Source organism: Lepidochelys olivacea, assembly GCF_965140295.1.
Source record: "Lepidochelys olivacea isolate rLepOli2 genome assembly, chromosome: 1".
NCBI classification, from domain to species: Eukaryota; Metazoa; Chordata; order Testudines; family Cheloniidae; genus Lepidochelys; species Lepidochelys olivacea.
This window is the reverse complement of record NC_140411.1, coordinates 5,364,544-5,436,632: the sequence shown is the minus strand read 5'-3', so window position 1 is coordinate 5,436,632 and position 72,089 is coordinate 5,364,544. Positions and strand designations below refer to the sequence as shown.

The 72,089-nt window shown below is 45.3% G+C and overlaps 2 protein-coding genes across 2 annotated transcripts; both read right to left on the bottom strand.

Annotated features, from left to right (window-relative positions):
* Window positions 1–20,430: 20,430 nt before the first annotated feature.
* On the bottom strand, window positions 20,431–21,522 carry LOC311514792 (olfactory receptor 52P1-like; the record flags this gene model as incomplete). Its single annotated transcript, XM_084617481.1, has 1 exon — window positions 20,431–21,522. The coding sequence occupies exon 1, from the start codon at window positions 21,481–21,483 to the stop codon at window positions 20,431–20,433; it is 1,053 nt and encodes a 350-aa protein (XP_084473607.1). The 5' UTR covers window positions 21,484–21,522.
* Window positions 21,523–50,444: 28,922 nt separating this feature from the next.
* LOC311519518 (olfactory receptor 52P1-like) lies at window positions 50,445–54,923 on the bottom strand (the record flags this gene model as incomplete). Its single annotated transcript, XM_084626099.1, has 2 exons — window positions 54,807–54,923; window positions 50,445–51,541 (listed from the first exon to the last, which is right to left on the bottom strand). Exon 2 carries the CDS (start codon window positions 51,495–51,497, stop codon window positions 50,445–50,447), a length of 1,053 nt encoding a protein of 350 aa, XP_084482225.1. The 5' UTR covers window positions 51,498–51,541; window positions 54,807–54,923.
* Between the last annotated feature and the right edge of the window lie 17,166 nt (window positions 54,924–72,089).

The window sequence follows — 72,089 nt, the reverse complement described above, 5'->3', positions numbered from 1 at the left end:
CACACCACAAGGATTTTACCTAGTGGTATAAGGAATCTGCTTTCGCCCACCCTCACAATCTCTGCCGTGTGGCCAGGTAGCACCCTGGCCTTTGGGACCACATTCCGCTGAACCAGAGAGATATGAGCTCCTGTATCCCTCTGCCTCAAGTACTCCATCCATTTGGAGAGCGTTAACATGCTCCATGTCTGGTTCTGCAGAGGCTAATCTCCTAAAACCAGTATGATTGGTTTCAGTTGCTTGGGGAGTTTCTGGGGTGAGGACAGCAGAACTAACATGAACTATTGGTTGCCTGCTTCCTCCTAGCACAGGCCATTTATTCCTCAAGTGATCAGTGGAATTACACTGACAGCACCTTTTGAGCTCTTCTGCTTTTACAGGAGATTTGGGATGGGGGTTAGAGGAATGTTTTTGGCTAAGAGAATGTTTAGGCTCCCATCCCCCTACTGTCTTCCCAGGGGCAAAATGGGACCCTCCCTTCCCACCAGTTGTCAACCCCTCTTTCTGTGGCCTGCTCTCAATAGACACCTGAGTCTAATCAAAGTCATCAGCTAAAAAAGCCATCTCAGCCCCAGACTTTACATCTTTGTCCCACAGACACTGCTTTACTTCAGCCGTACTTAGTAAATGCTCTTGAGCAACAAGTCCAAGTATTTCTTCAAAACTTGCCACCTCTTTACCCCTCACCCATTTTCTCATCCTCTCCAGAAACAGAGATGCGGGGGCTCAGAGGGAGCAGACTCCTCTCCCGCCTTGAAAAAAATGTTATCCGATTTGTTTTGAAGGTTTAAGCCTGTGAGTTTGAGATATCAGCAACTTTTCTGTCAGTTCTTCTTGGGTCTTAAGAAGCTCACCCATCCTTAGAGGCCACAGGAGAGCTCCACATGAAGTCACTGGAGACTCAGTGCTGATTTAAATCAGGGCATTTATTTAAGTCACTACATGTGGATTTAGGGGGAACTCCTGGATCTGTTGGTAATTTGGCCTTTGATCTCAAAGGGGACCAGATTCACCCTGAGTGTTTAACATTTGGCTCCCGGCTATGAAAATCTCGGCTTTGGGTCCTGCTGCAGAAAGTGCGATTCTGTTAGGGTGCTGAAAGAGTCTGAAGGACACCCTTCATGTTTTCTGAAACCCTTCATGTTTCCCTTCAGTTCATGGGGTGCTCTGAGACCGGGAATGAAAGTTGGGAATTTCAAAACACAGGGGCCCTGATTTTGCTCTCAGAGAGGACAGTGTCAGTCTGGAGTGACCCAGTGAAGACAGAATGTGAAAGCAGAATATAGCCAGTGTGTGGCCCATTCTCGTTGTGAACTCTCTGGTTCACAGGTACCCACTGCAGAGGCTTTGGCTGCATTTCCTAACAGGGCAGTGACATTGCTGAACTGGAAAACTTGAGCGAACCAGAGGAAAAACCACACAGCACAAAAAAAAAAAAGGAAGTTACTGAGACAGATAGAAGGAAACAGTAAGAGAAAAGGAACTAAATTTAAAACACAATATTTGTCGAAACTCTTTCCAATACATTTATAGTTCCAATTTGACCAGGTAAATCCCTTGGTGTTTCCGAGAGTACTAAAAACTCAGCACTAACCTTAATGCAGAAACAGGCAAGTCACCGCAATCCTGCTCAGCAGAGAAAGGAAATCTCCTTATGGCTACTGCAAGGCAGAGGCTTGAGAATCAGTGTGTGAATGTCACATGGCTGACACTTCACATGCTGCACAGCGACCTTTATGATCCCCCTGAACACTCCCCGCGAACTGTCAGGTTGCCCAGGACTCCCATAGAATTCCCTGGACTCTGTGAGCAACGGGAAAAGCAGAAAATAGACCGTAGAGAACTTCAGCCTAAGAGCCCCCCTGGGAGTGAAGAAATGATCTGCCAATAACAGGGGCTCAGATTTACAGAGCAAAATGCAATTTGCGAACGGTTCAGTGCAGCACATGGTGATAGATTTCTTTCCTGTGTGTAGTGCACTTCCACCTGCACTCACTGGGAACGCTGCCACAAGATTGGGGGCCAAAAACACATTTCACTTGATGGTAGCATTGTACCACTGCACACCACCCATGCAGCTGTAATAGCCATTCCCTTCGCCTCTGAAAAATCAGTGCCACTCTGTCGCATCCAAATTACATGATCCTGAAATAATGCAAGCTGAAATGCGTGTAAAAGGCTTTCTTCTCATAGGATTCTGACATCAATGGTAGTTGCCAGTGGCCCTTGGGAGGTGCTAACTTGTTTTATGTCTGACAGCTACCAACTGTTGTAATGGTTAATCTACTCTCTGCATCAGGGAGGCATCACATTTCACTTCTTTGTTGACCTTTCACAGATTGGTGTAGAAATGGGTTATGATATCCTGGGTCAGAGCTAGTCCAACGGGACTTCTCCACTGACTGCGTGATTACTTCCTCTCTTCCCGTGCTAAAATGACCGTGCTTCGGTGAGAACATGGGTGAGAACATGGTGGTACAGGAATCAAAGAACTGCTACATGTGGCTCTCCTCTTTGGGCTACTGTCCCTAGCCCCATACTTGCGTCATAGATGCCTTGTGGTTAAATTTGAGGTCCAGAGGGTATAAGACGGATGGGTTGTCACCCCTGGGGTGCAGTCTGGGAGCCATGAGAAATGCTGCACCCCTCTAACCACCCAACTGGGCTGGCCCTGTTTCACACTGCTTTGCTGGTGATTCAGGCTCTCCAGGCCCTGTGATCACCAACACTAGAGCAGATGGTGCCACACACTCAAACAGAGCTACCTGAGAGTTTAGCGAACCTCCTAAGTATAAACAGCAGACCCCAGCCGATTTCTCCGTTTTGTTTCCAATTTTTGTTGAAAGTTATATACATAACTTCAGACATTTCACTGGTGGAAAGAACCACCGATCTTTGCACCTCAGCTGCTTCAATCTCCTACCATATCCTGGATCCGCTGTCTGAATTCTCCTCCCCATCCCAGGCTGCCTTGCTTCCAACATCATACTTGTTGCCAGTGTCTTCTCCATACACCTCAGTCACCTGTGGATTCCACAACCTCCGAGCTGCCCCACGCTCCCCACAACTCTTCTTCTGCAGGGGGTGAGATGACTCCCATCAAACCGGCTCCCTTGGCAGGGAGGAGTGACATACTGGTCAGAAATCTACACACAGGTCGCAAATGCTGAGGAACCTATGCTGCTTCTCTTATTACACCCATACACAGTACATGGTGTTTCAAGGACTGCTGCTCAGGAAAAACTCACAGGCTGAGAATTATGCACATTATATAATGAGAGCGGGCAACAATGGGACATGTGAGGGCCTAGATCAATACAGCTGCCACATGCAGGAACCACTGGTAGCTGACTGACACAGTGGGCCAGTGTGAGACAGATGTTAAACCCAGGATGCTCTGGGAGGATTTGCTAGCCAGCTCTGTTAGTTATGAATGGTGAGGGTTGTACATTCATCCTTAGTGCAAAGATTTTATGGGGTGTGTGAAGGTTCCTTCCACACTCTGAACTCTAGGGTACAGATGTGGGGACCTGCATGAAAACCTCCTAAGCTTACTTTTACCAGCTTAGATTAAAACTTCCCCAAGGTACAAAATTATTTTACCCTTGGATTTCCACTGTCACCACCAAACTTTATCTTGGTTTACTGGGAAACATAGTTTGGACATGTCTTTCCCCCCCAAAACCTCCCAACCCTTGCACCCCACTTCCTGGGAAGGTTTGGTAAAAATCCTCACCAATTTGAATAGGTGACCACAGACCCAAACCCTGGGATCTTAGAACAATGAAAAAACATTCAGTTTTCTTACAAGAAGACTTTTAATAGAAGTAAAGGAATCACCTCTGTAAAATCGGAATGGTAGATACCTTACAGGGTAATTAGATTCAAAACATAGAGAATCCCTCTAGGTAAAACATTAAGTTAAAAAAAAACCCACACAGACAGGAATAGTCATTCTATTCAGCACAACTCTTTTCTCATCCATTTAAAGAAATCATTATCTAACACATACCGAGGTAGATTACTTTCTAAAAGTTCTAAGATTCCATTCCTGTTCTATCCCTGGCAAAAGCAGCATACAGACAGACCCAGACCCTTTGTTTTTCTCCCTCCTGCCAGCTTTTGAAAGTATCTTGTCTCCTCATTGATCATTTTGGTCAGGTGCCAGCGAGGTTATCTTTAGCTTCTTAACCCTTTACAGGTGAGAGGATTTTTCCTCTGTCCAGGAGGGATTTTAAAGGCGTTTACCCTTCCCTTTATATTTATGACAGGGCGAAGTTATTATTTTTCTCACCTAAAACTTTTTTGCATGCAGCGCCTTATGGGATCCCTCAGGTTCATGAAATACACACAGAGTGCACATTTTCCGAGGCAGAGCTGTCACCTGAGAATTATGGTTAAATTCAACATACTCATGAATAGAAAATTGTTCTAATGCTTAATAAACTGACACCATTTAAAATGTACACTTTATTTCCAATCAGAAATTCTTTAACTCCAATTTCCAGATATTGGATTGTGTTACACCTCTCAGAGTAACAGCCATGTTAGTCTGTCTCTGCAAAAAGAAAAGGAGGACTGTGGCATCTTAGAGACTAACAAATTTATTTGAGCATAAGCTTTTGTGAGCTACAGCTCCCTTCATCACAAAAGCTTATAGCAAAAGCTTATGCTCAAATGAATTTGTTAGTCTCTGAGGTGTCACAAGTCCTCCTTTTCTTTTTGCTGTTACACTTCAGTATGCTAGCCTGAAAAGCCTATTATTCAATACTAGTTCACAGTGTATATCGTTTCCGACAGTTATCAAGTCACCCCTTAACCATCTTGATTAAACTAAACAGATTCAAATCTTTGAATCTATCACAACAAGGCATGTTTTCTAATTTGTACTAATTCTTGTGACCCCTCTCTGAAAACTCTTCCGACGATAAACATCCAGTTTTAACTGGGGACACCACAACTAGAGAGAGGATTCAAGAAGCAGCCACACCAGTGCCAAATACAAAGGTAAAATAACTTCTCTAACTCTCCTTGAGATTCCAGTTTTTACCATCCAAGGACCACATTCGCTCTTTCGGCCACAAGGCCACACTGGAAATGCATGTTTAGCTGATTATTCCTTCTTACAGATTGCTCTGAATCAGTGACCTGTCTTCTTTATTATTTACAATCCCCCAATTTTTTGTCATCTGCAAACGTCATTGAGATTCAGGCATGAGAAGGGTTAGCAGCTGAGTTGCTGACACATGTTTCTTCTTACATTTGTCTGTTAACATCTGTAACTTATGCCTCAGACAAAGCTGGGTGCCTGCAAGAAAGTGTCTCACCAAAAGAAACAAGGAAGGTGTCAGGCTTCCCTCCCCACTCTGAATTCTTAGGTACAGTTGTGGGGACCAGCATGAAAGCCCCCCTAAGCTTATTTTAGATTAAAATCTGGTACGCTGCCAATACCAAGCAATTTAACAAAGAATCAGGGAAGATCCCACTTGGAGACGTCTTTCCCCAAAATATCCCCCCAAGCCCTTACACCCCCTTTCCTGGGAGGCTTGAGAATAAACAAGATGAGCACAAACCAGCCTTGATTTTTAAGACCCAAAAAAACCCATCAGATTCTTAAAAAACAGAACTTTATTAGAAGAACAAAAACAGATAAGAGAACAACTCTGCAAGATCAGAATGGAAAATAATCTCACAGACAGTCAGATTCAAAACATAGAGAATCCCTCTATGCAAAACCTTAAGTTACAAAAAGACACAAAAACAGGAATATAATTCCTCCAGCACAGCAAATTTCACAAGCCAAAACAAAGAAAACCTAATGCATTTTCTGGCTAGATTACTTACTAACTTTAGAGGAGTTCGAGGGCTTGCATCCTTGATCTGTGCCCGGCAAAGGTATCACACAGACAGACAAGCCTTTTCCCCCCCTCCAGATTTGAAAGTATCTTGTCCCCACATTGGTCATTTTGGATCAGGTGCCAGCCAGGCTACCTTAGCTTCTTAACCCTTTACTGGTGAAAGGATTTTGCCTCTGGCCAGGAGGGATTTTATAGCACTGTATGCAGAAAGGTGCTTATTCTTCCCTTTATATTTATGACAGGAGGTAACAGAGGTGCAGACCTGTTGCCCTAAACACCAATAGCCTTATGGCCTTCCTGCCCATTCTGTTGAGCACAAAGTCTCACTTAGCCCATGGCCTCAACTACCTCTTGTTGCAATGAGTTTCTCAGTTTAAGTAGGCATTGAGTCAAGAGAGCACTCTTTTTTTATTGGTTTTGAATTTGCCATGTTTCACTTTAATTGAATGTCCTCTTGATCTTGTGTTAGGAGACATGGAGAACACAGTCTCAATCTACTCTCTACCAGGCAGTATTTTATAGATTTTCACATCTCCCCTCTAATTGATCTTCTTTGTAAGGTAACAATCCCAAACTTTTTCAACTTCCATTATGCTGCCCATTCACCTGGCTTGGTTAGCTCTCTCTGAGGACTTCTCTGGACTTGACTAGGACCTAAATAATCTTGTGCCACCTGCATATGTTGCCACATCACTGCTCAACACCCCCTTTCTAGATTGGTAATAAGTATTAAATATTTGCTCTACAGTTTGTTATAAATTGTGTAAACCCCCCACCCCTCTCCCACCACCCACTGGCTGTCCTTCACAGGCACCTTGACCATTTCTGACCCTGACTGACACATGAACCACCTCATGGCAGTTTTCAACCTTACACACTTTGACGCTTCAGCATTCTTTCTAATGGGCATCCCTGACTTGGAAGCTGCTCACGTCTGGATTTCCGTCCCTTTCTCTATTTTCTACTTTATGGGCCTGCTGGGAAATTTCATGCTTCTCTATGTTATAGCCAAGGAGCAGACTCTGCACAAGCCGATGTACCTGCCGCTCTCCATGCTGGCACTCACAGAAATCGGCACATCTACTTCCGTCATGCCAAATTCAATGTGCATATTTTGGTTCAATTTGAAAGGTATTACTGTGGGTGGCTGCCTCACGAAGATGTTCTTCATTCACGTGGCTTCCGTGACACATTCTGCCACCCTCATGACAATGTCCTTTGATCGCTGTGTCGCCATATGTAACCCTCTGAGATATGCCACTGCCATCACCAACGCATGAATAGCTAAGCTAGGGCTAGTGGGTTTGATAAGAGCTGTTCTCTTCCTTCTTCCCATGCCCCTGCTCCTGAGCAGGCAGCCATTCTGTGCCAACCACATTATCCCACATACGTGCTGTGACCACATGGCCGTGGTGAAGATGTCGTGTGGCGACATTACAGTCAACAGGATGTACGGTTTGGTAATAGCAATTGTAATCATCATGTTAGACCTGACACGTATTGCCCTTTCCTATGGTCTGTTCATCAGGGCTGTCCTCAGAGTATCCTCCAAGAAAGCCCACCAGAAATCTTTTAGCACTTGCACAGACCATATCGGTGTGATGAAGATGTCTTACCCTTCCTTCCTCTTCTCCACTGTGACATACCAGTTTGGTCAGGGAATTGCTCTCCATGTTCACATCATCTTGACCAGCCTATATTACCTCCTTCTCTCCATGTTCAATCCTATCATTTATGGGGCCAAAACCTTCGAGCTTCGTGAGAAATTGCATAAGTACACTTGCAAAATATGATTACCCGGTGCCACTGATTTTAAGCCTTCGTGACAAGAGGGTGAAAGTATATCTTGTTAATCAAGGGTGCTCTTTTCTCCTTTGGCTGAGCTCAGCACTGTGGAAGTTCAAGTCTGAGAAGCTCCTCACACCTAACCTCTTATCACTGTATCACCAAGTACTGATCTCTCTGCTGCTAAGTTTCCACTTTCTCACCATCAGCTGATCTCTCTCAGTGTCATCTATCAGCCCTCAGCCCCAGAAACCCTGTCACTTGTTCTTTCCATGACTTTCAAACCAACAGAAGATACGGTAGTTTTCTGAAGCAAGGTGGCTTTCCATTATACCCTGTTTGAACCGGTATCTTGTTCAGTTTGACAAACTGAAGCCATGCTTTCTGATAGCCAAAGGCAATAAAGTAAGGACAGTGCTGAAATATACCTGATTTTTCTACGTCCAGTTCTTCTTGAACCTTGGAGGATAAACTCAATGTTACGGTTGGAAAATGTTAATACAGGAAAGGTGCTGCAGGAATTGAGGGCATTCTAGTAGAGCTTCTTGGTGAGAGTTTTGAAACGATGTGTTTCTGAGAACTGGACCACATTACTCTGAATTTGAGGGCAGTTTGTGAAACAGATGAAACAGAAATTGTCACTATATGTCCAGGTGATTGAATTGCTTGCCTTCCTGAGTCTTTCACAACCTAGATTGGCTGATGTCTCATTTTTGCATCTATACAATGATACAAAATCTGTTATGAAGAGTCTGCACCAATGAAAGAATGATTGCACTGCTTACTGCTGATATGTATGACCAGAAGCAGAAGCATCCTACTTCCAGTGAAGACACCGAGGAGGAAATGTTGCCTTTTAGGGACTAACAGTAACAATATAATGCAACTCAGAATATGCACATTGGCCAGCATCATTGAATGTATTTAGAAATAAATAATATAATAATGTTATTGTTGTTTTTACGCAACATAAGTTTTGGGCTCCCTTGGGCAAGGCAATTTTTAACAACATAATATGCTATTTTTTCTTTAAAACACCAGCCACCCATCAATCAGGATTCAATACAAATACTGAGGGTTTGATTTTCAATTTGATTGTCATCTCATAGATTTGTAGATTATGTGGAAAAACTCCTTCTGGGGCTTTTAGCTTCTTTTCTTTTCTAAATCAGATCCATGTAAGGTATCTAACAAAACGTTTCATTTGTTACTTGATGTATAGACCATTGCATTTATTATAAAAAAACCCTGTGTTTCAAGAAAGAGATTGCGCTACTTTTAGGTTAGTTTTTAAGTTATTTGGGGCTATTAAAGCAGTAAAATGCGGCAAACCTGATGCAGTAGCTCAAGCTGAGCTGGAGGCAGAGCAGCAGCAGCCCCCCCCCCCCAAAAAAAAAGAAAGGTCCAGAGAAGGATCCCTGAAGGCAGAACTGGGCTGAGGCCACAGATGCAGCACTCAGCCATGTTGTATCCTTGGGAGCAGCAGTTGAGGAAGAAATCACTTGAGACACAGAGAGCTGTGAGCCATGAAAGCAGCCATTTATTTTCCACTCCCTGAACTAACCAAACCAGCCCAAACTGGCTGGGCTACCCCCTAATAATCTAACTCAGTTGCCATAGCAACAACAAGCTGCTATTACCATGACAACCAAATACACAACATATTCCTCCCCCCTTTATAAGAACATTTCCTAAATAAAACAAACACTAAACTAGAGAAGAAAGGTAGACTGCCTCCATTCCCAGCTAAACCCCAGGGATTATTTTGCCCCATAACCCTGGGTTCACCCTAGCTAAAGATCCAGCCATTGGAGTTTTGTCTCCTTGCTGATTTCAAAGCTTGTTTCATTGTCTGCACAAATCTTTCAGCTAATCCATTGGTCGATGGATGATATGGTGCTGTAGTGATGTGGTGTATCCCATTTGCCTTCATAAACTTTTGAAACTCCTGAGAGATGAACTGTGGTCTGTTGTCACTCGCAAGTTGTTCTGGCAGAACAAAACGACTAAAGAGTCCCCGTAGTTTTTGGATAGTACTCTCTGCAGTAGTGGACTGCATTCTGGAGACTTCTGGCCATTTAGAATGGGCATCTACCACCACTAAGGACATGCTTCCTTCAAGGGGGCCAGCAAAGTCAACATGAATACATTGACATGGGTTTTCAGGCCAGTCCCTGGGTGTAGGGGTACCCACTGGGGTGCATTCCTGACACCCTGACATGACATACAAGCTCTTGCTTTCTCTTCAATAGCACTGTCCAATCCAGGCCACCAGAAATAGCTTCGTGCAATTTCCTTCATGCGCACTATTCCACAGTGACCAGAATGTAGCTGTTCTAACATCTGTGGTCTCAGTGGTGGTGGGATAATGACACGTCTCCCCCACAATAAACAGCCAGATTGGAGCGATAACTCCGTCCTCCAGGACATGTAGGTACCAAGGTCCGATGAGACCGGAGAGGTTTCGTTGAGATTTTCCATGCATCACGAGGTCCATAACTTGGGACAACACTGGGTCAATGCGAGTTGCCTTCTTTATCTGAGTAGCAGTGATGGGTGTATTCTCTACGTGTTCAAAGTAGAAGGCTTCCTTTTGGGCAGTATCTTGATGTTTGACTGGCAAAGGTAACCTTGAGAGACCATCCACATTGCCGAGCAGAGTGGATTTCTGATATTTGGTTTCATATGTGTGCGCTGAAAGTAACAATGCCCAATGTTGCATACAACTAGCAGCTAATGGGGGAATGCCTGGATAGGGTCCAAAAATTGACGTCAGAGGGCGATGGTCAGCAAGAAGAGTAAAGTTCCGCAAAAACAGGTACTGATGAAACTTCTGAATTCCAAAAATGATTCCCAATGCCTCACGTTCAATTTGGGCATAGTTAGTTTCTCCTTTGCTTAGAGTGCGTGAAGCAAAGGCAACAGGTCTCTCTTCTCCCGAAGGCATAATGTTTGACACGATTGCACCCACTCCATATGGGGAGGCATCGCAGGCCAATTGTAGGGATAAGGATAGATCAAAGTGCGTTAGAACTTCAGGATTTAGCAATGCATTTTTAGCTTTGTTAAATGCAACATCTCAGGCTTCAGTCCACTTCCAGGTCTCGTTCTGCCCAAGGAATTTGCGAAGTGGTTTTAGCAGTGTGGCTAACTGTGAGATGAACTTTCCAAAATAGTTCAATCGTCCTAGAAACCAGCACAGCTGGCTAACATTTTGAGGTGGGGGAACCTCCACAATAGCCTTAACTTTTGCAGGGGCCTTATGAAGACCCTCAGCATCAATGATGTGTCCCAAATATTCAGCAGAGGGCTGGAAGAATTCACACTTGTCTTTGTGGACTTGTAGGCCATACTCTTCCAGTCTTTGTAGGGTAGCCTCTAAATTCTTTAAGTGATCCTTTTCATTCCTTCCAGTGACCAGGATGTCATCCAGATAGCACTGAACTCCTGGCAAGCCACACAAGATCTGGTCCATAGCCCTGTGGAACAGGGTGGGAACAGACATTAAGGGTAGGCGACAGTATCGATAAAGCCCCTTATGAGTCACAAGAGTCGACAGCTCTTGGGACCTTCCAGCGATATGCATCTGTAAACACACTTGACTCAGATCAGTCTTACTGAAGTTTTGTCACCCAGCCAGGCCCACAAAGAGGTCATCGATGCGGGGAAACGGGTATTGCTCTGCACACAACACTCTGTTGACAATGACCTTATAATCACCACAGATCCAGAGGGAGCCATCTTTCTTCATGATTGGAATGATAGGAGTGGCCCATGGAGTATGGGTAACTGGTATTAGGACTCCATTGGTGACCAGGCACTCCAAATCCGCTTCAACTTTCGGCCTGATGGCATATGGCACAGTTCAGGCTCTCAGATATTTTGGTTGACTGTCAGGTTTCATGTTCAGTGTGACAGTGATTCCCTTCATACTTCCCAGATCCTCTCCAAAAACAGCAGCATGTTTCCTTAGTATAGCGGTCAGACCGGTTTCTTCTTTAGTCCTTTGGTGCACTTCTGCCCTGTTCAGCTGAATCTTCCCAAGCCAGGACCTACCCATTCAGGCTGGGTAACTACCTCTCACCACAAACAGTGGCAATTTAGCAGCCTGTCCTTTGAGTTCCACCTTAACATCAATACTGCCCAACATGGGCACAGCTTCTCCTGTATACGTCTTCAGAACAGCTTTTGTTGCCTTAAAATGCTGTAGCTTTTCTTTATACACAGCCTCAGAGACCAGTGAGAGGGCTGCCCCGGTGTCCAGTTCCTTGCGTATAGGTTTGCCATCTAACAACGGGGTTACCCAGTATTCATGTGAGCCCACTGCCAAAGACAAAACGTGGAGTGGCTCTTCTTCTTGCGATGAGGTGTCACCTGGGTCATCCTGGATCTGCTCTTGGGTATACGGGTTCCCCTTTTAGGTCGGCCAGAGTACAGGCCTCTTTTTCTTTTGTTTACAGGCACACTCAATGTGTCCCTTTTTGCCACAGTGTTGACACACCAGGTCCTTACACCATCATTGTGATGCCTTGTGACCCGGCTCACCACAGTGGCAACATTCCTGACTCTGCACAGTTTTGTGGGAAGGTTCTTGTGACATTTTATGCACCCTAGAGGATGCACCGATGGATTGCGCCTCCTTTGTAGCCAGTTCCATGGAGACGGCAATATCCACAGCCTTCGGTAAGGGAAGCTAGCCTCTGTCAATAGGCTCTTCCGTATAGTTTCACTCTGCAAACCACACAGTAACCTGTCACGCAGGGCATCATTTAACATCTCCTTAAATTCACGGTGTTTTGCTAGCCTTTTTAAAGTTGCTACAAATTGTACAACTGTTTCCTCTTCTTTTTGGCCTCTTTTGTGGAACCTCTATCCTTCAGGAATTACCAGTGGTTTGGAGGAAAAATGGGACCCCAGGATTTCTGCAATATCACTGTAAGATTTGGTCTCAGGCTTAACAGGGTGTAATAAGCTGCGTAGCAGGGAGTAGGTTTTCGCTCCCACAACACTTAAGAATATTGGCACCTTCTTCTCTGCTGTAATGTCATTTGCAAGAACAAAAAGATCAAAACGCTCAGTATACACATGCCACTGCACTACATTCTCCTCCAAAGGTTCCAGTGGCCCTTTAAGTGTAGCCATGGTTTTAGTTTCATGTTTCACAGTCAGTGCCAACAAGCCAGCACAGTCAGTGCAAACAAGCCAGTTCTTACCCCCTTCCAACAGCTGAAAGATTTTGGTAGGTTTTTTTTGTTTGTTTGTTTGCTTGCCTTGACTTCCACTTCCTTCTGTGGCTGGGGCAGCACAGGGATCCCATTCTCGTCGCCACTTTGTTGTATCCTTGGGGGCAGCACTTTAGGAAGGAATCACTTGAGACGCAGAGAGCGGTGAGCCATGAAAGCAGCCATTTATTTTCCACACACTGAACTAACCAAACCAGCCCAAACTGGCTGGGCTATCCCCTAATAAGCTAACTCAGTTGCCATAGCAACAACAAGGTGCTATTAGCATGACAACCAAACACACAACAAGCCAGAAGAGTTGAAGGCAGCAGTGCTGAAGCAGAGCTGGGGAGCTGCAGCTGGAGCAGACCAGAACCGGGAGCTGGATCCGCACAAACCTGCTGCACCAACAGGGAGCCACGGCTGAGCTAGAGTAGGGAGCTGCAGGGACAGAGCCAGGACAGTGGATGCCGGCAACTAGTAACAAGGTAGCCGATCACAATGAGCAGCTCAGGAGAGCAAGTTGGGGCCATGGACAGAGGGCCTAGCACAGGGAGATGTCACCAGACCGGAGGGCCTTGAAGACTGGACTCAGGAGAGAGGAAATCAATCTGATGTAGGGCCAATTGCTGGGGAGAAGGGTCCTGCCACTTAGAGCCTGAGGGTGTGTGGCCACTGCAAAAGCCAGTGTCTGACTTGGCAGTATCACCACAGCACAACTAGAGGCTGGCAGGGGGCCTGGGATGTGTGAGGAACACAAAGAGAACAGTTCTTAGGTCCCAGACATGGCTGCTTGTCAGGACGGGGTTCCTTATTTCCTTGAACTTTCCCATTTATCCTTAATTTTCTTTCCGGTTTCAGAGTAGCAGCCCTGTTAGTCTGTACTCGCAAAAAGAAGAGGAGGATTTGTGGCACCTTAGAGACTAACCAATTTATTTGAGCATAAGCTTTTGTGAGCTACAGCTCACTTCATCGGATGCATTTAGTGGAAAATACAGTGAGGAAATTTATATACACACAGAACATGAAGGAAAAAAAACAACCAAACCTGTAAGGAGAGTGATCACTTAAGATGAGCTATTACCAGCAGGGCAGCAGGGCGGAGGGGGAGGGGGATTTGTGTCCATTTATTCTTTTACGTAGAGACTGTGCAGGCATATCACATTGGTAGATGTGTAGATGTCCACACTATCAGAGGCTCGTTCACCTGCACATCCACCAATGTGATCTGTGCCATCATGTGCCAGCAATGCCCCTCTGCCATGTACATTGGCCAAACTGGACAGTCTCTAAAAGAATAAATGGACACAAATCAGATGTCAAGAATTATAACAATCATAAACCAATCAGAGAACACTTCAATCTCTCTGGTCATGCGATTACAGACATGAAAGTTGCTATATTACAACAACAACAACAAAAAAACCCTTCAAAAACAGACTCCAACGAGAGACTGCTGAATTGGAATTAATTTGCAAACTGGATACAATTAACTTAGGCTTGAATAGAGACTCGGAATGGATGGGTCATTACACAAAGTAAAGCTATTTCCCCATGTTTATTTCCCCCACCCCCGCCCAAAGTTCCTCAGATGTCCTTGTTAACTGCTGGAAAGTTTTCACCCCCCTCCCCCCCCAACCCCCACCCTTCTCTCCTGCTGGTAATAGCTCATCTTAAATAATCACTCTGCTTACAGGTTTTTTTTTTTCCTTCATGTTCTGTGTGTATATAAATTTCCTCACTGTATTTTCCACTAAATGCATCCGATGAAGTGAGCTGTAGCTCACAAAAGCTTATGCTCAAATAAACTGCTTAGTCTCTAAGGTGCCACAAGTACTCCTCTCCAATTTTCTTTCAGTCGCTGTTTAACACATTCTAGTTGGTTTGAAGTTAATGCAGTGATCAGTGGGTCAAAGAAGTGTCCGGTGTGAAGAGAGTACTCCAGAGTGGGGACACCCTAGCTCCTGTCCTAAGTGACCACGATGAGACTGGGGGTTCAGCCTTCCAGGAATCTTTGACTCAGCCATATCGCCATTACGAGGACTCTTCCAAACAGGAGAGTGGAAGGGGAGTCCTTGAGGTCAGGCAGGCCTCTGGGAAAAGGGAGTGGGAGTAGGGACTTGGACTCTTTCACTACCAGTTCCCTTGGGGTGTCGCAAAAGCCAGGAAAGATCCCAACAATAGTTCCCCACTTACATTAGGGAACTGTTAGAAAATGATAGGTTGGATTTATAGTGACGTATAAACAGATGTGTAATTGGTGAAATCTTTCAAGAATTGATAAAAGCCAAAATGTCTAACTTTGGGGAGAACATAAGAACATAAGAATGGCCGTACTGGGTCAGACCAAAGGTTCATCCAGCCCAGTATCCTGTCTACTGACAGTGGCCAATGCCAGGTGCAACGGAGTGTGTGAACCTAACAGGTAATGATCAAATGATCTCTGTTCTGCCATCCATCTCCAGTCTGACAAACAAAGACTAGGGACACCATTCCTTACCCATCCTGGCTAATAGCCATGAATGGACTTAACCTCCATGAATTTATCCAGTTCTCTTTTAAACCCTGTTATAGTCCTAGCCTTCACAACCTCTTCCGACAAGGAGTTCCACAGGTTGACTGTGTGCTGAGTGAAGAAGAACTTCCTTTCCTTGGTTTTAAACCTGTTGCCCATTAATTTCATTTGGTGGACCCCAGTTTTTATATTATGGGAACAAGTAAATAACTTTTCCTTATTCATTGTCTCCACACCACTCATGATTTTATATACCTCTATCATATCCCCCCTTAGTCTCATAGATTCATTGATATTAAGGTCAGAAGGGACCATTATTATCGTCTAGTTTGAGCTCCTCCACAATGCAGGCCACAGAATCTCACCCACCCACTCCTGCAATAAACCTCTCATCTATGTCTGAGCTATTGAAGTCCTCAAATCATGGATTAAAGACTTCAAGTGCAGAGAATCCTCCAGCAAGTGACCCGTGCCCCATGCTACAGAGGAAGGCGAAAAACCCCCAGGGCTTCTTCCAATCTGCCCTGGAGCAAAATTCCTTCCCGACCCCAAATATGGTGATCAGCTGAACCCAGAGCATGTGGGCAAGATTCACCAACCAGATACCCAGGAAAGAATTCTCTGTAGTAACTCAGATCCCACCCCATCTAACATCCCATCACAGGCCATTGGGCCTATTTACCAAAGATCAATTAATTGCCAAAATCATGTTATTGCAACATACCATCTCCTCCATAAACTTATCGAGCTTAATCTTGAAGCCAGGTAGGTCTTTTGCCCCCACTGCTTCCCTTGGAAGGCTATTCCAGAACTTCACTTCTTTGATGGTTAGAAACCTTCGTCCAATTTCAAGTCTAAACTTCTCCTCTTTTCCAACCTGAAAAGTCCTAGCCTCTTTAATCTCTTCTCATATGGGAGCTGTTCCAAACCCCTAATCATTTTAGTTACCCTTCTCTGAACCTTTTCTAATGCCAGTATATCCTTTCTGAGTTGAGGAGACCACATCTGTATGCAGTATTGAAGATGTGGGCACACCATGGATTTATATAAGGCAATAAAATATTCTCTGTCTTATTCTTTCTCCCTTTTTTAATGATTCCTAACATCCTGTTAGCTGATGTTATGAAGATGGCTCAGTTTTGGGAATCTCTCTAACGTCCTCAGCCATGAAGACTGAAGGAAAGAATTCATTTAGTTTCTCCATAATGACTTTATCATCTTTAAATGCTCCTTTTGTATCTTAATTGTCATGGGGTCCCACTGGTTGTTTAAGAGGCTTCCTGCTTCTGATGTACTTAAAAACATTTTGTTCTTAACTTTTAAGTTTTTGGCTAGCTTTTCTTCAACTCCTTTTTGGCTTTTCTTATTACATTTTTACACTTAATTTGGCAGTGTTTATGGTCCTTTCTATATACCTCACTAGGATTTGACTTCCACTTTTTAAAAGATGCCTTTTCGTATTTCACTGTTTGTTTGACATGGTTCTTAAGCTCTTGTTTAGTTCTTTTATTGTGTTTTTTTCATTAGGGGTAATTTAATTGTGGAAGTCTTGTTTACTCCTTCACATTACACAAGAACCAGGGATGACTGAAGGAAATTAATAGGCTGCAGGCTAAGATATTCAGGGATTCAACCCCATGATCTGGGAATCCCTAGCATCTGATTGCCTATGCTTGGACTGGAGAATCATAGAATCATAGAATATCAGGGTTGGAAGGGACCCCAGAAGGTCATCTAGTCCAACCCCCTGCTCAAAGCAGGACCAATTCCCAGCTAAATCATCCCAGCCAGGGCTTTGTCAAGCCTGACCTTAAAAACCTCTAAGGAAGGAGATTCTACCACCTCCCTAGGTAACGCATTCCAGTGTTTCACCACCCACTTAGTGAAAAAGTTTTTCCTAATATCCAATCTAAACCTCCCCCACTGCAACTTGAGACCATTACTCCTCGTTCTGTCATCTGCTACCATTAAGAACAGTCTAGAGCCATCCTCTTTGGAACCCCCTTTCAGGTAGTTGAAAGCAGCTATCAAATCCCCCCTCATTCTTCTCTTCTGCAGGCTAAACAATCCCAGCTCCCTCAGCCTCTCCTCATAACTCATGTGTTCCAGTCCCCTAATCATTTTTGTTGCCCTTCGCTGGACTCTCTCCAATTTATCCACATCCTTCTTGAAGTGTGGGGCCCAAAACTGGACACAGTACTCCAGATGAGGCCTCACCAATGTCGAATAGAGGGGAACGATCACGTCCCTCGATCTGCTCGCTATGCCCCTACTTATACATCCCAAAATGCCATTGGCCTTCTTGGCAACAAGGGCACACTGCTGACTCATATCCAGCTTCTCGTCCACTGTCACCCCTAGGTCCTTTTCTGCAGAACTGCTGCCTAGCCATTCGGTCCCTACTCTGTAGCTGTGCATTGGGTTCTTCCGTCCTAAGTGCAGGACCCTGCACTTATCCTTATTGAACCTCATCAGATTCCTTTTGGCCCAATCTTCCAATTGGTCTAGGTCCTTCTGTATCCTATCCCTCCCCTCCAGCGTATCTACCACTCCTCCCAGTTTAGTATCATCCGCAAATTTGCTGAGAGTGCAATCCACACCATCCTCCAGATCATTTATGAAGATATTGAATAAAACGGGCCCCAGAACCGACCCTTGGGGCACTCCACTTGATACCGGCTGCCAACTAGACATGGAGCCATTGATCACTACCCGTTGAGCCCGACAATTTAGCCAGCTTTCTACCCACCTTATAGTGCATTCATCCAGCCCATACTTCCTTAACTTGCTGACAAGAATACTATGGGAGACCGTGTCAAAAGCTTTGCTAAAGTCAAGAAACAGGAGATGGATCAGGAGATGAGAACAGGAGATGGATCCCTCAAGAACAGCCTGTTCTGTTCTTTCATTGTGAAGATTGGTATTGGTCACTGTCAGAAGACAGGATACTGGACTAGATGGACCATTGGTCTGACCAGCATGGCTGTTTTTATGTTCTTATCTTAGTCTTCTTTTTCTTCTCTGGGTGGTGCTCCTTGTAGTTGATGGGGCCCACATGCCTCACTACATCAAAGAGTCCCTGCCAATGAACCAATCATCTGAAGAGCAAGCTTGGTTGTAACCATAACACACAATCACCGAGACGGAACACTCACAGCTAGACCCCTTTATTATCGGCCTTCTCTTGTACCTGCTGTGCATTTAGCAAAATTTTTCGAGCAAACACTCACAAAGTCTCGAGGCAATTTCTTAATTGAAGAATTTATTGGTCTATGTTCATTACCTGAGGACTTCCAAGACAGCAGTTCAAAGGGCGAAAACTTGAAGCCTTGAGGCACCTCCCTGATTGGTTAAAGGAGGTTGAGGAGGAGTTGATCGTAATGTTCGGAATCTGAGGCTACAGAATTCAATAATGTCTCCAGAACAGTTCCTTGAAATCACTCTACGAACCCATCGGTTTGGAGATGGTAGATCAACATTCTTAATGTCTTTACCCTCAGTAGTCCTTGATCTCTAAGGATTTATTGGGGTATTACCACCCAGAAAAGGACTTTCATAAGGTAATTCACTCGTTTTGCTCATACTCAGGGTGATGGGATTCTGCCTAGGGGGAAATAAACCTCTCCGGATGCCTTTGTCATCGAACCATGCCTGCGGTCTTTCTTTCTGAATAACATCAAGGACTGCTGAATTAGTAGGTTGCCTCGCCTGCCAATACTGATAATTTTGGAGCTCCAAGGAGAGAAGCACTGAACAATGTTACAGAGGCAACACCATTCCAGGTCTTAACAATTCCGGATGACACTCTGAGTCCAGGGATGAACAATTCTACTGTCTGGGGCAAGTCAGTGATTGTTTTGCCTCCTGCACAAAGTATTGTCACTGTCTCAGTCACTCGGGTTCCACCACTTCTCCATTCACTACGGAGAGTTGTTCATAGACATGGCTAAGGATAAGATTAAGTCATAGAAGTCACAGATTCTGTGACTTTCGGAGACCTCTGTGACATTTACCACTTCAGCCCTGGGGCAGCGGGTGGAGGCTCCTGAGCTCTCAGTTGCCATGTGTGGCCAAGGAACCAGCAGCTTTCAGCCACCTCTGGCGGTGGGGGAATGTGGCCCTCCAAGTGGCTCTTGGCCGTGTGGGGACCCAGATCTCGGAGCTGCCACTGGCAGTGGGAGCCGTGGAGCTCTCTCACATGGGCTGCAGCAGGGGCTCGGGACCTCTGAGGTGCTGGGGCTGCAGTGGGGGCCACAGAGCTGTTATCTGCAGTGGCAGTAAGTGCTGGACCCTCACCCGTCCTGAAGTGCGGCTCAGGCTCTCATACTCCTGATGAGGCTTTAATCTTCCCCATTTCAGTCTCCCCCGCAGACCCTCGTGACCTGTTGGTGACTTTTACTAAAACTATCTGTGACAAAAAACCTTAGTCATGACTATTCAGCTGGTCTGCCCCTCTTCCTGAAAAAAATTGTGTTGTGGGCCAGGATATCCCTCCCCGGGTGAACGCATTCTGGATGCTGTGGAGGGTTGTGGTGAATGCAGGCCCATGGACCGATTCAGGCAGTCCGATTCAAAACATAGAGAATCCCTCTAGGCAAAACCTTAAGTTACAAAAAGATACAAAAAACAGGAATACACATGTACTCCAGGACAGTGAATTTCCAAGCCAAAACAAAGAAAACCTAAAGCATTTTCTAGCTAGATTTCTTACTAACTGTACAGGAGTTGAAGGGCTTGCATCCTTGATCTGTTCCCAGCAACGGTATTACACAGACAGACAAAGGCTTTCCCCCCCTCCAGATTTGAAAGTACCTTGTCCCTCATTGGTCATTTTGGGTCAGGTGCCAGCGAGGTTACCTTAGCTTCTTAACCCTTTTCTGGTGAAAGGATTTTCCTTCTGCTAGGAGTACAACTCGTAAGAACTGCACAGTCAAGGAAGGCTGACTTTTTTTACAGATTGTTTGTGAGCATACTCTTCCTCTATGCCAGGGGTAACTGGGAACCATGGCGCTCACAGAACTTCTGGTCTTCCTCCCAAACTGCATCCCACTTAGTGCTGGTTCACATACTCTCTGACAATTTGACAGTTCCCTGATGGACACTGCAGGCCTGAGGAGATATCGTCTCTTGTGTCTGCAGAACTTTGCGTGAACTTTGTGTCTGCAGAACTTCTGCAGGTGTATTTGACTACTTTGTCACGAAGCTCTTTCGTTTTGACCCCATAAATGATAGGGTTGAGCATGGGAGGGATGAGGAGATAGAGGTCAGCTAAGATGATATGAACATAGGGTGCAATGCCTTGACCAAAGTGGTGTGTAAGAATGGAGAAGAAGGTAGGGGTATAATATGTCAGCATCACACAGATGTGGGCTGTGCAAGTGTTAAGGGCTTTCTGGTGGGCTTTATGAGAGGAGATTCTGAGGACGGCCCTGATGATCAGACCATACGACAGGGCAATGAACGTCAGGTCAAACCCATTGATTACAAACGTTAGCACAAAACCATATATCCTGTTGACTCTAATGTCCCCACACACCATCTTCACCATAGCTATGTGCTCGCATTGTGTGTGGGGGATAATGCGGTTGGCACAGAATGTCTGCTGACTCAGGAGCAGGGGCAGGGGCAGAATGAAGAGAACAGCTCTTATGAAACCTACAAGCCCTAGCTTAGCTATTTGTGCATTGCTGAGGATGGTGGCATATCTCAGAGGGTTACATATGGCAACGTAGCGATCGAAGGCCATTGTCACGAGGGTGGATGAGTGCATCACAGAAATCGTGTGGAGGAAGAACATCTGGGTGAGGCAGCCAGCCACAGTAATGCCTTTCAAATTGAACCAAAATATGCCCAGTGCCTTTGGCACAACAAAGGTAGGTGTGGCAATGTCTGTAAGTGCCAGCATGCAGAGCAGGAGGTACATCGGCTTCTGCAGAGTCTGTTCCTTACCTACAACAGACAGAAGCGTGACATTTCCCAACAGGCTGACAATGTAGAATGTAAAGAAAGGGATGGAAATCCAGATGTGGGCAGCCTCCAGGCCAGGGATGCCCATTAGGATGAAAGTTGAAGCGTCAGAGTGGGTGAAGTTGAAAGGTGCCATGAAGCAGTTGATGCATCGATATGACTCAGAAATGCTCAAGGTGCCTGTAAAGGGAGAAAAGCACAGCAAGGGGGTTCTTATTTGTAAAAAATAATATGGTAAATATGTTATAGTTATGAACATTCTCGGAGTCTTCTTGAGTGAGGAGTGAAGAACTACCGACGATGTCACTCCCTACTTTCCATAGATCTAGAATACGGAGGGAACCGTTTGTTTCAAAACTTGGTTTCCAGACTCGTTTGTGGGAAGATTACAGACTCCCCAAAATGGAGTCCAGAGTTATGTGGCCTGGTCACATTGCCTTTTAGAGTCATAGCATCCACTACGTATAGTCTGTCTGAAGCATTCTCAGGGAGGCTCACCAGGTGGGAGATAAGTTTCTCTAAAGGCCTATTGTTTCCCCCAAAGTCTCATTGCCCTGAATAGGCCCTTCCCAACCATCTATCTAGACTGACATCAAGTTCCCTAGTGGGCGTTACTCACTTGTAACTACATTTGAAATACAGGGAAGTCATCAAAATTCAGTACTTTTGACCAAAATCATCAATACATACAAATAGGATAACCATATTCAGAAAGTCATAACTTTTCCAATAACATCTTACATGACCCATCTTGCATAAACTGTATCATAATTATGCTATAATCATATCATCATATCACAATGAACAATATGGGGTACATTGTTACAAAATATCAAATGTTATTTCTACCAGTGAAATGCCTGAAGTTACAGAACAACAACAAATGGAAACAAAACTGAGTAAAACTTGTGACACCCAGATTGTAGTTCTGTGGCTTGCCATGGGAAAGAGACCCTGAAACTCCCCAAACACACTCTGTACCACGAAAGGTCCCAAAGTTGGCCTTGGACCAACAAACACAAAGAAAAAAATAATTTCAACAGCACTGCCCACCTGTCCACCTACATGCTGCTTTGCAACCCTGTGATGTTCCCCTCTGGTGTTATCTGGACTGGTGATCTGGTTGGTCACCCCAGTCCTTAGCTTTGGTAGCCAGTCTTACCCTGCTCAGCTGTTTGAACCCCACTCCTGGGCTGTTCACGCTCAGTCTTTGACATGTAAACTGCTCTTTGGTTTATGCAACCGAATGACACTAGCCAATTTCTCCTTTCCCAGACACAATCTTACCCTTGCAGTGTGCAGGTGTGCCCGCAGGGCACTCCAAGCTTATATGAGTTTGTCAGTTTAAGAAAGAAATGGAAATGCCCCAGGCTTGTTATCCCAAGGGGAGTCTCTTACACGCTTCAAACCAAACACACTGCTTCAGGTAGAATAAACAACAAATGTATTAAGTACAAAGATAGAATTTAAGTGATATTCAGTGATAGGCAAAAAGTCAGAGTGGTTACCAAAAGAAAAGGAAATGTAAGCACACTGTCTAAACTCTCAATCCTATTAGACTGGGCAACATCTAGATTAAGGATTTTTCTCACCCCACTGAATATTGCAGTCCTTAATATACAAGTTTCCTGTGTAAACCTGGGCCAATCTCCCCTGTTGGAGTCTTGTCTTCTTCTCAGTGGGGGCAGGAGAAGGGCCCAGTATGTGTCCGCTCTGTCTGTTTTATAGCCTCAATCCATGTGCTTGGGGGGCACAAGTCCAGGCATGTCTGGGGGGCATTGCTGAGTCTCTCCAAGCAAGGTTGAGCAATTCCCGCTGTGGGGCTTCGTGCACGTGAGTCATTGCATTGGAGCTCCCTTGCTGGACAAGGGCTCTTGATGGGTTGTTTGACACCCTGCCTGGGGATTGGTCACTTTCCTTGCTGTTGCCTCTGGAGAGCTAATATCTGACTTATTCCCCAATTTACAGCATGTTTTAGTGACCACCATACAACACCATAATCATAACTCCATATTCATTAATGATACACATGTATGGATAGAGGCATGATTTCAACAGATCATAACCTTTCCCTGATACCTTACAAGGCATGTTTTCTATGTAAAATCATGTTTATATGAAAATGAGGACTATGGCGGTTACAGGATGCTCCCCGGTGATAGAGAATGTCTCACCTCCCCCCTTAGTTTGCTCCAAGAGGGTTAGCCACCGACTAGCTCAAAGGCAGGGTGTGTTATCGCTCTCTTGGCACACAGCCTTCAAGGCCATGAGGCGGTGTCATAAATATAAAGTGAAGGGGAAAACTCCTCTCACCTGTAAAGGGTTAAGAAGCTAAAGGTAACCTCGCTGGCACCTGACCAAAATGACCAATGAGGAGACAAGATACTTTCAAAAGCTGGGAGGAGGGAGAGGAACAAAGGGTCTCAGTCTGTCTATATGCTGGGTCTTTGCAGGGATAGACCAGGAATGGAGTCTTAGAACATTTAGTAAGTAATCTAGCTAGGTACGTATTAGATTATGATTTCTTTAAATGGCTGAGAAAAGAATTGTGCTGAATAGAATAACTATTCCTGTCTGTCTATCTTTTTTGTAACTTAAGGTTTTGCCTAGAGGGGTTCTCTATGTTTTGAATCTAATTACCCTGTAAGGTATCTACCATCCTGATTTTTCAGAGGTGATTTCTTTACTTCTATTTATTTCTATTTTTATTAAAAGTCTTCTTGTAAGAAAACTGAATATTTTGTCATTGTTCTCAGATCCAAGGGTTTGGGTCTGTGGTCACCTATACAAATTGGTGAGGCTTTTTATCCAACATTTCCCAGGAAAGGGGGGGTGCAAGTGTTGGGAGGATTGTTCATTGTTCTTAAGATCCAAGGGTCTGGGTCTGTAGTCACCTAGGCAAATTGGTGAGGCTTTTTACCAAACCTTGTCCAGGAAGTGGGGTGCAAGGTTTTGGGAAGTATTTTGTGGGGAAAGACATTTCCAAACAGCTCTTCTCCAGTAACCAGTATTTGTTTGGTTGTGGTAGCAGCCAATCCAAGGACAAAGGGTGGAATATTTTGTACCTTGGGGAAGTTTTGACCTAAGCTGGTAAAGATAAGCTTAGGAGGTTTTTCATGCAGGTCCCCACATCTGTACCCTAGCGTTCAGAGTGGGGAAGGAACCTTGACAGGTGGTGTGCCTCAGTTTCCCCATTCAGACACTGCAAACCAGGTTTCTATGCTATGATCAGATTTAAATCTGTTTGCAGCTATTAACTATGAACTAGACTTACCATAAGGTTTAACATCAGTCCTCAAATTCTTATCCCAAAACTTTACATTCATACCTTTTTTTTAATCACAGATGGGTGTTTACATGTATTTTTATGCTACCACGCCGTCTGTTCAGATACTGCAGTGTGAGGTTGGTTTGTTCCTTACCCATGGTGTCCTTTGACTCTCTCCCATGTAATCAGTCAATGGCTTGTCTTTCCCTCCAGTGTTCCCGTCTGTGTGGGCTATTAATTTAATTGTGTCTCTGGAATTTTGGTGCCTCAGGGTCTGGGAAGATAGTTTTTCAGGGGGATCCTGCACATTGGCTGGCTCTTTGCCACCTTTCCCTAGAGGATGGTGATCTGAGCTCCCTGAAAATCAATCAGGTTCTTAAAAGGAGAACTTTTTTTTTTTTTTTTTTAAGTAAAAGAATCACACCTGGAAAATCAGGATGGAAGGTAACTTTACAGAGTAAATAAAAAAGTAAAACACAGAGGATTCCCGACTGGGCTCAGCTTCAAAGTTACAAAAAACAAGAATAAAACTCCCTCTTAGCATATGGAAAATTCACAATCTAAAACAAAAGATAACAAAGGTATTTCCCTGCCTTTACTTACAATTTCTGTAATTGTAATGTATCATTTCAGGTATCTTTTCAGGAGATGATTTACCAGCTTGGTCTCTGTCTCTCTCTGTGTCCAGAGAGGGGACACACAAAGAGAGCACAGATAAAAACTCTTCCCCCCACTCCAGATTTGAAAGTATCTTCTTCCCTTATTGGTCCAGTTGGCCAGGTGCCAACCAGGTTATCTGACCTTCTTAACCCCTTACAGGTAAAGGGACTCTGTACCTCTGGACAGGAGGGATTTTATGTTACCGCATACATCAAGGTTGTGACCCTTCCCTTTATATTTATGACACAGTCTGTGTACCTGGGTTCCCAGATGCTGATGCAGCCTTCCTTCTAGTGTCCTCGGCATTATGCCCCAAGTGACGAGTGGGGAGACATTCCTCTACCCCCACTATTCCTTCCCCAGTTTCCTCCTCTGGGCCCCCTCCTAAGACACATTTCTGTGTGCTCCATAGGAAGTGATCTTTCTTTTGTTCAGCTGCAAAACTCTGCCAGTTAACAGCTGAGACAGTTTCCTTACTCACTGACAACACCTCCCCTGCCTCTGTGCCTGAGGGCATGTTGCCTAGTCTCAGCCCCCTCCCATACTTGGAAGCATCCTGCTTCCGTGTGTTACAGAGTGACAGGCATCCTCACTCACCTCAGTGGTTTCTGAGATTCCCTGCCCCTTCTCTAGGCTCTCCTCTGGGACACATTTCTCTATGCTCCCTAGACTTTGTCTCTGGTTCAGCTGTGACCTGCTGGAAGCTAACAACCTGGACAGTTCTCTTCCTGGAAGGTATTACACCCCATCCCTTCCTGATGTGATGTTTCCTCCAGCTTGAGTGCAGGAGTTGTTCTAAACCACCCTCCCGCCTGGAAGCATGTGGCTTCCCCCTGTTGCAGAAGAATCAAGGAGACTCTCTCCCATTCTATCAGCAGTTCCTGAGAACTTACCCTTTCCTTCACTGGTCCCAGGATAAAACTCACTCCTGCGGCAGGCAAATACTTTAAGCTGAGCTGCACAGAAAAAACATGAGCACGGAGCAGGTCGACGAAGAGGTGTTCCATTACTCCACAGTCCAAACACTTTCCAGACCTTCCCACACCACAAGGATTTTACCTAGTGGTATAAGGAATCTGCTTTCGCCCACCCTCACAATCTCTGCCTTGTGGCCAGGTAGCACCCTGGCCTTTGGGACCACATTCCGCTGAACCAGAGAGATATGAGCTCCTGTATCCCTCTGCCTCAAGTACTCCATCCATTTGGAGAGCGTTAACATGCTCCATGTCTGGTTCTGCAGAGGCTAATCTCCTAAAACCAATATGATTGGTTTCAGTTGCTTGGGGAGTTTCTGGGGTGAGGACAGCAGAACTAACATGAACTATTGGTTGCCTGCTTCCTCCTAGCACAGGCCATTTATTCCTCAAGTGATCAGTGGAATTACACTGACAGCACCTTTTGAGCTCTTCTGCTTTTACAGGAGATTTGGGATGGGGGTTAGAGGAATGTTTTTGGCTAAGAGAATGTTTAGGCTCCCATCCCCCTACTGTCTTCCCAGGGGCAAAATGGGACACTCCCTTCCCACCAGTTGTCAACCCCTCTTTCTGTGGCCTGCCCTCAATAGACACCTGAGTCTAATCGAAGTCATCAGCTAAAAAAGCCATCTCAGCCCCAGACTTTACATCTTTGTCCCACAGACACTGCTTTACTTCAGCCGTACTTAGTAAATGCTCTTGAGCAACAAGTCCAAGTATTTCTTCAAAACTTGCCACCTCTTTACCCCTCACCCATTTTCTCATCCTCTCCAGAAACAGTGATGCGGGGGCTCAGAGGGAGCAGACTCCTCTCCCGCCTTGAAAAAAATGTTATCCTATTTGTTTTGAAGGTTTAAGCCTGTGAGTTTGAGATATCAGCAACTTTTCTGTCAGTTCTTCTTGGGTCCTAAGAAGCTCACCCATCCTTAGAGGCCACAGGAGAGCTCCACATGAAGTCACTGGAGACTCAGTGCTGATTTAAATCAGGGCATTTATTTAAATCACTACATGTGGATTTAGGGGGAACTCCTGGATCTGTTGGTAATTTGGCCTTTGATCTCAAAGGGGACCAGATTCACCCTGAGTGTTTAACTTTTGGCTGCCGGCTGTGAAAATCTCGGCTTTGGGTCCTGCTGCAGAAAGTGCGATTCTGTTAGGGTGCTGAAAGAGTCTGAAGGACACCCTTCATGTTTCCTGAAACCCTTCATGTTTCCCTTCAGTTCATGGGGTGCTCTGAGACCGGGAATGAAAGTTGGGAATTTCAAAACACAGGGGCCCTGATTTTGCTCTCAGAGAGGACAGTGTCAATCTGGAGTGACCCAGTGAAGACAGAATGTGAAAGCAGAATATAGCCAGTGTGTGGCCCATTCTCGTTGTGAACTCTCTGGTTCACAGGTACCCACTGCAGAGGCTTTGGCTGCATTTCCTAACAGGGCAGTGACATTGCTGAACTGGAAAACTTGAGCGAACCAGAGGAAAAACCACACAGCACAAAAAAAAAAAAAAAAGGAAGTTACTGAGACAGATAGAAGGAAACAGTAAGAGAAAAGGAACTAAATTTAAAACACAATATTTGTCGAAACTCTTTCCAATACATTTATAGTTCCAATTTGACCAGGTAAATCCCTTGGTGTTTCCGAGAGTACTAAAAACTCAGCACTAACCTTAATGCAGAAACAGGCAAGTCACCGCAATCCTGCTCAGCAGAGAAAGGTAATCTCCTTATGGCTACTGCAAGGCAGAGGCTTGAGAATCAGTGTGTGAATGTCACATGGCTGACACTTCACATGCTGCACAGCGACCTTTATGATCCCCCTGAACACTCCCCACAAACTGTCAGGTTGGCCAGGACTCCCATAGAATTCCCTGGACTCTGTGAGCAACGGGAAAAGCAGAAAATAGACCGTAGAGAACTTCAGCCTAAGAGCCCCCCTGGGAGTGAAGAAATGATCTGCCAATAACAGGGGCTCAGATTTACAGAGCAAAATGCAGTTTGCGAACGGTTCAGTGCAGCACATGGTGATAGATTTCTTTCCTGTGTGTAGTGCACTTCCACCTGCACTCACTGGGAACGCTGCCACAAGATTGGGGGCCAAAAACACATTTCACTTGATGGTAGCATTGTACCACTGCACACCACCCATGCAGCTGTAATAGCCATTCCCTTCGCCTCTGAAAAATCAGTGCCACTCTGTCACATCCAAATTACATGATCCTGAACTAATGCAAGCTGAAATGCGTGTAAAAGGCTTTCTTCTCATAGGATTCTGACATCAATGGTAGTTGCCAGTGGCCCTTGGGAGGTGCTAACTTGTTTTATGTCTGACAGCTACCAACTGTTTGAATGGTTAATCTACTCTCTGCATCAGGGAGGCATCACATTTCACTTCTTTGTTGACCTTTCACAGATTGGTGCAGAAATGGGTTATGATATCCTGGGTCAGAGCTAGTCCAACGGGACTTCTCCACTGACTGCGTGATTACTTCCTCTCTTCCCGTGCTAAAATGACCGTGCTTCGGTGAGAACATGGGTGAGAACATGGTGGTACAGGAATCAAAGAACTGCTACATGTGGCTCTCCTGTTTGGGCTACTGTCCCTAGCCCCATACTTGCGTCATAGATGCCTTGCGGCCAAATTTGAGGTCCAGAGGGTATAAGACGGATGGGTTGTCACCCCTGGGGTGCAGTCTGGGAGCCATGAGAACTGCTGCACCCCTCTAACCACCCAACTGGGCTGGCCCTGTTTCACACTGCTTTGCTGGTGATTCAGTCTCTCCAGGCCCTGTGATCACCAACACTAGAGCAGATGGTGCCACACACTCAAACAGAGCTACCTGAGAGTTTAGCGAACCTCCTAAGTATAAACAGCAGACCCCAGCCGATTTCTCCGTTTTGTTTCCAATTTTTGTTGAAAGTTATATACATAACTTCAGACATTTCACTGGTGGAAAGAACCACCGATTTTTGCACCTCAGGTGCTTCAATCTCCCACCGTATCCTGGACCCGCGCTCTGAACTCTCCTTCCCCATCCCAGGCTGCCTTGCTTCCAACATCATGCTGGTTGCCAGTGTCTTCTCCATACACCTCAGTCACCTGTGGATTCCACAACCTCCGAGCTGCCCCACGCTCCCCACAACTCTTCTTCTGCAGGGGGTGAGATGACTCCCATCAAACCGGCTCCCTTGGCAGGGAGGAGTGACATACTGGTCAGAAATCTACACACAGGCCTCAAATGCCGAGGAACCTATGCTGCTTCTCTTATTGCACCGATACACAGTACATGGTGCTTCAAGGACTGCTGCTTAGGAAAAACTCACAGGCTGAGAATTATGCACATTATATAATGAGAGCGGGCAACTCTGGGACATGTGAGGGCCTAGATCAATACAGCTGCCACATGTAGGCACCACTGGTAGCTGACTGACAGAGTGGGCCAGTGTGAGACAGATTTTAAACCCAGGATGCTCTGGGACGATTTGCTAGCCAGCTCTGTTAGTTATGAATGGTGAGGGTTGTACATTCATCCTTAGTGCAAAGATTTTATGGGGTGTGTGAAGGTTCCTTCCACACTCTGAACTCTAGGGTACAGATGTGGGGACCTGCATGAAAACCTCCTAAGCTTACTTTTACCAGCTTAGATTAAAACTTCCCCAAGGTACAAAATTATTTTACCCTTGGATTTCCACTGTCACCACCAAACTTTATCTTGGTTTACTGGGAAACATAGTTTGGACATGTCTTTCCCCCCCAAATCCTCCCAACCCTTGCACCCCACTTCCTGGGAAGGTTTGGTAAAAATCCTCACCAATGTGAATAGGTGACCACAGACCCAAACCCTGGGATCTTAGAACAATGAAAAAACATTCAGTTTTCTTACAAGAAGACTTTTAATAGAAGTAAAGGAATCACCTCTGTAAAATCGGAATGGTAGATACCTTACAGGGTAATTAGATTCAAAACATAGAGAATCCCTCTAGGTAAAACATTAAGTTAAAAAAAAAACCACACAGACAGGAATAGTCATTCTATTCAGCACAACTCTTTTCTCATCCATTTAAAGAAATCATTATCTAACACATACCGAGGTAGATTACTTTCTAAAAGTTCTAAGATTCCATTCCTGTTCTATCCCTGGCAAAAGCAGCATACAGACAGACCCAGACCCTTTGTTTTTCTCCCTCCTGCCAGCTTTTGAAAGTATCTTGTCTCCTCATTGATCATTTTGGTCAGGTGCCAGCGAGGTTATCTTTAGCTTCTTAACCCTTTACAGGTGAGAGGATTTTTCCTCTGTCCAGGAGGGATTTTAAAGGCGTTTACCCTTCCCTTTATATTTATGACAGGGCGAAGTTATTATTTTTCTCACCTAAAACTTTTTTGCATGCAGCGCCTTATGGGATCCCTCAGGTTCATGAAATACACACAGAGTGCACATTTTCCAAGGCAGAGCTGTCACCTGAGAATTATGGTTAAATTCAACATACTCATGAATAGAAAATTGTTCTAATGCTTAATTAACTCACACCATTTAAAATGTACACTTTATTTCCAATCAGAAATTCTTTAACTCCAATTTCCAGATATTGGATTGTGTTACACCTCTCAGAGTAACAGCCATGTTAGTCTGTCTCTGCAAAAAGAAAAGGAGGACTGTGGCATCTTAGAGACTAACAAATTTATTTGAGCATAAGCTTTTGTGAGCTACAGCTCCCTTCATCGCAAAAGCTTATGCTCAAATGAATTTGTTAGTCTCTGAGGTGTCACAAGTCCTCCTTTTCTTTTTGCTGTTACACTTCAGTATGCTAGCCTGAAAAGCCTATTATTCAATACTAGTTCACAGTGTATATCGTTTCCGACAGTTATCAAGTGTCCCCTTAACCATCTTGATTAAACTAAACAGATTCAAATCTTTGAATCTATCACAACAAGGCATGTTTTCTAATTTGTACTAATTCTTGTGACCCCTCTCTGAAAACTCTTCCGTAGATAAACATCCAGTTTTAACTGGGGACACCACAACTAGACAGAGGATTCAAGAAGCAGCCACACCAGTGCCAAATACAAAGGTAAAATAACTTCTCTAACTCTCCTTGAGATTCCAGTTTTTACCATCCAAGGACCACATTCGCTCTTTCGGCCACAAGGCCACACTGGAAATTCATGTTTAGCTAATTATTCCTTCTTACAGATTGCTCTGAATCAGTGACCTGTCTTCTTTATTATTTACAATCCCCCAATTTTTGTCATCTGCAAACGTCATTGAGATTCAGGCATGAGAAGGGTTAGCAGCTGAGTTCCTGACACATGTTTCTTCTTACATTTGTCTGTTAACATCTGTAACTTATGCCTCAGACAAAGCTGGGTGCCTGCAAGAAAGTGTCTCACCAAAAGAAACAAGGAAGGTGTCAGGCTTCCCTCCCCACTCTGAATTCTTAGGTACAGTTGTGGGGACCAGCATGAAAGCCCCCCTAAGCTTATTTTAGATTAAAACCTGGTACGCTGCCAATACCAAGCAATTTAACAAAGAATCAGGGAAGATCCCACTTGGGGACGTCTTTCCCCAAAATATCCCCCCAAGCCCTTACACCCCCTTTCCTGGGAGGCTTGAGAATAAACAAGATGAGCACAAACCAGCCTTGATTTTTAAGACCCAAAAAAACCCATCAGATTCTTAAAAAACAGAACTTTATTAGAAGAACAAAAACAGATAAGAGAACAGCTCTGTAAGATCAGAATGGAAAATAATCTCACAGACAGTCAGATTCAAAACATAGAGAATCCCTCTAGGCAAAACCTTAAGTTACAAAAAGACACAAAAACAGGAATATAATTCCTCCAGCACAGCGAATTTCACAAGCCAAAACAAAGAAAACCTAATGCATTTTCTAGCTAGATTACTTACTAACTTTAGAGGAGTTCGAGGGCTTGCATCCTTGATCTGTGCCCGGCAAAGGTATCACACAGACGGACAAGCCTTTTCCCCCCCTCCAGATTTGAAAGTATCTTGTCCCCACATTGGTCATTTTGGATCAGGTGCCAGCCAGGCTACCTTAGCTTCTTAACACTTTACTGGTGAAAGGATTTTGCCTCTGGCCAGGAGGGATTTTATAGCACTGTATGCAGAAATGTGCTTATTCTTCCCTTTATATTTATGACAGGAGGTAACAGAGGTGCAGACCTGTTGCCCTAAACACCAATAGCCTTATGGCCTTCCTGCCCATTCTGTTGAGCACAAAGTCTCACTTAGCCCATGGCCTCAACTACCTCTTGTTGCAATGAGTTTCTCAGTTTAAGTAGGCATTGAGTCAAGAGAGCACTCTTTTTTTATTGGTTTTGAATTTGCCATGTTTCACTTTAATTGAATGTCCTCTTGATCTTGTGTTAGGAGACATGGAGAACACATTCTCAATCTACTCTCTACCAGGCAGTATTTTATAGATTTTCACATCTCCCCTCTAATTGATCTTCTTTGTAAGGTAACAATCCCAAACTTTTTCAACTTCCATTATGCTGCCCATTCACCTGGCTTGGTTAGCTCTCTCTGAGGACTTCTCTGGACTTGACTAGGACCTAAATAATCTTGTGCCACCTGCATATGTTGCCACATCACTGCTCAACACCCCCTTTCTAGATTGGTAATAAGTATTAAATATTTGCTCTACAGTTTGTTATAAATTGTGTAAACCCCCCACCCCTCTCCCACCACCCACTGGCTGTCCTTCACAGGCACCTTGACCATTTCTGACCCTGACTGACACATGAACCACCTCATGGCAGTATTCAACCTTACACACTTTGACGCTTCAGCATTCTTTCTAATGGGCATCCCTGACTTGGAAGCTGCTCACGTCTGGATTTCCGTCCCTTTCTCTATTTTCTACTTTATGGGCCTGCTGGGAAATTTCATGCTTCTCTATGTTATAGCCAAGGAGCAGACTCTGCACAAGCCGATGTACCTGCAGCTCTCCATGCTGGCACTCACAGAAATCGGCACATCTACTTCCGTCATGCCAAATGCAATGTGCATATTTTGGTTCAATTTGAAAGGTATTACTGTGGGTGGCTGCCTCACGAAGATGTTCTTCATTCACGTGGCTTCTGTGACACATTCTGCCACCCTCATGACAATGGCCTTTGATCGCTGTGTCGCCATATGTAACCCTCTGAGATATGCCACTGCCATCACCAACGCATGAATAGCTAAGCTAGGGCTAGTGGGTTTGATAAGAGCTGTTCTCTTCCTTCTTCCCATGCCCCTGCTCCTGAGCAGGCAGCCATTCTGTGCCAACCACATTATCCCACATACGTGCTGTGACCACATGGCCGTGGTGAAGATGTCGTGTGGCGACATTACAGTCAACAGGATGTACGGTTTGGTAATAGCAATTGTAATCATCATGTTAGACCTGACACGTATTGCCCTTTCCTATGGTCTGTTCATCAGGGCTGTCCTCAGAGTATCCTCCAAGAAAGCCCACCAGAAATCTTTCAGCACTTGCACAGACCATATCGGTGTGATGAAGATGTCTTACCCTTCCTTCCTCTTCTCCACTGTGACATACCAGTTTGGTCAGGGAATTGCTCTCCATGTTCACATCATCTTGACCAGCCTATATTACCTCCTTCTCTCCATGTTCAATCCTATCATTTATGGGGCCAAAACCTTCGAGCTTCGTGAGAAATTGCATAAGTACACTTGCAAAATAGGATTACCCGGTGCCACTGATTTTAAGCCTTCGTGACAAGAGGGTGAAAGTATATCTTGTTAATCAAGGGTGCTCTGTTCTCCTTTGGCTGAGCTCAGCACTGTGGAAGTTCAAGTCTGAGAAGCTCCTCACACCTAACCTCTTATCACTGTATCACCAAGTACTGATCTCTCTGCTGCTAAGTTTCCACTTTCTCACCATCAGCTGATCTCTCTCAGTGTCATCTATCAGCCCTCAGCCCCAGAAACCCTGTCACTTGTTCTTTCCATGACTTTCAAACCAACAGAAGATACGGTAGTTTTCTGAAGCAAGGTGGCTTTCCATTATACCCTGTTTGAACCGGTATCTTGTTCAGTTTGACAAACTGAAGCCATGCTTTCTGATAGCCAAAGGCAATAAAGTAAGGACAGTGCTGAAATATACCTGATTTTTCTACGTCCAGTTCTTCTTGAACCTTGGAGGATAAACTCAATGTTACGGTTGGAAAATGTTAATACAGGAAAGGTGCTGCAGGAATTGAGGGCATTCTAGTAGAGCTTCTTGGTGAGAGTTTTGAAACGATGTGTTTCTGAGAACTGGACCACATTACTCTGAATTTGAGGGCAGTTTGTGAAACAGATGAAACAGAGATTGTCACTATATGTCCAGGTGATTGAATCGCTTGCCTTCCTGAGTCTTTCACAACCTAGATTGGCTGATGTCTCATTTTTGCATCTATACAATGATACAAAATCTGTTATGAAGAGTCTGCACCAATGAAAGAATGATTACACTGCTTACTGCTGATATGTATGACCAGAAGCAGAAGCATCCTACTTCCAGTGAAGACACCGAGGAGGAAATGTTGCCTTTTAGGGACTAACAGTAACAATATAATGCAACTCAGAATATGCACATTGGCCAGCATCATTGAATGTATTTAGAAATAAATCATATAATAATGTTATTGTTGTTTTTACGCAACATAAGTTTTGGGCTCCCTTGGGCAAGGCAATTTTTAACAACATAATATGCTATTTTTTCTTTAAAACACCAGCCACCCATCAATCAGGATTCAATACAAATACTGAGGGTTTGATTTTCAATTTGATTGTCATCTCATAGATTTGTAGATTATGTGGAAAAACTCCTTCTGGGGCTTTTAGCTTCTTTTCTTTTCTTTTCTTTTCTTTTCTTTTCTTTTCTTTTCTTTTCTTTTCTTTTCTAAATCAGATCTATGGAAGGTATCTAACAAAACGTTTCATTTGTTACTTGATGTATAGACCATTGCATTTATTATAAAAAAACCCTGTGTTTCAAGAAAGAGATTGCGCTACTTTTAGGTTAGTTTTTAAGTTATTTGGGGCTATTAAAGCAGTAAAATGCGGCAAACCTGATGCAGTAGCTCAAGCTGAGCTGGAGGCAGAGCAGCAGCAGTCATAAAAAGAAAGGTTCAGAGAAGGATCCCTGAAGGCAGAACTGGGCTGAGGCCACAGATGCAGCACTCAGCCATGTTGTATCCTTGGGAGCAGCAGTTGAGGAAGAAATCACTTGAGACACAGAGAGCTGTGAGCCATGAAAGCAGCCATTTATTTCCCACACCCTGAACTAACCAAACCAGCCCAAACTGGCTGGGCTACCCCATAATAATCTAACTCAGTTGCCATAGCAACAACAAGCTGCTATTACCATGACAACCAAATACACAACATATTCCTCCCCCCTTTATAAGAACATTTCCTAAATAAAACAAACACTAAACTAGAGAAGAAAGGTAGACTGCCTCCATTCCCGGCTAAACCCCAGGGATTATTTTGCCCCATAACCGTGGGTTCACCCTAGCTAAAGATCCAGCCATTGGAGTGTTGTCTCCTTGCTGATTTCAAAGCTTGTTTCATTGTCTGCACAAATCTTTCAGCTAATCCATTGGTCGATGGATGATATGGTGCTGTAGTGATGTGGTGTATCCCATTTGCCTTCATAAAATTTTGAAACTCCTGAGAGATGAACTGTGGTCTGTTGTCACTCGCAAGTTGTTCTGGCAGAACAAAACGACTAAAGAGTCCCCGTAGTTTTTGGATAGTACTCTCTGCAGTAGTGGACTGCATTCTGGAGACTTCTGGCCATTTAGAATGGGCATCTACCACCAATAAGGACATGCTTCCTTCAAGGGGTCAGCAAAGTCAACATGAATACATTGACATGGGTTTTCAGGCCAGTCCCTGGGTGGAGGGGTACCCACTGGGGTGCATTCCTGACACCCTGACATGACATACAAGCTCTTGCTTTCTCTTCAATAGCACTGTCCAATCCAGGCCACCAGAAATAGCTTCGTGCAATTTCCTTCATGCGCACTATTCCACAGTGACCAGAATGTAGCTGTTCTAACATCTGTGGTCTCAGTGGTGGTGGGATAATGACACGTCTCCCCCACAATAAACAACCAGATTGGATCGATAACTCCGTCCCCCAGGACATGTAGGTAACAAGGTCCGATGAGACCGGAGAGGTTTCGTTGAGATTTTCCATGCATCACGAGGTCCATAACTTGGGACAATACTGGGTCAATGCGAGTTGCCTTCTTTATCTGAGTAGCAGTGATGGGTGTATTCTCTACGTGTCCAAAGTAGAAGACTTCCTTTTGGGCAGTATCTTGATGTTTGACTGGCAAAGGTAACCTTGAGAGACCATCCACATTGCCGAGCAGAGTGGATTTCTGATATTTGGTTTCATATGTGTGCGCTGAAAGTAACAATGCCCAATGTTGCATACAACTAGCAGCTAATGGGGGAATGCCTAGATAGGGTCCAAAAATTGACGTCAGAGGGCGATGGTCAGCAAGAAGAGCAAAGTTCCACAAAAACAGGTACTGATGAAACTTCTGAATTCCAAAAATGATTCCCAATGGCTCACGTTCAATTTGGGCATAGTTAGTTTCTCCTTTGCTTAGAGTGCGTGAAGCAAAGGCAACAGGTCTCTCTTCTCCCAAAGGCATAATGTTTGACACGACTGCACCCACTCCATAAGGGGAGGCATCGCAGGCCAATTGTAGGGATAAGGATAGATCAAAGTGTGTTAGAACTTCAGAATTTAGCAATGCATTTTTAGCTTTGTTAAATGCAACATCTCAGGCTTCAGTCCACTTCCAGGTCTCGTTCAGCCCAAGGAATTTACGAAGTGGTTTTAGCAGTGTGGCTAACTGTGAGATGAACTTTCCAAAATAGTTCAATAGTCCTAGAAACCAGCGCAGCTGGCTAACATTTTGAGGTGGGGGAACCTCCACAATAGCCTTAACTTTTGCAGGGGCCTTATGAAGACCCTCAGCGTCAATGATGTGTCCCAAATATTCAGCAGAGGGCTGGAAGAATTCACACTTGTCTTTGTGGACTTGTAGGCCATACTCTTCCAGTCTTTGTAGGGTAGCCTCTAAATTCTTTAAGTGATCCTTTTCATTCCTTCCAGTGACCAGGATGTCATCCAGATAGCACTGAACTCCTGGCAAGCCACACAAGATCTGGTCCATAGCCCTGTGGAACAGGGTGGGAACAGACATTAAGGGTAGGCGACAGTATCGATAAAGCCCCTTATGAGTCACAATAGTCAACAGCTCTTGGGACCTTACATCGATATGCATCTGTAAACACACTTGACTCAGATCAATCTTACTGAAGTTTTGTCACCCAGCCAGGCCCACGAAGAGGTCATCGATGCGGGGAAACGGGTATTGCTCTGCACACAACACTGTGTTGACAATGACCTTATAATCACCACAAATCCGGAGGGAGCCATCTTTCTTCATGATTGGAATGATAGGAGTGGCCCATGGAGTATGGGTAACTGGTATTAGGACTCCATTGGTGACCAGGCACTCCAAATCCGCTTCAACTTTCGGCCTGATGGCATATGGCACAGTTCAGGCTCTCAGATATTTTCGTTAACTGTCAGGTTTCATGTTCAATGTGACAGTGATTCCCTTCATACTTCCCTAATCCTCTCCAAAAACAGCAGCATGTTTCCTTAGTATAGCGGTCAGACCAGTTTCTTCTTTAGTCCTTTGGTGCACTTCTGCCCTGTTCAGCTGTATCTTCCCAAGCCAGGACCTACCCATTCAGGCTGGGTAACTACCTCTCACCAAAAACAGTGGCAATTTAGCAGCCTGTCCTTTGAGTTCCACCTTAACATCAATACTGCCCAACATGGTCACAGCTTCTCCTGTATACGTCTTCAGAACAGCTTTTGTTGCCTTAAAATGCTGTAGCTTTTCTTGATACACAGCCTCAGAGACCAGTGAGAGGGCTGCCCCGGTGTCCAGTTCCTTGCGTATAGGTTTGCCATCCAACAACGGGGTTACCCAGTATTCATGTGAGCCCACTGCCAAAGACAAAACGTGGAGTGGCTCTTCTTCTTGCGATGAGGTGTCACCTGGGTCATCCTGGATCTGCTCTTGGGTTTACGGGTTCCCCTTTTAGGTCGGCCAGAGTACAGGCCTCTTTTTCTTTTGTTTACAGGCACACTCAATGTGTCCCTTTTTGCCACAGTGTTGACACACCAGGTCCTTACACCATCATTGTGATGCCTTGTGACCCGGCTCACCACAGTGGCAACATTCCTGACTCTGCACAGATTTGTGGGAAGGTTCTTGTGACATTTTATGCACCCTAGGGGATGCACCGATGGATTGCGCCTCCTTTGTAGCCAGTTCCATGGAGACGGCAATATCCACAGCCTTCGGTAAGGGAAGCTAGCCTCTGTCAATAGGCTCTTCCGTATAGTTTCACGCTGCAAACCACACAGTAACCTGTCACACAGGGCATCATTTAACATCTCCTTAAATTCACGGTGTTTTGCTAGCCTTTTTAAAGTTGCTACAAATTGTACAACTGTTTCCTCTTCTTTTTGGCCTCTTTTGTGGAACCTCTATCCTTCAGGAATTACCAGTGGTTTGGAGGAAAAATGGGACCCCAGGATTTCTGCAATGTCACTGTAAGATTTGGTCTCAGGCTTAACAGGGTGTAATAAGCTGCGTAGCAGGGAGTAGGTTTTAGCTCCCACAACACTTAAGAATATTGGCACCTTCTTCTCTGCTGTAATGTCATTTGCAAGAACAAAAAGATCAAAACGCTCAGTTTACACATGACACTGCACTACATTCTCCTCCAAAGGTTCCAGTGGCCCTTTAAGTGTAGCCATGGTTTTAGTTTCATGTTTCACAGTCAGTGCCAACAAGCCAGCACAGTCAGTGCAAACAAGCCAGTTCTTACCCCCTTCCAACAGCTGAAAGATTTTGGTAGGTTTTTTTTGTTTGTTTGTTTGCTTGCCTTGACTTCCACTTCCTTCTGTGGCTGGGGCAGCACAGGGATCCCATTCTCGTCGCCACTTTGTTGTATCCTTGGGGGCAGCACTTTAGGAAGGAATCACTTGAGACGCAGAGAGCGGTGAGCCATGAAAGCAGCCATTTATTTTCCACACACTGAACTAACCAAACCAGCCCAAACTGGCTGGGCTATCCCCTAATAAGCTAACTCAGTTGCCATAGCAACAACAAGGTGCTATTAGCATGACAACCAAACACACAACAAGCCAGAAGAGTTGAAGGCAGCAGTGCTGAAGCAGAGCTGGGGAGCTGCAGCTGGAGCAGACCAGAACCGGGAGCTGGATCCGCACAAACCTGCTGCACCAACAGGGAGCCACGGCTGAGCTAGAGTAGGGAGCTGCAGGGACAGAGCCAGGACAGTGGATGCCGGCAACTAGTAACAAGGTAGCCGATCACAATGAGCAGCTCAGGAGAGCAAGTTGGGGCTATGGACAGAGGGCCAGCACAGGGAGGTGTCACCAGACCGGAGGGCCTTGAAGACTGGACTTAGGAGAGAGGACGTCAATCTGATGTAGGGCCAATTGCTGGGGAGAAGGGTCCTGCCACCTAGAGCCTGAGGGTGTGTGGCCACTGCAAAAGCCAGTGTCTGACTTGGCAGTATCACCACAGCACAACTAGAGGCTGGCAGGGGGCCTGGGATGTGTGAGGAACACAAAGAGAACAGTTCTTAGGTCCCAGACATGGCTGTTTGTCAGGACGGGGTTCCTTGTTTCCTTGAACTTTCCCATTTATCCTTAATTTTCTTTCTGGTTTCAGAGTAGCAGCCCTTTTAGTCTGTACTCGCAAAAAGAAGAGGAGGATTTGTGGCACCTTAGAGACTAACCAATTTATTTGAGCATAAGCTTTCGTGAGCTACAGCTCACTTCATCGGATGCATTTAGTGGAAAATACAGTGAGGAAATTTATATACACACAGAACATGAAGGAAAAAAAAAACAAACCTGTAAGGAGAGTGATCACTTAAGATGAGCTATTACCAGCAGGACAGCAGGGCGGAGGGGGAGGGGGATTTGTGTCCATTTATTCTTTTACGTAGAGACTGTGCAGGCATATCACATTGGTAGATGTGTAGATGTCCGCACTATCAGAGGCTCGTTCATCTGCACATCCACCAATGTGATCTATGCCATCATGTGCCAGCAATGCCCCTCTGCCATGTACATTGGCCAAACTGGACAGTCTCTAAAAGAATAAATGGACACAAATCAGATGTCAAGAATTATAACAATCATAAACCAATCAGAGAACACTTCAATCTCTCTGGTCATGCGATTACAGACATGAAAGTTGCTATATTACAACAACAACAAAAAAACCCTTCAAAAACAGACTCCAACGAGAGACTGCTGAATTGGAATTAATTTGCAAACTGGATACAGTTAACTTAGGCTTGAATAGAGACTCGGAATGGATGGGTCATTACACAAAGTAAAACTATTTCCCCATGTTTATTTCCCCCACCCCCGCCCACTGTTCCTCAGATGTTCTTGTTAACTGCTGGAAAGTTTTCAACCCCTCCCCCCCCCAACCCCCCCCTTCTCTCCTGCTGGTAATAGCTCATCTTAAATGATCACTCTGCTTACAGGTTTTTTTTTTCCTTCATGTTCTGTGTGTATATAAATTTCCTCACTGTATTTTCCACTAAATGCAACCGATGAAGTGAGCTGTAGCTCACAAAAGCTTATGCTCAAATAAACTGCTTAGTCTCTAAGGTGCCACAAGTACTCCTCTCCAATTTTCTTTCAGTCGCTGTTTAACATATTCTAGTTGGTTTGAAGTTAATGCAGTGATCAGTGGGTCAAAGAAGTGTCCGGTGTGAAGAGAGTACTCCACAGTGGGGACACCCTAGCTCCTGTCCTAAGTGACCACGATGAGACTGGGGGTTCAGCCTTCCAGGAATCTTTGGCTCAGCCATATCACCATTACGAGGACTCTTCCAAACAGGAGAGTGGAAGGGGAGTCCTTGAGGTCAGGCAGGCCTCTGGGAAAAGGGAGTGGGAGTAGGGACTTGGACTCTTTCACTACCAGTTCCCTTGGCGTGACGCAAAAGCCAGGAAAGATCCCAACAATAGTTCCCCACTTACATTAGGGAACTGTTAGAAAATGATAGGTTGGATTTATCGTGACATATAAACAGATGTGTAATTGGTGAAATCTTTCAAGAATTGATAAAAGCCAAAATGTCTAACTTTGGGGAGAACATAAGAACATAAGAATGGCTGTACTGGGTCAGACCAAAGGTCCATCCAGCCCAGTATCCTGTCTACTGACAGTGGCCAATGCCAGGTGCAACGGAGTGTGTGAACCTAACAGGTAATGATCAAATGATCTCTGTTCTGCCATCCATCTCCAGTCTGACAAACAAAGACTAGGGACACCATTCCTTACCCATCCTGGCTAATAGACTTGAATGGACTTAACCTCCATGAATTTATCCAGTTCTCTTTTAAACCCTGTTATAGTCCTAGCCTTCACAACCTCCTCCGACAAGGAGTTCCACAGGTTGACTGTGTGCTGAGTGAAGAAGAACTTCCTTTTCTTGGTTTCAAACCTGTTGACCATTAATTTCATTTGGTGGACCCTAGTTTTTATATTATGGGAACAAGTAAATAACTTTTCCTTATTCATTGTCTCCACACCACTCATGATTTTATATACCTCTATCATATCCCCCCTTAGTCTCATAGATTCATAGATATTAAGGTCAGAAGGGACCATTATTATCGTCTAGTTTGAGCTCCTCCACAATGCAGGCCACAGAATCTCACCCACCCACTCCTGCAATAGACCTCTCATCTATGTCTGAGCTATTGAAGTCCTCAAATCATGGATTAAAGACTTCAAGTGCAGAGAATCCTCCAGCAAGTGACCCGTGCCCCATGCTACAGAGGAAGGCGAAAAACCCCCAGGGCCTCTTCCAATCTGCCCTGGAGGAAAATTCCTTCCCGACCCCAAATATGGTGATCAGCTGAACCCAGAGCATGTGGGCAAGATTCACCCACCAGATACCAGGAAAGAATTCTCTGTAGTAACTCAGATCCTACCCCATCTAACATCCCATCACAGGCCATTGGGCCTATTTACCAAAGATCAATTAATTGCCAAAATCATGTTATTGCAAAATACCATCTCCTCCATAAACTTATCGAGCTTAGCCCTGGTCTACACTAGGACTTTAGGTTGAATTTAGCAACGTTAAATTGATTTAAACCTGCACCCGTCCACACAGTGAAGCCCTTTATTTCGACTTAAAGGGCTCTTAAAATCGATTTCCTTACTCCACCCCTGACAAGTGGATTTGCGCTTAAATCGACGTTCCCAGCTCGAATTTGGGGTACTGTGGACACAATTCGATGGTATTGGCCTCCGGGAGCTATCCCAGAGTGCTCCATTCTGACCGCTCTGGACAGCACTCTCAACTCAGATGCACTGGCCAGGTAGACAGGAAAAGAACCGCAAACTTTTGAATCTCATTTCCTGTTTGGCCAGCGTGGCAAGCTGCAGGTGACCATGCAGAGCTCATCAGCACAGGTGACCATGATGGAGTCCCAGAATCGCAAAAGAGCTCCAGCATGGACCGAACGGGAGGTACGGGATCTGATCGCTGTTTGGGGAGAGGAATCCGTGCTATCAGAACTCCGTTCCAGTTTTCGAAATGCCAAAACCTTTGTGAAAATCTCCCAGGGCATGAAGGACAGAGGCCATAACAGGGACCTGAAGCAGTGCCGCGTGAAACTGAAGGAGCTGAGGCAAGCCTACCAGAAAACCAGAGAGGCGAACAGCCGCTCTGGGTCAGAGCCCCAAACATGCCGCTTCTATGATGAGCTGCATGCCATTTTAGGGGGTTCAGCCACCACTACCCCAGCCGTGTTGTTTGACTCCTTCAATGGAGATGGAGGCAATACGGAAGCAGGTTTTGGGGACGAAGAAGATGATGATGAGGAGGAGGTTGTAGATAGCTCACAGCAAGCAAGCGGAGAAACCGGTTTTCCCGACAGCCAGGAACTGTTTCTCACCCTAGACCTGGAGCCAGTACCCACCGAACCCACCCAAGGCTGCCTCCTGGACCCAGCAGGCGGAGAAGGGACCTCTGGTGAGTGTACCTTTTAAAATGCTATACATGGTTTAAAAGCAAGCATGTGAAAGGATTACTTTGCCCTGGCATTTGCGGTTCTCCTAGATGTAGTCCTAAAGCCTTTGCAAAAGGTTTCTGGGGAGGGCAGCCTTATTTCGTCCTTCATGGTAGGACACTTTACCACTCCAGGCCAGTAACATGTACTCGGGAATCACTGTAGAACAAAGCATTGCAGTGTATGTTTGCTGGCATTCAACCAAAATCCGTTCTTTATCTCTCTGTGTTATCCTCAGGAGAGTGAGACATAATTCATGGTCACCTGGTTGAAATAGGGTGCTTTTCTTCAGGGACACTCAGAGGAGCCCATTCCTGCTGTGCCGTTTGCCTGTGGCTGAACAGAAATATTCGCCGCTGTTAGCCACAGGGAGGGGGGAAGGTTGAGGGGGTAGTCACGCGGTGGGAGGAGGCAAAATGCGACCTTGTAACGAAAGCACATGTGCTATGTATGTAATGTTAACAGCAAGGTTTACCCTGAAAGAGTGTAGCGACTGTTTTATAAAATGTGTCTTTTTAAATACCGCTGTCCCTTTTTTTTTCTCCACCAGCTGCATGTGTTTCAATGATCACAGGATCTTCTCCTTCCCAGAGGCTAGTGAAGCTTAGAAAGAAAAAAAAAACGCACTCGCGATGAAATGTTCTCCGAGCTCATGCTGTCCTCCCACACTGACAGAGCACAGACGAATGCGTGGAGGCAAATAATGTCAGAGTGCAGGAAAGCACAAAATGACTGGGAGGAGAGGTGGAGGGCTGAAGAGAGTAAGTGGCGAGCTGAAGACAGGGCTGAAGCTCAAATGTGGCGGTAGCGTGATGAGAGGAGGCAGGATTCAATGCTGAGGCTGCTGCAGGACCAAACCAGAATGCTCCAGTGTATGGTTGAGCTGCAGCAAAGGCAGCTGGAGCACAGACTGCCACTGCTGCCCCTCTGTAACCAACCGCCCTCCTCCCCAAGTTCCATAGCCTCCACACCCAGACGCCCAAGAACGCGGTGGGGGGGCCTCCGGCCAACCAGCCACTCCACCACAGAGGATTGCCCAAAGAAAAGAAGGCTGTCATTCAATAAATTTTAAAGTTGTAAAATTTAAAGTGCTGTGCTTAAAGTGCTGTGTGGCATTTTCCTTCCCTCCTCCACTACCCCTCCTGGGATACCTTGGTAGTCATCTCCCTATTTGTGTGATGAATGAATAACGATTGCATGACTGTGAAGCAGCAATGACTTTATTGCCTCTGCAAGCGGTGATTAAAGGGAGGAGGGGAGGGTGGTTAGCTTACAGGGAAGTAGAGTGAACCAAGGGGCGGGGGGTTTCATCAAGGAGAAACAAACAGAACTTTCGCAGCGTAGCCTGGCCAGTCATGAAACTGGTTTTCAAAGCTTCTCTGATGCATACCGCGCCCTCCTGTGCTCTTCTAACCGCCCTGGTGTCTGGCTGCGCGTAACCAGCAGCTAGGCGATTTGCCTCAGCCTCCCACCCCGCCATAAACGTCTCCCCCTTACTCTCACAGATATTGTGGAGCACACAGCAAGCAGTAATAACTGTGGGAATATTGGTTTCGCTGAGGTCTAAGCGAGTCAGTAAACTGCGCCAGCGCGCCTTTAAACGTCCAAATGCACATTCTACCACCATTCTGCACTTGCTCAGCCTGTAGTTGAACAGATCCTGACTACTGTCCAGGCTGCCTGTGTACGGCTTCATGAGCCATGGCATTAAGGGGTAGGCTGGGTCCCCAAGGATACATATAGGCATTTCAACATCCCCAACAGTTATTTTCTGGTCTGGGAATAAAGTCCCTTCCTGCAGCTTTTGAAACAGACCAGAGTTCCTGAAGATGCGAGCGTCATGCACCTTTCCCGGCCATCCCACGTTGATGTTGGTGAAACGTCCCTTGTGATCCACCAGAGCTTGCAGCACTATCGAAAAGTACCCCTTGCGGTTTATGTACTCGGCGGCTTGGTGCTCCGGTGCCAAGATAGGGATATGGGTTCCGTCTATAGCCCCACCACAGTTAGGGAATCCCATTGCAGCAAAGCCATCCACTATGACCTGCACATTTCCCAGGGTCACTACCCTTGATATCAGCAGATCTTTGATTGCGTGAGCTACTTGCATCACAGCAGCCCCCACAGTAGATTTGCCCACTCCAAATTGATTCCCAACTGACCGGTAGCTGTCTGGCGTTGCAAGCTTCCACAGGGCTATCGCCACTCGCTTCTCAACTGTGAGGGCTGCTCTCATCCTGGTATTCATGCGCTTCAGGGCAGGGGAAAGCAAGTCACAAAGTTCCATGAAAGTGCCCTTACGCATGCGAAAGTTTCGCAGCCACTGGGAATCGTCCCAGACCTGCAACACTATGCGGTCCCACCAGTCTGTGCTTGTTTCCCGAGCCCAGAATCGGCGTTCCACAGCATGAACCTGCCCCATTAGCACCATGATGCATGCATTGGCAGGGCCCATGCTTTCAGAGAAATCTGTGTCCATGTCCTGATCACTCACGGGACCGCGCTGACGTCGCCTCCTCGCCCGGTATCGCGTTGCCATGTTCTGGTGCTGCATATACTGCTGGATAATGCGTGTGGTGGTTGATGTGCTCCTAATTGCCAAAATGAGCTCAGCGGCCTCCATGCTTGCCTTGGTATGGCGTCCGCACAGAAAAAAGGTGCGGAACGATTGTCTGCCGTTGCTCTGACGGAGGGAGGGGCGACTGACGACACGGCTTACAGGGTTGGCTTCAGGGAGCTAAAATCAACAAAGGGTGTGCCTGTACATCAAGGAGTATTTCAGGCAGGACTGCACGGAGGGTTCCAATAAGAAATGGTGCACCAAAGTTATCGTTGTTATTGGAACAAGGAGGTTAGCCTGGCCTCTGATTGATACATGGCTAGATTTACCTCGCTGCGCCTTCTCTGTGAGTGACTGCAGTGTGATCTAGACAGGGGAGGAGGAAAATGAGTACAAAACAAATCTGGTCTATTTCTTGTTCTGACCCACTCCATCTATCCTTTACATCTTTGGCTGGCAGCAGACGGTGCAGAAGGACTGCATGCCATCCACATCTCATGGCTGCTTGGCAGAAGATGGTACAGTACGACTGCTAGCCATCTTCATCTCTTGCCTGCCTGGCATAAGATGGTACAATACGACTGCTAGCAATCCTCATCTCTTGCCTGCCTGGCAGAAGATGGTACAGTACGACTGCTAGCAGTCCGTATCGCCTGCCCGCTCACCATAAGACGGCTCAATAGGACTGCAGGACTAAAGAGAATGACCTGGTCAAGTCACTCCAAATTTAGTCCCTGCGCCCATGTCTGCCCAGGCGCTCCCAGCCGACGTGGCCAGGAGCACCTCGGACACGACGAGGATGACTACCAGTCATATTGCACCATCTGCTGCCGGAAGGCAATGGGTTGCTGCTACTGTGCAGCAAAGCCGTACCGCGTCTGCCAGCACCCAGGAGACATAGGGTGACGGTTACCTGAGCGGGCTCCATGCTTGCCGTGGTATGGCATCTGCACAGGTAACTCAGGAAAAAAGGCGCGAAATGATTGTCTGCCCTTGCTTTCACGGGGGGAGGGAGGGTGGGAACGGGGGCCTGACGATATGTACCCAGAACCACCCGAGACAATGTTTTAGCCCCATCAGGCATTGGGATATCAACCCAGAATTCCAATGGGCAGCGGAGACTGCGGGAACTGTGGGATAGCTACCCACAGTGCAACGCTCCGGAAGTCGACGCTTGCCTCGGTACTGTGGAAGCGCTCCGCCGAGTTAATGCACTTAATGCACTTAGAGCATTTTCTGTGGGGACACACACACTCGAATATATAAAACTGATTTAAAAAAAATACTTCTATAAATTCGACCTAATTTCGTAGTGTAGACATACCCTTAATCTTGAAGCCAGGTAGGTCTTTTGCCCCCACTGCTTCCCTTGGAAGGCTATTCCAGAACTTCACTTCTTTGATGGTTAGAAACCTTCATCCAATTTCAAGTCTAAACTTCTCCTCTTTTCCAACCTGAAAAGTCCTAGCCTCTTTAATCTCTTCTCATATGGGAGCTGTTCCAAACCCCTAATCATTTTAGTTACCCTTCTCTGAACCTTTTCTAATGCCAGTATATCCTTTCTGAGTTGAGGAGACCACATCTGTATGCAGTATTGAAGATGTGGGCACACCATGGATTTATATAAGGCAATAAAATATTCTCCGTCTTATTCTTTCTCCCTTTTGTAATGATTCCTAACATCTTGTTAGCTGATGTTATGAAGATGGCTCAGTTTTGGGAATCTCTCTAACGTCCTCAGCCATGAAGACTGAAGGAAAGAATTCATTTAGTTTCTCCATAATGACTTTATCATCTTTAAATGCTCCTTTTGTATCTCAATTGTCCAGGGGTCCCACTGGTTGTTTAAGAGGCTTCCTGCTTCTGATGTACTTAAAAACATTTTGTTCTTAACTTTTAAGTTTTTGGCTAGCTGTTCTTCAACTCCTTTTTGGCTTTTCTTATTATATTTTTACACTTAATTTGGCAGTGTTTATGGTCCTTTCTATATACCTCACTAGGATTTGACTTCCACTTTTTAAAAGATGCCTTTTCATATTTCACTGTTTGTTTGACATGGTTCTTAAGCTCTTGTTTAGTTCTTTTACTGTGTTTTTTTCATTAGGGGTAATTTAATTGTGGAAGTCTTGTTTACCCCTTCACATTACACAAGAACCAGGGATGACTGAAGGAAATTAATAGGCTGCAGGCTAAGATATTCAGGGATTCAACCCCATGATCTGGGAATCCCTGGCATCTGATTGCCTATGCTTGGACTGGAGAACAGGAGATGGATCCCTCAAGAACAGCCTGTTCTGTTCTTTCAGTGTGAAGATTGGTATTGGTCACTGTCAGAAGACAGGATACTGGACTAGATGGACCATTGGTCTGACCAGCATGGCTGTTTTTATGTTCTTATCTTAGTCTTCTTTTTCTTCTCTGGGTGGTGCTCCTTGTAGTTGATGGGGCCCACATGCCTCACTACATCAAAGAGTCCCTGCCAATGAACCAGTCATCTGAAGAGCAAGCTTGGTTGTAACCATAACACACAATCACCCAGTCGGAACACTCACAGCTAGACCCCTTTATTATCGGCCTTCTCTTGTACCTGCTGTGCATTTAGCAAAATTTTTCGAGCAAACACTCACAAAGTCTCGAGGCAATTTCTTAATTGAAGAATTTATTGGTCTATGTTCATTACCCGAGGACTTCCAAGACAGCAGTTCAAAGGGCGAAAACTTGAAGCCTTGAGGCACCTCCCTGACTGGTTAAAGGAGGTTGAGGAGGAGTTGATCGTAATGTTCGGTATCTGAGGCTACAAAATTCAATAATGTCTCCATAACAGTTCCTTGAAATCACTCTACCAACTCATCGGTTTGGAGATGGTAGATCAACATTCTTAATGTCTTTACCCTCAGTAGTCCTTGATCTCTAAGGATTTATTGGGGTATTACCACCCAGAAAAGGACTTTCATAAGGTAATTCACTCGTTTTGCTTATACTCAGGGTGATGGGATTCTGCCTAGGGGGAAATAAACCTCTCCGGATGCCTTTGTCATCGAACCATGCCTGCGGTCTTTCTTTCTGAATAACATCAAGGACTGCTGAATTAGTAGGTTGCCTTACCTGCCAACACTGATAATTTTGGAGCTCCAAGGAGAGAAGCACTGAACAGTGTTACAGAGGCAACAACATTCCAGGTCTTAACAATTCCGGATGACACTCTGAGTCCAGGGATGAACAATTCTACTGTCTGGGGCAAGTCAGTGATTGTTTTGCCTCCTGCACAAAGTATTGTCACTGTCTCAGTCACTCGGGTTCCACCACTTCTCCATTCACCACGGAGAGTTGCTCATAGACATGGCTAAGGATAAGATTAAGTCATAGAAGTCACAGATTCTGTGACTTTCGGAGACCTCTGTGACATTTACCACTTCAGCCCTGGGGCAGCGGGTGGAGGCTCCTGAGCTCTCAGTTGCCATGTGTGGCCAAGGAACCAGCAGCTTTCAGCCACCTCTGGCGGTGGGGGAATGTGGCCCTCCAAGTGGCTCTTGGCCGTGTGGGGACCCAGATCTCGGAGCTGCCACTGGCAGTGGGAGCCGTGGAGCTCTCCACATGGGCTGCAGCAGGGGCTCGGGACCTCTGAGGTGCTGGGGCTGCAGTGGGGGCCACAGAGCTGTTATCTGCAGTGGCAGTAAGTGCTGGACCCTCACCCGTCCTGAAGTGCGGCTCAGGCTCTCATACTCCTGATGAGGCTTTAATCTTCCCCATTTCAGTCTCCCCCGCAGACCCTCGTGACCTGTTGGTGACTTTTACTAAAACTATCTGTGACAAAAAACCTTAGTCATGACTATTCAGCTGGTCTGCCCCTCTTCCTGAAAAAAATTGTGTTGTGGGCCAGGATATCCCTCCCCGGGTGAACGCATTCTGGATGCTGTGGAGGGTTGTGGTGAATGCAGGCCCATGGACCGATTCAGGCAGTCCGATTCAAAACATAGAGAATCCCTCTAGGCAAAACCTTAAGTTACAAAAAGATACAAAAAACAGGAATACACATGTCCTCCAGGACAGTGAATTTCCAAGCCAAAACAAAGAAAACCTAAAGCATTTTCTAGCTAGATTTCTTACTAACTGTACAGGAGTTGAAGGGCTTGCATCCTTGATCTGTTCCCAGCAACGGTATTACACAGACAGACAAAGGCTTTCCCCCCCTCCAGATTTGAAAGTACCTTGTCCCTCATTGGTCATTTTGGGTCAGGTGCCAGCGAGGTTACCTTAGCTTCTTAACCCTTTTCTGGTGAAAGGATTTTCCTTCTGCTAGGAGTACAACTCGTAAGAACTGCACAGTCAAGGAAGGCTGACTTTTTTTACAGATTGTTTGTGAGCATACTCTTCCTCCATGCCAGGGGTAACTGGGGAACCATGGCGCTCACAGAACTTCTGGTCTTCCTCCCAAACTGCATCCCACTTAGTGCTGGTTCACATACTCTCTGACAATTTGACAGTTCCCTGATGGACACTGCAGGCCTGAGGAGATATCGTCTCTTGTGTCTGCAGAACTTTGCGTGAACTTTGTGTCTGCAGAACTTCTGCAGGTGTATTTGACTACTTTGTCACGAAGCTCTTTCGTTTTGACCCCATAAATGATAGGGTTGAGCATGGGAGGGATGAGGAGATAGAGGTCAGCTAAGATGATATGAACATAGGGTGCGATGCCTTGACCAAAGTAGTGTGTAAGAATGGAGAAGAAGGTAGGGGTATAATATGTCAGCATCACACAGATGTGGGCTGTGCAAGTGTTAAGGGCTTTCTGGTGGGCTTTATGAGAGGAGATTCTGAGGACGGCCCTGATGATCAGACCATACGACAGGGCAATGAACGTCAGGTCAAACCCATTGATTACAAACATTAGCACATAACCATATATCCTGTTGACTCTGATGTCCCCACACACCATCTTCTCCAGAGCTATGTGCTCACATTGCGTGTGGGGGATAATGCGGTTGGCACAGAATGTCTGCTGACTCAGGAGCAGGGGCAGGGGCAGAATGAAGAGAACAGCTCTTATGAAACCTACAAGCCCTAGCTTAGCTATTTGTGCATTGGTGAGGATGGTGGCATATCTCAGAGGGTTACATATGGCAACGTAGCGATCGAAGGCCATTGTCACGAGGGTGGATGAGTGCATCACAGAAATCGTGTGGAGGAAGAACATCTGGGTGAGGCAGCCAGCCACAGTAATGCCTTTCAAATTGAACCAAAATATGCCCAGTGCCTTTGGCACAACAAAGGTAGGTGTGGCAATGTCTGTAAGTGCCAGCATGCAGAGCAGGAGGTACAACGGCTTCTGCAGAGTCTGTTCCTTACCTACAACAGACAGAAGCGTGACATTTCCCAACAGGCTGATAATGTAGAATGTAAAGAAAGGGATGGAAATCCAGATGTGGGCAGCCTCCAGGCCAGGGATGCCCATTAGGATGAAAGTTGAAGTGTCAGAGTGGGTGAAGTTGAAAGGTGCCATGAAGCAGTTGATGCATCGATATGACTCAGAAATGCTCAAGGTGCCTGTAAAGGGAGAAAAGCACAGCAAGGGGGTTCTTATTTGTAAAAAATAATATGGTAAATATGTTATAGTTATGAACATTCTCGGAGTCTTCTTGAGTGAGGAGTGAAGAACTACCGACGATGTCACTCCCTACTTTCCATAGATCTAGAATACGGAGGGAACCGTTTGTTTCAAAACTTGGTTTCCAGACTCGTTTGTGGGAAGATTACAGACTCCCCAAAATGGAGTCCAGAGTTATGTGGCCTGGTCACATGGCCTTTTAGAGTCATAGCATCCACTACGTATAGTCTGTCTGAAGCATTCTCAGGGAGGCTCACCAGGTGGGAGATAAGTTTCTCTAAAGGCCTATTATTTCCCCAAAAGTCTCATTGCCCTGAATAGGCCCTTCCCAACCATCTATCTAGACTGACATCAAGTTCCCTAGTGGGCGTTACTCACTTGTAACTACATTTGAAATACAGGGAAGTCATCAAAATTCAGAACTTTTGACCAAAATCATCAATACATACAACCATAACCATATTCAGAAAGTCATAACTTTTCCAATAACATCTTACATGACCCATCTTGCATAAACTGTATCATAATTATGCTATAATCATATCATCATATCACAATGAACAATATGGGGTACATTGTTACAAAAATATCAAATGTTATTTCTACCAGTGAAATGCCTGAAGTTACAGAACAACAACAAATGGAAACAAAACTGAGTAAAACTTGTGACACCCAGATTGTAGTTCTGTGGCTTGCCATGGGAAAGAGACCCTGAAACTCCCCAAACACACTCTGTACCATGAAAGGTCCCAAAGTTGGCCTTGGACCAACAAACACAAAGAAAAAAATAATTTCAACAGCACTGCCCACCTGTCCACCTACATGCTGCTTTGCAACCCTGTGATGTTCCCCTCTGGTGTTATCTGGACTGGTGATCTGGTTGGTCACCCCAGTCCTTAGCTTTGGTAGCCAGCCTTACCCTGCTCAGCTGTGAGAACCCCACTCCTGGGCTGTTCACGCTCAGTCTTTGACATGTAAACTGCTCTTTGGATTATGCAACCGAATGACACTAGCCAATATCTCCTTTCCCAGACACAACCTTACTCTTGCAGTGTGCAGGTGTGCCCGCAGGGCACTCCAAGCTTATGTGAGTTTGTCAGTTTAAGAAAGAAATGGAAATGCCCCAGGCTTGTTATCCCAAGGGGAGTCTCTTACACGCTTCAAACCAAACACACTGCTTCAGGTAGAATAAACAACAAATGTATTAAGTACAAAGATAGAATTTAAGTGATATTCAGTGATAGGCAAAAAGTCAGAGTGGTTACCAAAAGAAAAGGAAATGTAAGCACACTGTCTAAACTCTCAATCCTATTAGACTGGGCAACATCTAGATTAAGGATTTTTCTCACCCCACTGAATATTGCAGTCCTTAATATACAAGTTTCCTGTGTAAACCTGGGCCAATCTCCCCTGTTGGAGTCTTGTCTTCTTCTCAGTGGGGGCAGGAGAAGGGCCCAGTATGTGTCCGCTCTGTCTGTTTTACAGCCTCAATCCATGTGCTTGGGGGGCACAAGTCCAGCCATGTCTGGGGGGCATTGCTGAGTCTCTCCAAGCAAGGTTGAGCAATTCCCTCTGTGGAGCTTCGTGCACGTGAGTCATTGCATTGGAGCTCCCTTGCTGGACAAGGGCTCTTGATGGGTTGTTTGACACCCTGCCTGGGGATTGGTCAATTTCCTTGCTGTTGCCTCTGGAGAGCTAATATCTGACTTATTCCCCAATTTACAGCATGTTTTAGTGACCACCATACAACACCATAATCATAACTCCATATTCATTAATGATACACATGTATGGATAGAGGCATGATTTCAACAGATCATAACCTTTCCCTGATACCTTACAAGGCATGTTTTCTATGTAAAATCATGTTTATATGAAAATGAGGACTATGGCGGTTACAGGATGCTCCCTGGTGATAGAGAATGTCTCACCTCCCCCCTTAGTTTGCTACAAGAGGGTTAGCCACCGACTAGCTCAAAGGCAGGGTGTGTTATCGCTCTCTTGGCACCCAGCCTTCAAGGCCATGAGGCGGTGTCATAAATATAAAGTGAAGGGGAAAACTCCTCTCACCTGTAAAGGGTTAAGAAGCTAAAGGTAACCTCGCTGGCACCTGACCAAAATGACCAATGAGGAGACAAGATACTTTCAAAAGCTGGGAGGAGGGAGAGGAACAAAGGGTCTCAGTCTGTGTATATGCTGGGTCTTTGCCAGGGATAGACCAGGAATGGAGTCTTAGAACTTTTAGTAAGTAATCTAGCTAGGTACGTATTAGATTATGATTTCTTTAAATGGCTGAGAAAAGAATTGTGCTGAATAGAATAACTATTCCTGTCTGTGTATCTTTTTTGTAACTTAAGGTTTTGCCTAGAGGGGTTCCCTATGTTTTGAATCTAATTACCCTGTAAGGTATCTACCATCCTGATTTTACAGAGGTGATTTCTTTACTTCTATTTACTTCTATTTTTATTAAAAGTCTCCTTGTAAGAAAACTGAATATTTTTCCATTGTTCTCAGATCCAAGGGTTTGGGTCTCTGGTCACCTATACAACTTGGTGAGGCTTTTTAACCAACATTTCCCAGGAAAGGGGGGGTGCAAGTGTTGGGAGGATTGCTCATTGTTCTTAAGATCCAAGGGTCTGCGTCTGTAGTCACCTAGGCAAATTGGTGAGGCTTTTTACCAAACCTTGTCCAGGAAGTGGGGTGCAAGGTTTTGGGAAGTATTTTGGGGGGAAAGACATTTCCAAACAGCTCTTCTCCAGTAACCAGTATTTGTTTGGTTGTGGTAGCAGCCAATCCAAGGACAAAGGGTGGAATATTTTGTACCTTGGGGAAGTTTTGACCTAAGCTGGTAAAGATAAGCTTAGGAGGTTTTTCATGCAGGTCCCCACATCTGTACCCTAGCGTTCAGAGTGGGGAAGGAACCTTGAGAGTTTTTGTGCCTCAGTTTCCCCATTCAGACACTGCAAACCAGGTTTCTATGCTATGATCAGATTTAAATCTGTTTGCAGCTATTAACTATGAACTAGACTTACCATAAGGTAATTTAATTAATTGATTTGTGTCTCTGGAATTTTGGTGCCTCAGGGTCTGGGAAGATAGTTTTTCAGGGGGATCCTGCACATTGGCTGGCTCTTTGCCACCTTTCCCTAGAGGATGGTGATCTGAGCTCCCTGGGCTGGCTGTGTTTACCCTTTGATCAGACACAACTTTTTCCCAGCAGCTTTCCCACGACTCACTAGCATGGGGGAAGACACCCCCTTCTCTGTCAGTTGGGGCATTTGTATTCTCACAGACTACCACCTGGCAACTTCCTGGTCTCAATTCTTCCGTTATCACAGGCATTGGAGCTGCAACTAGATGTAAAGAGACACAGATATTTTCCAAAAAAAGTATCAGAAATAGCGTCCTGAAAAACTGGGACCTGGATTGGGGTACCCTCCGTCACCCCTTCCTCTGTCGCTGAGAAGTAAGCTGTGGGACTGCTCCCCTCCAGGAAGCCAGTTACACAGTTCCCTCTCAAAACCTGGGTCACCGGCTGTCAGGGTTCCCTCCCCACCCTGAGCTCTGGGGTACAGATGTGGGGTCCCGCATGAAACACCCCCTAAGCGTATTTCTACCAGCATAGGTGAAAAATTTCCCAAAGGCACAAATCATTTCCTTGTCCTTGGATGGTATTGCTACCACCACCAAGTGATTTAGACAAAAATCCAGGAAAAAAGGGCCACTTTGAGCCCTTGTTTCCCCAAAATATTCCCCGGAAACCCCTTCACCCCTTTCCTGGGAGCAGGCTTGAGAAAAATATACTAGCCAATTGGTTACAAAGTGAGCACAGAGCAAACCCCTGGCGTTTTAGGACCCTGAAAATCAATCAGGTTCTTAAAAGGAGAACTTTTTTTTTTTTTTTAAGTAAAAGAATCACACCTGGAAAATCAGGATGGAAGGTAACTTTACAGAGTAAATAAAAAAGTAAAACACAGAGGATTCCCGACTGGGCTCAGCTTCAAAGTTACAAAAAACAAGAATAAAACTCCCTCTTAGCATATGGAAAATTCACAATCTAAAACAAAAGATAACAAAGGTATTTCCCTGCCTTTACTTACAATTTCTGTAATTGTAATGTATCATTTCAGGTATCTTTTCAGGAGATGATTTACCAGCTTGGTCTCTGTCTCTCTCTGTGTCCAGAGAGGGGACACACAAAGAGAGCACAGATAAAAACTCTTCCCCCCACTCCAGATTTGAAAGTATCTTCTTCCCTTATTGGTCCAGTTGGCCAGGTGCCAACCAGGTTATCTGACCTTCTTAACCCCTTACAGGTAAAGGGACTCTGTACCTCTGGACAGGAGGGATTTTATGTTACCGCATACATCAAGGTTGTGACCCTTCCCTTTATATTTATGACACAGTCTGTGTACCTGGGTTCCCAGATGCTGATGCAGCCTTCCTTCTAGTGTCCTCGGCATTATGCCCCAAGTGACGAGTGGGGAGACATTCCTCTACCCCCACTATTCCTTCCCCAGTTTCCTCCTCTGGGCCCCCTCCTAAGACACATTTCTGTGTGCTCCATAGGAAGTGATCTTTCTTTTGTTCAGCTGCAAAACTCTGCCAGTTAACAGCTGAGACAGTTTCCTTACTCACTGACAACACCTCCCCTGCCTCTGTGCCTGAGGGCATGTTGCCTAGTCTCAGCCCCCTCCCATACTTGGAAGCATCCTGCTTCCGTGTGTTACAGAGTGACAGGCATCCTCACTCACCTCAGTGGTTTCTGAGATTCCCTGCCCCTTCTCTAGGCTCTCCTCTGGGACACATTTCTCTATGCTCCCTAGACTTTGTCTCTGGTTCAGCTGTGACCTGCTGGAAGCTAACAACCTGGACAGTTCTCTTCCTGGAAGGTATTACACCCCATCCCTTCCTGATGTGATGTTTCCTCCAGCTTGTTTCCTTCCTATGGAGGAAGAGGCAGCCAGGGAGGAAGCGGACCACATTCCGCTGAACCAGAGAGATATGAGCTCCTGTATCCCTCTGCCTCAAGTACTCCATCCATTTGGAGAGCGTTAACATGCTCCATGTCTGGTTCTGCAGAGGCTAATCTCCTAAAACCAGTATGACTGGTTTCAGTTGCTTGGGGAGTTTCTGGGGTGAGGACAGCAGAACTAACATGAACTATTGGTTGCCTGCTTCCTCCTAGCACAGGCCATTTATTCCTCAAGTGATCAGTGGAATTACACTGACAGCACCTTTTGAGCTCTTCTGCTTTTACAGGAGATTTGGGATGGGGGTTAGAGGAAACCAAACTTTATCTGGGTTTACTGGGAAACATAGTTTGGACATATCTTTCCCCCCAAAATCCTCCCAACCCTTGCACCCCACTTCCTGGGAAGGTTTGGTAAAAATCCTCACCAATTTGAATAGGTGACCACAGACCCAAACCCTGGGATCTTAGAACAATGAAAAAACATTCAGTTTTCTTACAAGAAGACTTTTAATAGAAGTAAAGGAATCACCTTTGTAAAATCGGAATGGTAGATACCTTACAGGGTAATTAGATTCAAAACATAGAGAATCCCTCTAGGTAAAACATTAAGTTAAAAAAAAAACACACACAGACAGGAATAGTCATTCTATTCAGCACAACTCTTTTCTCATCCATTTAAAGAAATCATTATTTAACACATACCGAGGTAGATTACTTTCTAAAAGTTCTAAGATTCCATTCCTGTTCTATCCCTGGCAAAAGCAGCATGCAGACAGACCCAGACCCTTTGTTTTTCTCCCTCCTGCCAGCTTTTGAAAGTATCTTGTCTCCTCATTGATCATTTTGGTCAGGTGCCAGCGAGGTTATCTTATCTTCTTAACCCTTTACAGGTGAGAGGATTTTTCCTCTGTCCAGGAGGGATTTTAAAGGTGTTTACCCTTCCCTTTATATTTATGACAGGGCAAAGTCATTATTTTTCTCACCTAAAACTTTTTTGCATGCAGCGCCTTATGGGATCCCTCAGGTTCATGAAATACACACAGAGTGCACATTTTCCAAGGCAAAGCTGTCACCTGAGAATTATGGTTAAATTCAACATACTCATGAATAGAAAATTGTTCTAATGCTTAATTAACTCACACCATTTAAAATGTACACTTTATTTCCAATCAGAAATTCTTTAACTCCAATTTTCAGCCATTGGATTGTGTTACACCTCTCAGAGTAACAGCCATGTTAGTCTGTCTCCGCAAAAAGAAAAGGAGGACTGTGGCATCTTAGAGATTAACAAATTTATTTGAGCATAAGCTTTTGTGAGCTACAGCTCCCTTCATCGCAAAAGCTTATAGCCAAACCTTATGTTCAAATGAATTTGTTAGTCTCTGAGGTGTCACAAGTCCTCCTTTTCTTTTTGCTGTTACACTTCACTATGCTAGCCTGAAAAGCCTATTATTCAATACTAGTTCACAGTGTATATCGTTTCTGACAGTTATCAAGTCACCCCTTAACCATCTTGATTAAACTAAACAGATTCAAATCTTTGAATCTATCACAATAAGGCATGTTTTCTAATTTGTACTAATTCTTGTGACCCCTCTCTGAAAACTCTTCCGTAGATAAACATCCTGTTTTAACCGGGGACACCACAACTAGACAGAGGATTCAAGAAGCAGCCACACCAGTGCCAAATACAAAGGTAAAATAACTTCTCTAACTCTCCTTGAGATTCCAGTTTTTACCATCCAAGGACCACATTGGCTCTTTCGGCCACAAGGCCACACTGGAAATTCATGTTTAGCTGTTTATTCCTTCTTACAGATTGCTCTGAATCAGTGACCTGTCTTCTTTATTATTTACAATCCCCCAATTTTTTGTCATCTGCAAACGTCATTGAGATTCAGGCATGAGAAGGGTTAGCAGCTGAGTTGCTGACAAATGTTTCTTCTTACATTTGTCTGTTAACATCTGTAACTTATGCCTCAGACAAAGCTGGGTGCCTGCAAGAAAGTGTCTCACCAAAAGAAACAAGGAAGGTGTCAGGCTTCCCTCCCCACTCTGAATTCTTAGGTACAGTTGTGGGGACCAGCATGAAAGCCCCCCTAAGCTTATTTTAGATTAAAACCCGGTACGCTGCCAATACCAAGCAATTTAACAAAGCATCAGGGAAGATCCCACTTGGAGACGTCTTTCCCCAAAATATCCCCCCAAGCCCTTACACCCCCTTTCCGGGGAGGCTTGAGAATAAACAAGATGAGCACAAACCAGCCTTGATTTTTAAGACCCAAAAAAACCCATCAGATTCTTAAAAAACAGAACTTTATTAGAAGAACAAAAACAGATAAGAGAACAACTCTGTAAGATCAGAATGGAAAATAATCTCACAGACAGTCAGTTTCAAAACATAGAGAATCCCTCTATGCAAAACCTTAAGTTACAAAAAGACACAAAAACAGGAATATAATTCCTCCAGCACAGCGAATTTCACAAACCAAAACAAAGAAAACCTAATGCATTTTCTAGCTAGATTACTTACTAACTTTAGAGGAGTTCGAGGGCTTGCATCCTTGATCTGTGCCCGGGAAAGGTATCACACAGACAGACAAGCCTTTCCCCCCCTCCAGATTTGAAAGTATCTTGTCCCCACATTGGTCATTTTGGATCAGGTGCCAGCCAGGCTACCTTAGCTTCTTAACCCTTTACAGGTGAAAGGATTTTGCCTCTGGCTAGGAGGGATTTTATAGCACTGTATGCAGAAAGGTGCTTATTCTTCCCTTTATATTTATGACAGGAGGTAACAGAGGTGCAGACCTGTTGCCCTAAACACCAATAGCCTTGTGGCCTTCCTGCCCATTCTGTTGAGCACAAAGTCTCACTTAGCCCATGGCCTCAACTACCTCTTGTTGCAATGAGTTCCTCAGTTTAATTAGGCATTGAGTCAAGAGAGCACTCTTTTTTTATTGGTTTTGAATTTGCCATGTTTCACTTTAATTGAATGTCCTCTTGATCTTGTGTTAGGAGACATGGAGAACACATTCTCAATCTACTCTCTACCAGGCAGTATTTTATAGATTTTCACATCTCCCCTCTAATTGATCTTCTTTGTAAGGTAACAATCCCAGTCTTTTTCAACTTCCATTATGCTGCCCATTCACCTGGCTTGGTTAGCTCTCTCTGAGGACTTCTCTGGACTTGATTAGGACCTAAATAATCTTGTGCCATCTGCATATGTTGCCACATCACTGCTCAACACCCCCTTTCTAGATTGGTAATAAGTATTAAATATTTGCTCTACAGTTTGTTATAAATTGTGTAAACCTCCCACCCCTATCCCACCACCCACTTGCTGTCCTTCACAGGCACCTTGATCATTTCTGACCCTGATTGACACATGAACTACCTCATGGCAGTTTTCAACCTCACACACTTTGACTCTTCAGCATTCTTTCTAATGGGCATCCCTGACTTGGAAGCTGCTCACGTCTGCATTTCTGTCCCTTTCTCTATTTTCTACTTTATGGGCCTGCTGGGAAATTTCACGCTTCTCTATCTTATAGCAGAGGAGCAGACTCTGCACAAGCCGATGTACCTGCCGCTCTCCATGCTGGCACTCACAGAAATCGGCACATCTACTTCCGTCATGCCAAATGCAATGTGCATATTTTGGTTCAATTTGAAAGGTATTACTGTGGGTGGCTGCCTCACGCAGATGTTCTTCATTCACGTGGCTTCTGTGACACATTCAGCCACCCTCATGACAATGGCCTTTGATCGCTGTGTCGCCATATGTAACCCTCTGAGATATGCCACTGCCATCACCGACGCATGAATAGCTAAGCTAGGGCTAGTGGGTTTGATAAGAGCTGTTCTCTTCCTTCTTCCCATGCCCCTGCTCCTGAGCAGGCAGCCATTCTGTGCCAACCACATTATCCCACATACATGCTGTGACCACATGGCCGTGGTGAAGATGTCGTGTGGCGACATTACAGTCAACAGAATGTACGGTTTGGTAATAGCATTTGTAATCATCATGTTAGACCTGACACTTATTGCCCTTTCCTATGGTCTGTTCATCAGGGCTGTCCTCAGAGTATCCTCCAAGAAAGCCCACCAGAAATCTTTCAGCACTTGCACAGACCATATCGGTGTGATGAAGATGTCTTACCCTTCCTTCCTCTTCTCCACTGTGACATACCAGTTTGGTCAGGGAATTGCTCTCCATGTTCACATCATCTTGACCAGCCTATATTACCTCCTTCTCTCCATGTTCAATCCTATCATTTATGGGGCCAAAACCTTCGAGCTTCGTGAGAAATTGCGTAAGTACACTTGCAAAATATGATTACCCGGTGCCACTGATTTTAAGCCTTCGTGACAAGAGGGTGAAAGTATATCTTGTTAATCAAGCGTGCTCTGTTCTCCTTTGGCTGAGCTCAGCACTGTGGAAGTTCAAGTCTGAGAAGCTCCTCACACCTAACCTCTTATCACTGTATCACCAAGTACTGATCTCTCTGCTTCTAAGTTTCCACTTTCTCACCATCAACTGATCTCTCTCAGTGTCAACTATCAGCCCTCAGCCCCAGAAACCCTGTCACTTGTTCTTTCCATGACTTTCAAACCAACAGAAGATACGGTAGTTTTCTGAAGCAAGGTGGCTTTCCATTATACCCTGTTTGAACCGGTATCTTGTTCAGTTTGACAAACTGAAGCCATGCTTTCTGATAGCCAAAGACAATAAAGTAAGGACAGTGCTGAAATATACCTGATTTTTCTACGTCCAGTCCTTCTTGAACCTTGGAGGATAAACTCAATGTTACGGTTGGAAAATGTTAATACAGGAAAGGTGCTGCAGGAATTGAGGGCATTCTAGTAGAGCTTCTTGGTGAGAGTTTTGAAACGATGTGTTTCTGAGAACTGGACCACATTACTCTGAATTTGAGGGCAGTTTGTGAAACAGATGAAACAGAGATTGTCACTATATGTCCAGGTGATTGAATCGCTTGCCTTCCTGAGTCTTTCACAACCTAGATTGGCTGATGTCTCATTTTTGCATCTATACAATGATACAAAATCTGTTATGAAGAGTCTGCACCAATGAAAGAATGATTGCACTGCTTACTGCTGATATGTATGACCAGAAGCAGAAGCATCCTACTTCCAGTGAAGACACCGAAGAGGAAACGTTGCCTTTTAGGGACTAACAGTAACAATATAATGCAACTCAGAATATGCACATTGGCTAGCATCATTGAATGTATTTAGAAATAAATAATATAATAATGTTATTGTTGTTTTTACGCAACATAAGTTTTGGGCTCCCTTGGGCAAGGCAATTTTTAACAACATAATTTGCTATTTTTTCTTTAAAACACCAGCCACCCATCAATCAGGATTCAATACAAATACTGAGGGTTTGATTTTCAATTTGATTGTCATCTCATAGATTTGTAGATTATGTGGAAAAACTCCTTCTGGGGCTTTTAGCTTCTTTTCTTTTCTTTTCTTTTCTTTTCTTTTCTTTTCTTTTCTTTTCTTTTCTTTTGTAAATCAGATCTATGGAAGGTATCTAACAAAACGTTTCATTTGTTACTTGATGTATAGACCATTGCATTTATTATAAAAAACCCTGTGTTTCAAGAAAGAGATTGCGCTACTTTTAGGTTAGTTTTTAAGTTATTTGGGGCTATTAAAGCAGTAAAATGCGGCAAACCTGATGCAGTAGCTCAAGCTGAGCTGGAGGCAGAGCAGCAGCAGCCACAAAAAAAAAAGGTCCAGAGAAGGATCCCTGAAGGCAGAACTGGGCTGAGGCCACAGATGCAGCACTCAGCCATGTTGTATCCTTGGGAGCAGCAGTTGAGGAAGAAATCACTTGAGACACAGAGAGCGGTGAGCCATGAAAGCAGCCATTTATTTTCCACTCCCTGAACTAACCAAACCAGCCCAAACTGGCTGGGCTACCCCCTAATAATCTAACTCAGTTGCCATAGCAACAACAAGCTGCTATTACCATGACAACCAAATACACAACATATTCCTCCCCCCTTTATAAGAACATTTCCTAAATAAAACAAACACTAAACTAGAGAAGAAAGGTAGACTGCCTCCATTCCCGGCTAAACCCCAGGGATTATTTTGCCCCATAACCCTGGGTTCACCCTAGCTAAAGATCCAGCCATTGGAGTGTTGTCTCCTTGCTGATTTCAAAGCTTGTTTCATTGTCTGCACAAATCTTTCAGCTAATCCATTGGTCGATGGATGATATGGTGCTGTCGTGATGTGGTGTATCCCATTTGCCTTCATAAACTTTTGAAACTCCTGAGAGATGAACTGTGGTCTGTTGTCACTCGCAAGTTGTTCTGGCAGAACAAAACGACTAAAGAGTCCCCGTAGTTTTTGGATAGTACTCTCTGCAGTAGTGGACTGCATTCTGGAGACTTCTGGCCATTTAGAATGGGCATCTACCACCACTAAGGACATGCTTCCTTCAAGGGGGCCAGCAAAGTCAACATGAATACATTGACATGGGTTTTCAGGCCAGTCCCTGGGTGTAGGGGTACCCACTGGGGTGCATTCCTGACACCCTGACATGACATACAAGCTCTTGCTTTCTCTTCAATAGCACTGTCCAATCCAGGCCACCAGAAATAGCTTCGTGCAATTTCCTTCATGCGCACTATTCCACAGTGACCAGTATGTAGCTGTTCTAACATCTGTGGTCTCAGTGGTGGTGGGATAATGACACGTCTCCCCCACAATAAACAGTCAGATTGGATCGATAACTCCGTCCTCCAGGACATGTAGGTACCAAGGTCCGATGAGACCGGAGAGGTTCCGTTGAGATTTTCCATGCATCACGAGGTCCATAACTTGGGACAACACTGGGTCAATGCGAGTTGCCTTCTTTATCTGAGTAGCAGTGATGGGTGTATTCTCTACGTGTTCAAAATAGAAGACTTCCTTTTGGGCAGTATCTTGATGTTTGACTGGCAAAGGTAACCTTGAGAGACCATCCACATTGCCGAGCAGAGTGGATTTCTGATATTTGGTTTCATATGTGTGCGCTGAAAGTAACAATGCCCAATGTTGCATACAACCAGCAGCTAATGGGGGAATGCCTAGATAGGGTCCAAAAATTGACGTCAGAGGGCGATGGTCAGCAAGAAGAGTAAAGTTCCGCAAAAACAGGTACTGATGAAACTTCTGAATTCCAGAAATGATTCCCAATGCCTCACGTTCAATTTGGGCAAAGTTAGTTTCTCCTTTGCTTAGAGTGCGTGAAGCAAAGGCAACAGGTCTCTCTTCTCCCGAAGGCATAATGTTTGACACGACTGCACCCACTCCATAAGGGGAGGCATCGCAGGCCAATTGTAGGGATAAGGATAGATCAAAGTGCGTTAGAACTTCAGAATTTAGCAATGCATTTTTAGCTTTGTTAAATGCAACATCTCAGGCTTCAGTCCACTTCCAGGTCTCGTTCTGCCCAAGGAATTTGCGAAGTGGTTTTAGCAGCGTGGCTAACTGTGAGATGAACTTTCCAAAATAGTTCAATAGTCCTAGAAACCAGCACAGCTGGCTAACATTTTGAGGTGGGGGAACCTCCACAATAGCCTTAACTTTTGCAGGGGCCTTATGAAGACCCTCAGCGTCAATGATGTGTCCCAAATATTCAGCAGAGGGCTGGAAGAATTCACACTTGTCTTTGTGGACTTGTAGGCCATACTCTTCCAGTCTTTGTAGGGTAGCCTCTAAATTCTTTAAGTGATCCTTTTCATTCCTTCCAGTGACCAGGATGTCATCCAGATAGCACTGAACTCCTGGCAAGCCACACAAGATCTGGTCCATAGCCCTGTGGAACAGGGTGGGAACAGACATTAAGGGTAGGCGACAGAATCGATAAAGCCCCTTATGAGTCACAATAGTCAACAGCTCTTGGGACCTTCCATCGATATGCATCTGTAAACACACTTGACTCAGATCAATCTTACTGAAGTTTTGTCACCCAGCCAGGCCCGCGAAGAGGTCATCGATGCGGGGAAACGGGTATTGCTCTGCACACAACACTGTGTTGACAATGACCTTATAATCACCACAAATCCGGAGGGAGCCATCTTTCTTCATGATTGGAATGATAGGAGTGGCCCATGGAGTATGGGTAACTGGTATTAGGACTCCATTGGTGACCAGGCACTCCAAATCCGCTTCAACTTTCGGCCTGATGGCATATGGCACAGTTCAGGCTCTCAGATATTTTGGTTGACTGTCAGGTTTCATGTTCAGTGTGACAGTGATTCCCTTCATACTTCCCAGATCCTCTCCAAAAACAGCAGCATGTTTCCTTAGTATAGTGGTCAGACCGGTTTCTTCTTTAGTCCTTTGGTGCACTTCTGCCCTGTTCAGCTGAATCTTCCCAAGCCAGGACCTACCCATTCAGGCTGGGTAACTACCTCTCACCACAAACAGTGGCAATTTAGCAGCCTGTCCTTTGAGTTCCACCTTAACATCAATACTGCCCAACATGGGCACAGCTTCTCCCGTATACGTCTTCAGAACAGCTTTTGTTGCCTTAAACGGAAGATGCTGTAGCTTTTCTTTATACACAGCCTCAGAGACCAGTGAGAGGGCTGCCCCGGTGTCCAGTTCCTTGCGTATAGGTTTGCCATCCAACAACGGGGTTACCCAGTATTCATGTGAGCCCACTGCCAAAGACAAAACGTGGAGTGGCTCTGTCATAAATATAAAGGGAAGGGTAAACCCCTTTGAAATCCCTCCTGGCCAGGGGAAAGCTCCTCTCACCTGTAAACGTTTAAGAAGCTAAAGGTAACCTCGCTGGTACCTGACCAAAATGACCAATGAGGAGACAAGATACTTTCAAATGCTGGGAGGAGGGAGAGAAACAAAGGGTCTGTGTCTGTCTGTATGCTGGTCTTTACCGGGGATAGACCAGGAATGGAGTCTTAGAACTTTTAGTAAGTAGTCTAGCTAGGTATGTGTTAGATTATGATTTCTTTAAATGGCTGAGAAAAGAATTGTGCTGAATAGAATAACTATTTCTGTCTGTGTATCCTTTTTGTAACTTAAGGTTTTGCCTAGAGGGGTTCTCTATGTTTTTGAATCTAATTACCCTGTAAGATATCTACCATCCTGATTTTAGAGGGGGGATTTCTTTATTTCTATTTACTTCTATTTTTATTAAAAGTCTTTTTGTAAGAAAACGGAATGCTTTTTCATTGTTCTCAGATCCAAGGGTTTGGGTCTGTGGTCACCTATGCAAATTGGTGAGGCTTTTTATCCAACACTTCCCAGGAAAGGGGGGGTGCAAGTGTTGGGAGGATTGTTCATTGTTCTCAAGATCCAAGGGTCTGGGTCTGTAGTCACCTAGGCAAATTGGTGAGGCTTTTTATCCAACATTTCCCAGGAAAGGGGGGGTGCAAGTGTTGGGAGGATTGTTCATTGTTCTCAAGATCCAAGGGTCTGGGTCTGTAGTCACCTAGGCAAATTGGTGAGGCTTTTTACCAAACCTTGTCCAGGAAGTGGGGTGCAAGGTTTTGGGAAGTATTTTGGGGGGAAGGACGCGTCCAAACAGCTCTTCCCCAGTAATCAGTATTAGATTGGTGGTGGTAGCGGCCAGTCCAAGGACAACGGGTGGAATATTTTGTACCTTGGGGAAGTTTTGACCTAAGCTGGTAAAGATAAGCTTAGGAGGTTTTTCATGCAGGTCCCCACATCTGTACCCTAGAGTTCAGAGTGGGGGAGGAACCTTGACATGGTGGCATAGTGGTGGGATTAACCTGAAATCATTTTGAGATCCAGTTGAGATTTTTTGAACTAGAAATACAGATTTTAAAAAGGATTTTTTTTTCCTGTGGAAAGGAAGTCCAGAAAGCAGCTTTGAAACTGAAAGCAGCTTGTTTTTCTCTGCTTTGTGGCCAAGCAGAGACAAAAGGGGATTATCTTGTGAATTGCAGGTTTTCTTTGCCTGGAGGCAGGGTACTTAACTCCTGCAGGGAAATTCACAGTCTTCCAACCCAGAGGTTTTTTTTTTCTTTTCTTCCTAAAAGTAAATAGGGGGTGTGTGTTCTACCCATTTGCTTTTTCTTTGGGCTGGGTAAGCAGGTTTCCAAGTAGTTGGAGGTTTTTTGCTTTAATTTGGGCCCAGAGCAGAGACAAGGGATTTGTCTTTTTCTGTAGGCTGACAGTCACTATCAGAGAATAGGTATTCTATTCCAGCACAGCAAAATTTTACAGCCAATTTTGTTTGTTTATTTCTAAACCTCGGGTGTAAAGTTAGTTAAAAACAGAGAGGTTAGAATGATCAAATCCTCAGCTCAACTACAGCTGGAATTAGCCAAATTTCAGGCTGAGGAAAAAGAAAGGGAACATGAAAGACAGATAGAACTCATGCGGCTGGAGAAGGATGTACAGGAGGCTGCCCACAAGAGGGAAATGGAGGCAAGGAAGCATGTGGAGGAGGAGAAGGAAAAAGAGAGAAAGCATGTGGAGGTGGTGGAGAGGATAAAGGCCCAGCAGAATATACCAACAAACCCTAGCAATCCTTCTCAAGGTACCACTTCCCATCCCAGAAAGTTCCCCACCTACAAGGCAGGTGATGATACTGAGGCCTTCTTAGAAAACTTCGAAAGGGCCTGCCTTGGGTACAACATCTCTACTGACCAATACATGGTAGAGCTGAGGCCGCAGCTCAGTGGACCCTTAGCTGAGGTGGCAGCTGAAATGCCTAAAGAACACATGAACAAGTATGAACTGTTTAAATCCAAGGCGAGAGTCAGAATGGGGATAACACCTGAGCAGTCTCGTCGGAGGTTCAGAGCCCTAAGGTGGAAACCAGACATGTCATTTACCCGACATGCCTACCACATTGTGAAACATTGGGATGCCTGGATATCAGGAGGAAGTGTTGAATCTCTAGTAAATTTGCCCTTCCTAATGCAAATGGAACAATTCTTAGAGGGTGTTCCTGAGGAAATAGAAAGATACATCCTAGACGGGAAGCCCAAAACTGAAATCGAGGCAGGAGAGATTGGAGCCAGATGGGTGGAGGTGGCAGAGAACAAGAAAACTGGTCGCAGTTGGAGCGGAGACCAGAAGGGACCACCCCAGACCACACCCTATTTCCGGGGGCCACCCAAAGCCCCACCTACCTCCCAAAGAACCCTCCAGACCCCTTATCGTCCCACCACCCCGTTCTCCAGGAACCCTCCTCGCCCCAGTGACCCGTCAGCTGGACGATGTTTTAAATGTAACGAGCTGGGGCATGTAAAGGCCAACTGCCCCAAGAACCCCAACAGATTACAGTTCATTGCACCGGAATCACCCCAGAGGTCCACAGGCCCAGATACCTCCCAGATACCCTTGGAGCGGAGGGAAACTGTGAGTGTGGGCGGGAAGAAGGTCACCGCGTGGAGGGACACCGGAGCACAAGTGTCAGCTATCCATGCTTCCTTAGTGGACCCCAATTTAATCAACCCAGAGATCCAAGTGACGATTCAACCCTTCAAGTCCAACTCTTTCGATTTGCCTACAGCCAAGTTGCCTGTCCAGTATAAGGGCTGGTCAGGAATGTGGACTTTTGCAGTCTATGATGATTATCCCATCCCCATGCTGTTGGGGGAAGACTTGGTCAATCATGTGAAGCAGGCCAAGAGGGTGGGAACGGTCACCCGCAGCCAGGCTAAACAAGCCGTGTGGCCTAGCTCTGTTCCGGAAACTTCTATCAGGACCTGGTCAGAGGTGATGGACCCGGACCCCAGGCCAATGTCTGCAACAGCAGTGGTGGATCCAGTCCCAGAGACCCAGACGGAACCAGTCCCAGAACCGGAACCAGCCGAACAACCAACACCAGACCCCGTGTCAGCACTGAATCCAGTACTTGCAACCTCAACACCAGAGGGCCCCACCGAACCTGAACTGGCAGCAGCCGATAACCCTACACAGGAGGCTCAGCCGGAGCCTGAATCCCAACATAGTGCACCAGCGGAGAGCGGTTCACAGTCAACAGAAACAGCTCCATCCCCTATATCGCTTCCAGAGGGACCAAGCCTATGTCCCCAGTCCAATGAGGAATTGATGTCTCCAGCATCAAGGGAACAGTTCCAGACCAAACAGGAAGCAGATGAAAGCCTCCAGAGAGCTTGGACGGCAGCACGGAGCAACCCACTGCCTCTCAGCTCTTCTAATCGATCCAGGTTTGTTGTAGAAAGAGGACTTTTATACAAGGAAACTCTTTCCGGTGGACACCAGGAAGACTGGCATCCTTAGAGACAGTTGGTACTTCCAACTAAATACCGGGCCAAGCTCTTGAGCTTAGCCCATGATCACCCTAGTGGCCATGCTGGGGTGAACAGGACCAAAGACTGTTTGCGGGGGGTCATTCCACTGGGAGGGAATGGGCAAGGATGTTTCTACCTATGTCCAGTCTTGTGAGGTGTGCCAAAGAGTGGGAAAACCCCAAGACCAGGTCAAAGCCCCTCTCCACTGGAATGCGTTACCTAGGGAGGTGGTAGAATCTCCTTCCTTAGAGGTTTTTAAGGTCAGGCTTGACAAAGCCCTGGCTGGGATGATTTAACTGGGAATTGGTCCTGCTTTGAGCAGGGGGTTGGACTAGATGACCTTCTGGGGTCCCTTCCAACCCTGATATTCTATGATATTCTATGATTCTATGATTCTATGATTCCAGCCACTCCCCATCATTGAAGTTCCATTTCAGCGAGTAGCTGTGGATATTCTGGGTCCTTTTCCGAAAAAGACACCCAGAGGAAAGCAGTACATACTGACTTTCATGGATTTTGCCACCCGATGGCCGGAAGCAGTAGCTCTAAGCAACACCAGGGCTAAAAGTGTGTGCCAGGCACTAGCAGACATTTCTGCCAGGGTAGGTTGGCCCTCCGACATCCTCACAGATGCAGGGACTAATTTCCTGGCAGGAACTATGAAAAACCTTTGGGAAGCTCATGGGGTAAATCACTTGGTTGCCACTCCTTACCACCATCAAACAAATGGCATGGTGGAGAAGTTTAATGGAACTTTGGGGGCCATGATACGTAAATTCGTAAATGAGCACTCCAATGATTGGGACCTAGTGTTGCAGCAGTTGCTCTTTGCCTACAGAGCTGTACCACATCCCAGTTTAGGGTTTTCCCCATTTGAACTTGTATATGGCCGTGAGGTTAAGGGGCCATTGCAGTTGGTAAAGCAGCAATGGGAGGGATTTACACCTTCTCCAGGAACTAACATTCTGGACTTCGTAACCAACCTACAAAACACGCTCCAAACCTCTTTAGCCCTTGCTAGAGAAAACTTACAGGATGCTCAAAAAGAGCAAAAAGCCTGGTATGATAAACATGCCAGAGAGCGTTCCTTCAAAGTAGGAGACCAGGTCATGGTCTTAAAGGCGCTCCAGGCCCATAAAATGGAAGCATCGTGGGAAGGGCCATTCATGGTCCAGGAGCGCCTGGGAGCTGTTAATTATCTCATAGCATTCCCCACCTCCAACCGGAAGCCTAAGGTGTACCATATTAATTCTCTAAAGCCCTTTTATTCCAGAGAATTAAAGGTTTGTCAGTTTACAGCCCAGGGAGGAGACGACGCTGAGTGGCCCAAAGGTGTCTACTATGAAGGGAAATGTGGTGGTGGTGTGGAAGAGGTGAACCTCTCCATGACCCTTGGGCGTATGCAGCGACAGCAGATCCAGGAGCTGTGCACTAGCTACGCGCCAACGTTCTCAGCCACCCCAGGACTGACTGAACGGGCATACCACTCCATTGACACAGGTAATGCTCACCCAATTAGGGGTCAACCTTACCGGGTGTCTCCTCAAGCTAAAACTGCTGTAGAACGGGAGATCCAGGATATGTTACAGATGGGTGTAATCCGCCCCTCTGAAAGTGCATGGGCATCTCCAGTGGTTCTAGTTCCCAAACCAGATGGGGAAATACGTTTTTGCTTGGACTACCGTAAGCTAAATGCTGTAACTCGCCCAGACAACTATCCAATGCCACGCACAGATGAACTATTAGAGAAACTGGGACGGGCCCAGTTCATCTCTACCTTGGACTTAACCAAGGGGTACTGGCAGGTACCGCTAGATGAATCTGCCAAGGAAAGGTCAGCCTTCATCACACATCTCGGGCTGTATGAATTTAACGTACTCCCTTTCGGGCTGCGAAATGCACCCGCCACTTTCCAAAGACTTGTAGATGGTCTCCTAGCGGGATTAGGAGAATATGCAGTCGCCTACCTTGACGATGTGGCCATATTTTCGGGTTCCTGGGCAGACCACCTGGAACATCTACAAAAAGTCCTTGAGCGCATAAGGGAGGCAGGACTAACTGTTAAGGCTAAGAAGTGTCAAATAGGCCTAAACAGAGTGACTTACCTTGGACACCAGGTGGGTCAAGGAACTATCAGCCCCCTACAGGCCAAAGTGGATGCTACCAAATTGGCCTGTCCCAAAGTCAAAGAAACAGGTTCAATCCTTCTTCGGCTTGGCCGGTTATTACAGACGATTTGTACCGCACTACAGCCAAATCGCTGCCCCACTGACAGACCTAACCAAAAAGAAACAGCCAAATGCTGTTCAGTGGACCGAAAAGTGTCAGAAGGCCTTTAACAAGCTTAAAGCAACACTCATGTCTGACCCTGTACTAAGGGCCCCAGACTTTGACAAACCGTTCTTAGTAACCACAGATGTGTCCGAGCGTGGTGTGGGAGCAGTTTTAATGCAGAAAGGACCTGATCAAGAATTCCACCCTGTAGTGTTTCTCAGCAAAAAACTGTCTGAGAGGGAAAGCAACTGGTCAGTCACTGAAAAAGAATGTTACGCCATTGTCTATGCTCTGGAAAAGCTACGCCCATATGTTTGGGGACGGCGTTTCCACCTGCAAACCGACCATGCTGCACTGAAGTGGCTTCACACCGTCAAGGAAACTAACAAACAACTTCTTCGGTGGAGTTTAGGTCTCCAAGATTTTGATTTCGACATCCAACACATCTCAGGAGCTTCTAACAAAGTGGCTGATGCACTCTCCCGTGAAAGTTTCCCAGAATCAACTGGTTAAAATCGTCCTTGAGATGTGGAAAATATTGTTAGTCTTTATGTACTTGGTAGTATATTTAGAGATGCATGTGTCTTATTAACTCTGTTTTTCCTAGAGCTCCAGGAAGAAATCCCAGCCAGTGTTTCACCCTAGCTGAGATTTGGGGGGCGTGTCATAAATATAAAGGGAAGGGTAAACCCCTTTGAAATCCCTCCTGGCCAGGGGAAAGCTCCTCTCACCTGTAAAGGGTTAAGAAGCTAAAGGTAACCTCGCTGGTACCTGACCAAAATGACCAATGAGGAGACAAGATACTTTCAAATGCTGGGAGGAGGGAGAGAAACAAAGGGTCTGTGTCTGTCTGTATGCTGGTCTTTACCGGGGATAGACCAGGAATGGAGTCTTAGAACTTTTAGTAAGTAGTCTAGCTAGGTATGTGTTAGATTATGATTTCTTTAAATGGCT